This window comes from Calypte anna, chromosome 2 (assembly GCF_003957555.1).
Source record: "Calypte anna isolate BGI_N300 chromosome 2, bCalAnn1_v1.p, whole genome shotgun sequence".
Classification (NCBI taxonomy): Eukaryota; Metazoa; Chordata; class Aves; order Apodiformes; family Trochilidae; genus Calypte; species Calypte anna.
Window position 1 is genome coordinate 7,038,291 of NC_044245.1, and position 56,467 is coordinate 7,094,757.

Consider the following 56,467-nt stretch of genomic DNA (forward strand, 5'->3'; position numbering starts at 1 on the left):
GACATTTATGTATATGGCATTTATGTCATATATATTAAAAGACATTTATGTCTTTTACATGCACCAGAAAGATCCCAGGAACAAGCCCCAAGCCTTTGAGGACCTCATTCTCCAACACAACACTGAGCAGCCTACACTGTGCAGCCACAAACTCCTGCTCTAGGACATTACAGTGGCTGAAAGTGACACTCCAGCTCTATCTCAGCTTGAGGTGTTTAGTACCAGATTTTACACACACACACACACACACCCCGTGTATTCTTCCAGCCCAGACTCTGAACCCAGGTTTTTAACAGCCCCACAACCAGGAAAAACCTTGCTGGCCATCACTGATGGGGAAATAGCAACTAACAGACAGAAGCTCACCCTGATCGCTGCCCTCAAAGAGCACTAGCAATAAAGAAAAAAAAAGAAAGAACGCTCTAATCCTGACACCTTTCCCAGCACCTCAGTCTTTTGGGAAATGATCCTCTCAGCGCTGACAGGAATTCCACCTCCTTTTACCTCACAAACGGAGAGGCAGCAGCTAAGGGATGGCTGCAGCGCACCCAGCTTCCTCCAGGCCCAGGCCCAGGCCCCGACCCCCCTGTGAGCAGGGGACAGTTGGCTCAGGTAGCCAAGCGCCATGTGAACCCCCCACCACCACCACATCCCAGGGGACAAACCCCCTAGGCTGGGCTATGAGACAGCACAGGGGACAGCAACACCTGCCCCTTAGCGACACCAAACCAACCAACGCTGCCTCCCCAAGTGAGGGCAAGAGGCCAAGATGGCGGCGTTGAGGGGGTGGCTTCAACCACGTCACCAAGCTCCCGCCTCTTTCTCCCTCCCGCGTCTTTAGGGCCTTCCGGGCTTCCGTAGGAAACGGGCGTTGCCCGGGGACCCAACAGCCACCGCCACCGCCCCCGGGGGCGCAGGTAAGCACGAGACAGCGCCTCGGTAGGGGGCGGAGGGGCGTGGCCACCCCAAGCTCCGCCCACCGCCCCTCAGCCGCCGCTCGGGGTCCCGGGGCCGCCCCGGCCGCTCCTCCGCCTCAGGGAGGGAAGGGGGAAGGGAAGGGGTCGGGGGGGGGTTTGTCCCGACAGCCTCGGCGCCGGGCCCCGGGCAGGGGTTTGAGGCGGAGGTGCCCCCGTACCCTGTGGCTGCGTGAAGGCCCGAGCTCCCCTCAGAGACTGCCTGGGCCCCCCGGCCCGGCCTCCGCCGCGGGGCACAGGTGGGTGCCTGAGGGCCGAGGCGGCGGTTGCCCCGTCCCGGCCCTGTGCCGGGGAGCGTTTCCCCCCCTCCCAGCCCTGCCTGCTCGGCCTGGGCCCTGCTCAGGGACAGGGCTTGGTTGCATCAGCTCCGCTGCCCTCGTAGGAGGCTCCGGGTGCGGTTCCTGAGCGCTCCCCGCGGCCGCCGGTGTTTTGGAGGTGGCTGGAAAGGACGGCGGCTTTGTGACCGTGCTTAAAAATCCCCTGGTGACACCGGTGACCGGTGGTCTCGGTGCTGTTTGTGGTTGGGGATGTGTTCACTCTGGGAGGCTTTGGGGTGCCCCAGGACCCCAGGCTGGTTCTGGTGGTGGTTGGGTTTTCATCCTTGCATTGCGCTTCTGCTGAGTCTCTTACCCCTCCCGTAGCCGGGGAGGGATGTGTCACAGTCCTGCCAGGTCGCTTTCCTCCTTGTTGGTAGGGAAAAAATGACGTGTACTGCTTTATTGCTGAACCACTCTCAGAATCCTCTGCTCTTTCCTTCAAAAATTCAGTTTTTGAACCTTAATTCTGTAATTGTTTCCTCTTTTTGTCTTTTATAAGATTTAACTGGCTTTGGAGCATGACATTTTAGTTAGAGAAACTCAGGCTTGCAGTCAGAATGGCCTTTGGGAAATACCCCTGACTTGTTGACTCAGAGTAGTTTTAAGAAAGTCCCTTTCAACTGGAAGTGAAATTGTATCAAGAGCACTGATAGTGTTGGCTGATGGAAAAGTCATAAATGCATTTGCTAAGGATTGTCTTGCATTGTATTTGTGGTGAAATAGGAATTTGTGATAAGTGTGAAAAGTGTGATATATGAAATAATAGATTTTGTATTTGTGAAACCATCATTTATTTATTCATTTATTTTATAGAGGGTTGGAAAGAATAAGTCTAAATGGGTAGTCCTGGGGTGTTCTATGTTTTAGTAGCTTAGTAAGAAATAGCAAACTTATAAAACTACAAAATAGTATTTAAACAAAAATAAATGACCAGTTTATAAATGCCTTGTACTTAGAATTCAAAGTCTTAAGTGCAGATCATAGTTTTAGACCTTAACTGGGTGCCCCAAAGCCATGGGTACATATTTTGTTAAGTTAATGTTGAGTAGAATTAGATTATGCTGAAAAATAGTTTTATAGCTATAAAAGTAGGAAAATGATGGTTACAGGTTGCTCTTGCGAACTGCCTGGCATGTTTTGGAAAAGGGAGAAAGCTGCATTAATAAATCAAATGCTGTCTTTTGAAAATTGAGGATGTTGTTTGCCTTCTGTTTGCCCCAGCCCTAAAATAATAGAATAATCCCAAAAAGAAAAAGCATGCATGTTTGTCTGTCCTAGTTTGGACAGACACTATGCAAATTATAGCAATCAAACCATCCCCTTGCTCAGCTAATCCTTCTGACTCCTCTTCAGAACAGACAGCTGGCTTTTGCAGCTCACTGAAGTTGGAGTTTAGGTATAGTTAAAAAGTAAACTTGCCACAAACTGGATGTTTGCCTGTGGGTTTTTTTTTTAAATCTTAAACAGTGTTTTCCTGAGCAAGGAACAATCTTTGAAGCTGAAAAACTGGATAGAAATGTTTGATTCCTCTTTTCCATGCCCTTTTCTCCTGCATGCTATATGCTAATAAACAAAAGTGAGAAAAAGGAACCACTTGGGGAAAACAAAGTGAAACTGATTAACCAGATGTCATTGCCAGCCTTAGTGCACATGTGTCAACACTTTAAATGCTTTTCTGTATAAAGGATGTCTTTTATGTGACTTTATGTCCAAGAGCCAGAAGTCCCTCATGCTTTAACAAGCACATAGATTTTCTCTGGATTTTTTTTTTCTATTGAGGTCATTGCACCCACCTTTAGTTGCCCTCTCAGCCTTCCATGTTTCTTGATTGTGATTTTGGTTTGGGTTTGGGTTATTTTGGGGAAGCTTGAGCAGGGCAGGTCAAGCTTCAATTCAGTTAATCATGAATTTTGATGAATTGGCACCTTCTGCAATTCCAGATTACATAAAGGGTCAGGATTTGTCTTGAACTGGCAAGGTCCAACACAGGGGGCTTCTGAATTATTCCTCCTCCAATCCAGGTTTCCCTTTCCAGTTTTCTTGTAGTAGTTTGGACTTAGGTTCTCCTCTCCACTGAAAAGCATGGAATCCATTTTTGTACTCAAGTTTTTTTGTAGGATTCCAAAATGTGGTTTAGACTTGAAAAAGTACAATATCTTACCACAGGGAAACTATATTAAAAGATTGATTACTTTTCTTTCTTATCCCTTCCAATTGTGCTTTTGTTTTAAAAGGATGGCCCAAAAGAAGTATTTAATAGCAAAACTGACAAGTTACTTAAGAGAGGACAAAATTCAGCTGTGGAAACCACCTTATACAAATGAAAAAAAAGAAGCTGGTGAAGAGATGAAGGTAAATACTCTCTCTGCCTTGATGCCATGCATCTCCCATGTTAGACTGCTGGTGCATTTTCCCAGTTTTTCTTGGTGTTTTTCTAGGAGCTTGTACTAAAATATTCATCCAAGCTGCATATCAGTGAAACTGATACAGAGAATATGCTTGAAGAAATCCGGTGTAAAGCCATTGAGCGTGGAACAGGAAATGAAAACTTTAAAGTGACTGGGATTGCAAGGCTTGATATATATCTGCCTCGTAGAAAAGTAAGTGGCATTGAAGAAAATCAGGAATAAGTTACTTTACTTTGATCACCTTTTGCATTCCAGAGATGTGTTTAACACAAATGTTTTCACTTCTTCAACCTCTTCAGGTGTTTTGTATGGGAGCTGTGTTAGGAATATGAAATATGGAGAGTAGAGGGGTTCCATGGGTATGTTTCTGTTTCCGAGGTACATGGGAAGATAATACTGGGAGATCAGTAATTGTCTTTCTCCTGGGATTTAACGAGAAATTATCTTTCAGTTAAGAGTAAATTAGATTTAAGTGTCTGTCTGCTTCAGTTTGATTCCTTCCAACATAACTGTTCACATTACCAGTAAAGAGCAGTTGTATTTTTTCAGCTGTAGAATACTAAAAGTTGAATTAGCATATGAATGTCACTGCATTACCACAGCTTTTGTTTAAATGACAGCTATAATTTCCAAAAAACATCTTCAAGTGCAATAAGCAACTCAAATTTGGTATCATCTTAGGCCATGTATGGCTAATAACACAGAAAAGAAGTCCTTGAGCTTTTAGCAGTGGCATGTGACAATGTTCTTAGTGATGGCATTATCCTTGTGAAACTGTTCCAGCACAGGCAGCTATACCAAACTTACTTTAAAATAGTTATGTCCAGTGAACTTGGAAGTGAGAAGCAGGATTTACTGCTGTGGTGGTACACATGCTCTTCTGTAAATAAGGGTCCTAAAAGCTTCTCAGAGATAGAAGTGAGTGAAGCTTTGCCCTTTTAAAGCCAGGCTTCGATCTCTAGGTTTAAAAATAAAATATGCCTGAATAATGATGTGAGTCTAATTAAATCAGTGTCAGGCTGGTCACTCTATCAGGTTCTGTGGCTACATCTGCCTTACTCAGCTAAACAAGGGTTGGGGAGTGCTGGCTGCTGTTTGTTGGCTGTCCATGCTGTCAGGCTGTCAGTGTGGGCTCTCAGGCAGTGTAGCCCAGGCCCTGGTGTCCTGTTTGAGAGCTGCCACAGGCCAGGGGCCCATCTCAAATGGCACTTTGGACACTTTGAAGTTTAAAAGGATTCAGTCCTATGGATGAGAAGTGTGCTGTGTTACAGGACAGAGAGCAGACCCTTGGTTTGGCCTCTTAACTTGGAATATGTCCCCCTTAGAACTGTCTCAGATCACTTCCTAGTTTTGTTCTTGTACAGAAGCAGCATCTTCCCCAGTGCTGGATTTCTGCATTCACCCTGGTACCCATGAAAGATAAGTTCTTCATTTAGGTGTGGTTAAAGGTTGTGGTCTTATTATCAGCAACAGAAGAGAATGTTCAGTCTGGAAAAGGGCAGTGTTTTGAGTTTTATTTCTGAAGATCTTAGATGGTAAATGATGCTTCTGAAGGACTTTTTTTTTCCCCCTTTTTTGTTTTTTGTTTGGTTGGGTTTTTTTGGTTTTTGGTGTTTCTTTTTGTTTTGTTTTTTGGGTTTTTGTTTGTTTGTTTGTTTTTAAACTAAATTTGTGAAAACACAGCACAGTCATAATTATTCTCTCTCCTGTAGTGAAAAATAATCTCCAGGGCATGTGATGGGACAAAGGGTAGAGACTGTTAAGTGATTGCCATGCAGTTAAATAAATAGTTTCATAATTCCTCTTTATAATGCTGCTGGGCATAGGGGAATTAATTAATTGAAAATTCCAGTTTATTTAATCTGAGACCAGAGACATTAACAGGAATTAATCATAGTTTAGCCAGTCACAGGTGAGTGGCATAATTACAAAGCAGAGTTAAGATTAAAAGTGCATAATTAAATTACTCAGTTAAAATTGTTTAGTTCTAAATTCAGATTTATCTAAATCTGAATCTTCTGCTGTTACAATGCTTATTTTTACCACTAAATAGCAAATACAAGATTCCCTGCTCAGAAATTACTAATATGTATACCCAACCAAACCTGTTAACATAATTATTTGAAAAAGAAGTTGTAGTTGTAAAACAATTCATTAAGAAAATGTGCAAAGTATCTTGATACCATGCCTTTTTCATTTCTTCCTTCTTTCCCCCTCCAAATATAATTACTGCAGAGCAGGAAAATCCCACTGGAAACCAACCTGTTCATCACAGGCAAGGAGCTCAGATCACAGTAAGTGTAATCACCCTTGGTTCTTATCTAATGAGATAGCATTCTGCCATACAGTACTAAACAGAAAAGACAAACAGAGAGCTGCTAGTTTGATATAAGCTTTTTCAGAGCATGTGTTTGTTCAGGATGTCTGAGTAGGATGTCCAGTGTCCCTGTAGGGCAATTCTTCATGATAGGAGCTGTAGTTTGACAGATAAAAAACAGGGAAGTTGCAGCTGTGGAAGAAGCAAGCTCTAAATCCCCTGAGAAAGGACCTGTGATCAGTATTCCAAATCTGTTACTAGGTAGGACATCTGATCAGTGGACACAGTTTCTCTTCATGTTTTTAAGCTTAATAAAATTATGTTCTTTTCTATCTGTTTTGCTTTCTCTTTCTGTGTCCCACATTTTCCACAGAGCTTTCTGATGATGTTATTGTACTTCTAGCAACCTTTTCTAGTAAAAGTTTTAAGCCAGTTATGAGTAAACTTGCATTCAAGTTTTAGTGCTATTGTAACAGAAATATTGCCTAACCTTCCACATTTATATTCATGGATTAAATTATCTATTTCACAGGATAGCACAGGAACATGCATTAAAAGAAAATTCTATCAAAATAATAATAAATAAGAAGCAGCTTGACCTGGGTATGTATCTCTAGTTGCATATACTTCTATGATATTCCTCTAGTTTACTGATTCTCTAAAAAAAATGTCTTGCAGCTCTGTTAATTTCAGAAATTCCAAAGGAATAACAAGGAATGTGGTAAGCTATTATGATAATTTTTAGACAGAGCAGTTACAAGTGTTACAAATCTATTTTCAGGGATTGAAACACTGAAAATGCATGTTGAAGAGAAACTCTAAATTCCCTCCAACTGTATTTTACACCAGCACATTAAAAAACTTTTTGTAATACTTTGCACATGTTCAACTTGTCAGACCTTGCAGGAAGTGGTGACAACAACTTTGTCTTTATTCATGACAAACATGATAACATCTGACAGTCATGATAACAATCATGATAAACATCTGACATATTTATTTTCCTTAAAATCTGTAAGAATTAGGGCCAAGGAATTGACAACAGGAACTTGGACTTGGTTCTCAATTGTACAATCTATATGGGCTGACTTCAAACCCAGAGTATTTGGATTGTATTCATCATACTCTATTTTGCAGGCAAAACCCTGGAAGACCAGGGTGTAACACACAATGCAAAAGTGATGGTGCTTCAATTGGAACAGAGTGATGAGGAAACTAAAAGAAAAGTTCAGGAAGAAGAACTGCAGTGCAAGAAAGAAAAAGAAATAAATGACAAGATGCAAAGGACTAGGAAGGGTTTGGAAATTCTAGCAGAGAGAGGTAAGGGGGATTGAGGATTTTTTGTGGGGTGGAGTTGGGTGTTAATTAATTCTTGACATCAAACATTGTCTTCTCAAGTGGACTCTGAACACAGAAGAGAATCTGTACCATGGCTGGATTTCAGTTTATGCCTTTCTAGGTTTCTACCTACTTGAAAACCAGATTTTAAGTTGACTAAAACTTTATTCCAACTTCTCTGTGATTTTAGACAATTAGAATGCTAGATTTAGTACTTTGAAAGATACAATATGAATCAATTATTATTTAATTAGTACTTGACAGTTAAGGGACTGATGACTCTTGAGAACAGGCTTTAAATTATGGTAGAGATAAGCACAGTGGAATAATGTTTTGGAAGTCATTACACACTTTTTTGTAGTTTACCTCAGATATGGGTGTGTGTAACCATGGTTTCATTGTGCAGAACAGCTCACTTGTCATTCTCATCTGTAACGTGGCTGTTCTGTTCTCATTGCATTTGATGTTGATTGCTGGAAACTCTGGCTCAAGTTAAAGGAATGCAGTCAATTTAACAATAAAAATTTTTCAAAACGAGGTGATGTTTGTGAATTGCATTGCTTCATTGTGAGGTTAAATCACTTCTCTATTTTATTGTTTCAAAAATCACAAACAAGAAACTCTGAAACTGAGTATGTAATTAATTCCTGCCACATGCAAAAGGACCTGAACAAAGCTTCTTTTCACAATCAGTGACAGCCTGTTTCTTACTGGAATGTCAGATTTTGAACAATTGAAAGAAATTCTTCCTTTTATGGATTGAAGGAGCAATTTAGACCTCAGCCCTTGAATCCTGTGTAGGGCCTCTTTAAGGTATTTACCTGAGCTGTCAGTTAGGACAATGCCAGTGTTGAGTGGGGTACATATTGAGCTCAAAGGCTGAAGGTTCTGTGTGAAGTGTAGAAAGGATTTAACAACCCTTTTGTTTCATTTGAGAAAAATTGTAGGGCAGAAGCTTTTAATCTCGGCAAACTCCTGTCTTTTGTTTACAAGAAAAGCCTCTTTTCATTTTAAATCAGATGGAAGTGAAAACAAAATTGATAGTTTGGATATAAGCATCAAAGATGTTGGGAAAGAAAAATACTGAGCTGTATTTTATTATTGAATTTTTCAGTTTTATCAACTCTACTCAGTTGTGAGATTTTTTTTTATTCTCTGTTTTATTTGATATAACACTTGACATGCTTTATTGTGAAAAATGTAGGTATTTTGTCTTCTGCAAAATATTTTTTACAATTCATGTGCCTTTCAATGTGTTGAAATTCCTGGATGAACAAGGCCTTTATCTTAGTGACCTTACTAAAATTCCTTAAGTTTGTCTCTTCAGGACCATTGTTGGTAGGTATGTCCAAACAAACCATACATGCAGCTTTTATATGTAATTCTGATTTTTTTGGTTTGTTTGCTTTTTTGTTTAATGACTTACTGACAGAAAGTCATGATAGCAGAGTTACTCTGTTGAGCTGTGATACTTTAAACTTCTTTTTCTTATCTTTCAGAGGAGAACTTTGATCCAGATTCTGTTCCATATCTAGATATAGCTAATCAGAAGGGAAGGTCAATTGAGATTCCTCCTCAAGCTAAAAAAGTAGGTAAAAGTATCTTAAAATCTACTAAGATGGCTTTTCATGGCTTGACTCAATGTTTGCTGAAGCATTTCAGTTACTGGGTTGAAATTCAGGCAGATGTTTTGGTATAGAACTCTGGGTCCAGTAGATACTTGCTTAACAGAAATAATTTTGAAACAAAATTGAAGTAGAATTCTACAATTGGGAATACTTCAGTCTTCTGGAAAATGACCTCTGATTGCTGATCTAATTGCAAGTCTAATCTTGCACTGTGTGGTTCATGTATTTTGTGTGTGTGTTTTAAGATTAATTTTGTCATATCCTAACACCTGCTTTAAATTTTGGTCAACTTAGAATAGCATGAAAATAACTTGTTCATTAGGCCTCAGTTTCAGTTGGAAACTCAGTAAGTCTTTGACAGTCAGATACTTTTCAAATAATTTTGAGATACTTTTCACTGTAACCAATCTCAAATTTACATTTGTTCACCATTTAAGAAAGTTTCAAATTCTCAAATGAAAATATCATTGGTTGGGAGCTTGGGTTGAATTGCAGTAGGGGTGAGATACCTGATGCTTGCTGCTGAAACAGAAGAGTGGTGATAGGTGCAATCTTTTGAGATTGCTGGATTTTCTGAAGTTAAATAAAAATCTACAAATACTTGGGTTTAGACCTAGAAACAAAAAAAACCACCTCTGGAAGAAATGAGCAGTCCTCAGCTTATGCTAACTACTGCTTTAGCTGTTTTTGTGGTGTACTGTGTTTTCTGCATCATCTGGAGTTTCTGGATGATTGGAATAACAGCTGCCCTTTCCCTCCCCTGTGCTGAGGAAGTGCTGAAACCAGTCACTCACCCCAAGAGTTAAAGCATCAAGTGCTCAAGTGCACCAGATCTCACCAGTTATGATCATGGGTGAGGAGAAATATTGCAGGTTGTTTCTATCCAGAAATATTATTTACCTTCCATCTGTCATATTGCAGGAACGAGTCACATTCAAAATTTATTTTTGAGTTCTGTGGTTTTGCAGGAGAAGAATGTTTAGGTTTTACAAGATGTCTGTAATAACAAATCTAAACAACTTCGATGCTGTTAGGAAGTTGAACACCCAGGAAAAGACTTAGCTTTTTTTCAGTCATCATTGAAAAATCTGTCTAGGGTTTTATTCTTAAAATAAACTTGGTGCAATGCTTCATGTGTCAGTAACATTCATCGCTTTTAATCAGACAATATCAAACGTTAGCAGATGGGAGAGAAGTGTGAAGCTATGTGAAATAGCACTGCTCTGACAGAACAGATACAATGGTATTTTTCTAGGAAGAACAAAGTCTCTGATGGATTACCTAGATATTGGTGGTTGTTTTTTAAGTTATAAAAATGAGTTGGGGAGGTGCAAGGAAGAGTCTTAATCTGTTTTTCTAGGCACTTGTGCTGGCAATGGGTTATCACGAGAAGGGCAGAGCATTAATGAAGAAAAAAGAATATGAAATAGCACTGCCATATTTGTTGGATGCTGATAAACATTTCTGGTAAGTGAGACCTTTTTGAGTCCTCCTGTCCCTCTTTCCTTTACTGCTAACCAAATACAGCAATAACATTGGCTCTACCTGTGCATATAAATCAGGGCCTGTTTTGTCCAGGTTTACTTCACACCCTCTCTGCAGATGGGAAACAGCAGACAAAGGCCCTGACTTGCTTACTCAAAGACAGGTAGCTGCATGTAGAACACCGGAAACAGATACTGCCACTGAGCAACTTTCATATCAACCTAAACAGAGACTGTCAATATTCTTGTACTGGGCTATAAATAACATTAGTTTGAGAGACAGTTACAGATACTCTCTGAGGCTGAGGTTAGTAACCATACCAGGCTTTCTGCAGGTAAACTACTTTCTTGTCAGCAATCAGGAGCCCCATGCTGCCCTTTATACATCCCCAAAAGTGATACTGTCCCCATCTTTTTCTCATATATATATATATATATGCACATGCAAGGAGACTGGAACAGGACTCAGCATGTTCTGGTGCACTATGGAACACAGTTTCTCTGTCCTCTCAAAGATTACACAGGGTTTAATTGCATCCTGGTTTAGAAGAGATGCTATCTTAAATAGTGACAAGATGAGCTGTGACAACTATAATTCTTTGTGGTGCAGTGTTATGATTGTGTCCAGTGTCTCAGTGAATGTGATGGGAGATCAGTGCTTTGATAAAGTTCCACTGACCAGTTTGCTGCCTCAAACACCAAGCGTGTGGTTTCTCAAACATGCAAGTTTGCACATTGTTTCATTTGTGCTAAAAAGTATGTGGAAAACATAACCTCTCCCCCCCAAAAAACCCAAGTAATTGTTTTATTTTCTAGTGAGTGTAGCACAGAACTGCTGAACACTGTTGATAATTATGCAGTACTGCAGCTGGACATAGTGTGGTGCTACTTCCGCCTGGAGCAGCTGGACTGCCTGGATGATGCAGAGAAAAAGTTGTCCACAGCACATAGATGCTTCCAAAGGTGCTATGGGGAGAACCATGAAAGACTTATTGATATCAAAGTATGTCCATTTTGATTTAATTGGGGTGCTGGGTTTTTTTCCATTTATTCAGTTATTGTTCAAGTATTAGAAGTATTTTAGATGTTTTTGAAGTTTTCTCATGCCTCCTCAGCCTGTGGTCCAGTTGTGTAATTGCTGGCACACTTATGGCATTGGCCCTGACATAAGGGTCATGGCAAACATTAATTTTTAGACATAATCAGTGTTTTAGGTACAATACTTTATTTGCATACAAAGTGTAATGTATTAGTGACTATATTTTCTTTTTAAACGTGTAAATTGTTCTGTTGATACTGAATTGATATTCTACTCTTTGCTTTTCTTGTTGAAACAACTCTTTAGGGAAGCTATGGTCGTGAGAAGGTTTTATTTCTACGGCTTTACCTCCTCCAAGGAATAGGACACTATCACAGTGGCAGAGAGAAGGAGGCTGCTGAGTATATTCAGAGGGTAAGAAACCATTAGGTAAAACTTCCAAGTCATTCACAGCTCCTGTGTTTGGGCTCTGTTGGGTGTGTTTCCACCTTCTCCCTGTTATTTGCTTACTTAAAAAACTGGAGAGACTCTTTTTTTGTTGTTTTTATGTTAGCAACAGTGTAAGCAGTATTTTTTTGTTTCTCCTATATACAGGCATCTTGTTTATATGAAGAGCTGTCCATAGATCCTGATAAAGTTGATCAGCTGTCACTCCTGGGATTCTCTGAACAAGAAGCTCGCCTTGCCCTGCGAGCATGCCATGGGGATGTGGAACATGCTGCCAATCTTATCACCAACAGGAGAGAGGTATGGTGCAGTGAAAGTGTTAAATCAAGGATCATTTTAGTTGGGTTGTCTATTGGGCCATGTTTTGGGTCTGAAATTAAGCACTTCAGTTATCTTGTTTTGGCACAGTTAGTGTAACAAACAGTTTGACATCTGTTACCACAAGTTTGAAACCAAAATTTAATACAACAAGGGAAGGTCTGTCCCAAAACAGATGAGAGAGCCAAAGACCTGTGGTTGTACCGTAGAGGCACATAACTTTTGCACCAGTGTTTGTTAGTCAGCAGTGCTCCTTACAGGGACAAAAACAGTGATCAAGGTGCCACTCCTGGGCTTGGCTGATCTGAAAGACAAGAGACTGTGCAATAAAGTGCTATGAGGGCAACCATCAAGCTGCTCCTTATTATGGCTTTGGACTTGGAAGATTCAGGAGCAGAGAAGGATTGATTTTTTTTTTTTTCCTGTGCTGTACTGAAGGAGGCTAAAGTCTTGTCCAGATCTGAAGTGCCTGAAGTAACATTCGGTAAGCTGGGGGAGTTGGCACTTCCAGACTTCAGACAGTGAAATGTGGACAAAAAAGTCAAATGGCTGAGAGAGTGTGGCTGAACAGAACTCTTTGGCTACGTGCCCAGTTCTGACTGTGTGTCCTTGGCAAGTCTTGTCTGCAGGCCCATCTGCCAGGCAGGTTTATCACTTACCACCCGGGGCCCATAATAGCTGTGATAGCAGAGGATCTGATCTGCAGAGGCTGCAGAGCGGAAGCACGGCAGCAGTGCTGGCTGATGGAAGTGCAGCTTTATTTAGTAACGAGTGTCTGGCAGCACAGTCTGTATTAAAAAAAAAAATCCCTTTTCCTCAAGAGATTCCAACTCAAAGAAGTAAATCTAAGAAATGCTGTATTCAGAGGGGAAGCTGAAGCATTCCCATGCACAGTGAGCTTTGTAATGGCTCTGTTCTTGCAGGAAAAGGCACAGATAAGGAGGGAAGAGAGAGCTAAAAGAAGGCAGCGACTGGAAGACATAAACACTTTGAAAAGTATGGGGTATTCAGAGAGAGCTGCTCAAGTAGCTCTTCGTAATACTCATGGAAACTTGGACCAAGCCTTTAAGGTAAGTGATTTTCAGAACTAGTACTTTTGTACAAAAAAAAATCCTTGTTTGTTTGGGTTTTTTTATTTATTTTGTAGCACATACTAATATTCTGTAGTCTGTATTTGTTAGTTCATAGCTACCTTTTCTGAACTGTAAGGACTGAACTTCCACTTTCTGGCACAGTGAATCAGATATCATATAAGTCAGCTGAGGTTTGCTTAGGTCAGTTATTGGGCTAAATATATATTCATACAGAGGACTACTGTATTTCTATTGCTCTCTTCTGATCTCTCTTTGTTTTATTGTAGTTTATCCTTGATAATCCAGAGTTACTGTTGGAAGATGATGATGATGATCCTGTGGCCATGGACCAGTTTCAAGTTTCCCAGGAAAGTATTGATCAAGTAAGTTAGGCCTTTGGCTTTCTTAGGAGTTGGTTGTCTTGTTTCTGAATTATGCCTTCAAACACACCAGATCTTCCTCAAGCAAAGCTGTACAGATTTTCTCTTACCCATGTCACTCGAGCTGTCAAACTTCCTCGGTCTGGCATCTGTTCTTCATGGTGAAGTCACACTTGGGCTGAAATGTCATCTCTGTGTACCTCCTGCCCACTACACAAACCTGTCTCCCACACATGTGAAGCAAAGTCTGTGCACTCTTAATGCTCTGTCCTAAAAAAGACAGTAAAGGAGAAATTCATTCAAACCCAAAATGCTGCAGTGCACAAAGGGAAGAGTTGGTGAGTGTGTTTCTCATCATAGGCTGCCTGAAAAGCTCTTCAGCAGTTAGTGTGGCTATTTAAGCAGTATCAGGAAAGCAAACTGTGTTGGCCAGGAAAAGTAAATATCATGGGCACCCTTCTGATGTGCTGGAGTGCTTTGAAGTTTCCTTTTGAAAAACAGAGAAATAATTGGTCTGATATTAAACAAGAGGCTTTTGAATCTGGTCAACATCCCCATTCATTCAATACGTCACTGCCCTGCTGTTAACTGTTCCAATAAACCAGTCAGTGTCCTGGAATCCCTGGCATTCAGCACTTTCCCCTTTGCAAGAGGAATGACTATCAGATGGAATCGGATTCCTGTCAGACCCTGCTGCTGGATGAGTTTGCATTTCTCCAGAATTTTTTATTTGTTCTTTTTTCCCCCCTCCTGTAGCTGACGTATATGGGCTTCAGCCGTGAGTCGGCAGAGCAAGCTTTAAAGATCTTTAAAGGCAACATCCACTTAGCTTCCCAAACCCTTGCTCATTATGGGGGAGTTCTTCCTGCTTCACTGCAGCTGTCTCCAGAAGGGTCCAGTTCATCAGAAGAATCAACTTCATCAAAAGATTCACCTACTGAGTCTGCAGGTAAGAAGTAAGAAGGTAAGAAGAGAGGGCAGGGGGCAGACAGCTCTTCTGGTTCTTGTACAGAACCATTCAATGATGGCAGAGGGCCATGGCAGAGGGCCTTGAGTCATGCCTCAGAATACTGTTATCAGTAACACAGTTACAGACAAGGCCCCAGCAGCCAGTGACAGCCCTACATGGAACCGTAAAGTACATTATCAGCTGCAGTGCATAAAGTGGATGCAGCCCAGAAGAAAGGGGCAACCTTCAGAGGTATCCTGGCAAGGGCTGAGTGGAAATGGCTGCTGAATGGCTTGTGGCTTTGGCACAAAAGGCTGGAGGCTTTAAGTGTCTGCATCTTCATTTCCCCAGTGAGGAGCACATGGCCCTCTCCAGCTCACAAGCAATTCCAGCCTCTCCCTTCAAGTGGTTTTTGTGCCACACCAATTCTCTTGAAAAGCAAACCCACCTCTCCCTACCCATAATTGTTCCCAGACCAAGTACTGAGTTGCTGGAGCATGTTCCCTGGACCTGCCACTGATAATGATTTCTTTTTTCACTTGCTGAGTTCTGACCACTAGGAAGTTTATTCCAAATCTGTGCTGTGCAGTCAGCTGATTTGACCACATCCTTCTGCCCCTTATGTGGTAGAACTGTAATTAACACTCAGCATTTAGCAAAGAGGAAATGTGCACATACTGGCTCTTCCGTTATTTGTCAGAGCTGTACTGATCCCTGTTGTAGAACCAAGGGCTTTCCTGCAGCTTTAAGTAAGAGGAAAAAAAAAAGCCATCCTGCAATATCCTTTTCTGAGTTATTTTGACTGGGGTAGTTTTACAGTACCAGACTCACAGAGCAGTTGTGCTGATGAAAGAGGCAAAGTACCACAGGCATTGAATTCACCACTGTGTTTCTTTGCTGGAAGGTTCTTCCAGTTCACCAACTGATGAAGACATGGAGAATGATGCAGTCAATGAAATCCTAGAGGATATTCCTGAACATGAAGAGGATTATCTGGATTTAACACTGGAGGAAGAGGAACAGATCATTCATGAATACTTATCCTATATACAAGTACCACAGCATTAAATCTCATTACATCTTCTCCAGTTACATGTATTTACCTTGACAAACCGTGTCTGGATTATAAACGCACCTTCAGCTTATCTCCTAATAAATGCCTTGAATTCAGGTGAACCATGGGTGGAACACTTAATTCCTGCTTATTTATAGATCTGCTTAAAGCCTACATTTGTGATACATTGTAACTTATTGTCATAGCAGAAAAATAGAAACATTTATTTTCAAAAGCAAATTTAATAGAACTAAACTATATTTTTATTGTGGAGTAAGTTAATTCACTTAGTATTCAAGAAAAGAAGCCTTTCTATACCATTTTAAAGTAACAGCTTTAAAACAAGTGAGTTTGTAAATCAGAAACCTAGCTCCTGAGATGATAGAGGTATCAACTTACAAACTTCTGAAAAATTTCTAAGAGACCTGTGTGTATCTGTTGTGCATGGATTTATACAGTGTTCTGCTTGTCACTTCATGTGGGTGTTACGCAGGCAATAAAGGTAACCATGTGCTGCTTCTGCTGCTGGTCTGGAGTTTTCTATGCTTTGGTTTGAAGAACCAGTAGGAACTACCTGGCAGGGCCATGTCCTGTCAGACACCAGAGACCTGTGCAGCCCTATTGCATTTTATAACTAAATCACCAGTGTCTCCCAGCAGCAACTCTTAACCTCTTGCAGGTGTAGGCTTTAAGACTGCTGAATTTCATGAGGACTGCACATTCTTCCTTGATCAGTCCCTGAACCAAGTTTTGTTCAACAGCTCAGTCGCTCCCAGCTTCAGCATTTTGGAGAAGTATTTTGGGGGGTTTATGTGTGTTTTATAATATCCTATTTTTTTACTATGGAAGCATGTTATTTCACTGCAAACAAGCTCCCCTGCTTGTCAGCGCTTCTTAAAAAGTGGTTTATTTGCATTCTGTAACTTCGGTCTCACGGCAGAGGGAGCTCATGGTGCGTCTGCTCCGGCATGGGCTGGAGCTGGTGAGAAAAGGAGAACCGGCCCCGGTCTCTGCTCAGAGCCGGGGCTGACAGTAGCTGCTGGAAAATGCGATGTCTGGTGACAGTTTATTCTTACCCAGCAATTATCAGTGGCGAAATGAGGGCCCCTGAACTCTTGTTAGGGCGAGCATGATGATGAAAGATGCAGAACTTTGGCCTGCAAAACAACTGCTTGGTTGCAGTGGATGGACTGAAAGAGGCTTCAGTTGGGGATGTTCTTCCCCATGGCAGCCTTAGCCAAGCACAACAAAAAGCAGGGAGTAATTACACTGGAATTATTTGTATTTCATACTTGTGCATTCTATGAAAACTCAGTTAGTTCTGTATCTTCTTCCAGAAGGTTGAAGACAGCAAGATGAGTTTCTGAGGAAAAAATGGGCACCATGATCATGGTATCTTGTCACTCTATAGGACAGCACTGAGGAACCACTGGACAAAGTGCAGCACAAAGCTGCACATACACAGTAATTGAAAAGGAGAAAAACAGCCAGAGGGTTTCATGTAGTTTTAACAAGAAGTAAGTAGGAAAGCACAAATTTATTCCTTCCTTCAGCCAGAGGGGGTTCCCAAACCTACTGGCATTCCTGCATTGCCTTACGCTCGCCCAAAGGCAGTGCTGGGCTGTACGGGCAGTGTTCCTCCTCTTTGAAGTGGCTTGCACAGCAAACTGGCAGTGACAAGAAGTGAAGTTTGTCCTTGAGGGATTTAAAATTAGCATCATAACATGCAGTGCTTGCCAGAGAAACCATTCCTCAGTGATGTAATCCTGCCAGCACTGCCCCCTAGAAACTCTGAGTGAGGTTTTAAGTGACCAGCAGGGCAGGAGTCATTGTCCAAGTTCTAACTTAATTTTGACCATGTATTTGGAGACATTGTAATAAGTTTAGCAACAAGCAGAAAGTGGTAATGACTCATTAATTCCACTCTTTGAGATCCATGCCTATTAAATCCATTTGCTAATTCTATGTGCAGCTGCCCTACAGGCCAGATAAGCTCTCATGTCTAACATACTGTGTGCAAAGTTTTAAACAAAAGGTATAAGCACAGACCGTCTGTGCAACTCCATCCATCTCTGCTAGGGGCCTCCTACTTGGCACTGACCTCATATGCAAAATACAAATAAAATTAGCTGCATACCAAGCCATCACCCCAGCAACCACGGGCCACTGTCTCATAAACATTTCCCACAGGGCCAGTACTGAGCTGCAACAACACGACCAAGAGGCTTACAGTGGAATTAAGTCTCCACTATGCAGATGAACTCCCAAATTAGTCTCTCTTGGTAGGCATTTAAGATAATTAAAATTCTGGTTCCTCCTAGATGCCAGGTAGGAGCTAACAAAGCTGCTGAGCAGGAGAGGTGAGCAGGGTGCAGAGCAGAAGTGACAGACAGCACCCAATGATGCAGTGTTACAGCTTCAGAGCAGGGGGCTCTGGTGCCACCACAGCAATCACTGAGCCAGGTGTCTGGTTCTTCATCATCTGCTCTTTCCTTTTAGACTGATCCCTCCTTCCTCTGATGGAGGAAACTGAGCTGTGGCAGCCCAAGGCCTGGCAGGAAGCAGGGCAGCTCAGCAGCTCGCCTGACTCCAGCCCCTGCAGTGAGGGAGAGACTGGAAATGTTTCCAGAAGTGTATGTTTTTGTTTGGGTTTGTTGTTTTTTGGTTTGTTTTTTTTTTCTCCCCGCCCATATTCCATTCATTCTTAACTGCTGTGCTTCTGCAGCCAGCCAAATTCTTTCTAAATGAGAATAAAACAAAAACTAGACGGTTGTCTGTAGATGCCACATGTTTATTAGTCCATTTGGAAAAAAAAAAAAAAGATTACAGCATTTTTATCTTGCTGTAGTACAGAATAAATAAAGACACAAAAATAAAAACATGTGGTTAGGTATTTTTTGTATTGGTTCTACAAAGAGTTATATCTGCAAATAGAAAAATATAAGAACCCTTGTTTACTCATGGCTCAGTGGTTATCAGAGAGGGATAAACCTGGGAAAAGTCTGGGAGAACTTCTCTTGAAGTTGCTACTAACAACCTAGCAAACCAAGGATGGACATAACCTCAACAAGAGGAAAGACACCAAAATTAGAGCACCCAGTAAATCCTCCAGAAAAAACACAAACTCACCTCTCCCCTGAAAAAAACACAGTTTAAAATTCCCGGTGGACATAAGGAAAACCTTTTCCCCACGAGGACAGTCAAGCTTTGGGCCAGGCTGCCCAGAGGAGCTGAGAGGGGACCCTTCAGGAGCCCATCAGGAGTTTCCTATCTGGGGAATCACACCTGGGAGCAAGCAGATGGCTGGACACACACACACACTGCTGGCAGCACATGGGAGACACATGAGGCTTTTGATGTTTCATTTGCTGAAGTGTGAGATTGAAAAAGGTTAAAAAAAGAACCCACCAGGTTGTTGGGACCAGGACAGCTGCTTGTGCCCTGGCAAACAGCTGACCTTGATACAACAGGTCAGAAGTTTAAATTGTTCTCAAGCTTATGGTTTGTTTTTTAGGAAAAAAACCAAACAAACCCTAATTTCTGTCCTACCACTCCCAGCTTCCCAGAGAGGTGTCCAGTCTGCTGCAAACTCCTTCTGCTGAGCCACACCATCCTGAGTTAGGTGGTCTGATCAACAAAAAAATGACCCAAGGGTCAGCTGTGAAAGCAGAACTCAGTCATCCTACAAAGCACCTTTCATTTCTGTGTTGGACCAAAGAGAGGGCATGCAAGCAGGCAACAGAAAACGTTTCTCATTAGACACCAGGCAGGCAGCAGTGTGCAACCCTTCTATGCAGAGGGAACTGAAAACAAGCATTCCAGCTCTTAATTGCACACACAGAGGTACAACACCTGAACCACACTGCAGTCCCTCCTGACCCAGAACTGCTCATCTGAGAGTCCTCTGTGGTGACAACACCTGACTTGAGTCCATCTGACAGTCACAAAGAATCCTGGCTCCTGAAAAAAGGTTCAAGCCAAGCTGTTTCCCATCTCTTTCCAAGTTCTGGTTTACATGGACACAATGGTGCAGAAAACAAAAGGTTCAGCTTTGGTTCATTGATGGAAAGCCTGTCCTGGACAGTCACATTAGTTCCACAGCCTCATGTTCCCCATTTTCTTGCTGTACCATACAGCCAACTTTATTGTTGAAAAGCCGAGAGAGACTTCCCTTCTGAGAGCTCCTGCCCTGGACAGACCTCTCCTTCTTCAAACGCCGTTTATTTCTCTTGCATATTCCCCGGATGTCCCAGATCCTTAGTGTGCCATCGTGGGAAGCTGTGTAGAGCAACTCATTGTGGATCTGGAACAACAAAGCCACATTTAATACCAAACCCTACAGCTCAGATTCGACACAATCAAACTGTCAAAAATCAGAGCAAACACAGCTTGATCCTCACACTTAAGGCCTGATAGCTCATTGCAAGAGCCAGTATAAATTATCACAAAAGATGCTGAAGTGGGATGAGACATTACCAAGTCAGGACTCATTTTTCAGCCACTTCACAGAGCCATAAAATATAAACAGCAAGAGTTATTTATAACCTAAACCCGCTAGAAAAGCAACGGGGAACTAAACTCAACATCAGAGTAGGCTGGGAATTTCTGTGCTGGTTTTGAAGATGAAGCTTAAGGAGGCACCAGAATCAGTTGGCAGTGGGAGCTGGCTTCAGGAATGCTTTCCTTCTCACTTCCCTTCTCCTTTTGCAGTAAGTTAGAGGTACAATTCCTCCTTCTAAATTTGTTGTTCTTCCAAACCTGCAGTAATTTAACCTTGATTACTCCCTGTAGTTTTTTGTCCTTAATGAAACATTTGCTGCTGTTGCTCACATGTCCAGTTGTCCTTATCCTGCCCTAGAAGCCACCCCTCAGTCTTGATCATCTTCCCTCTCCTGCATCAGTCTGTCCAGCACCAGAGGAGGGCTGCCATAGCCAGCATCCCCCCAGCACTCTGGGTTACATCAGCAGGATTAATCAAAATCTTCATCCTGCACACAGCATTTACTGAGGTCCTGGTGCAGGGAGATGTGGATTCTTAAATGCACAAAGCACAGAGGAATTCAAACTTCCCCCCCAGGGTTCTTTGCATGATACTGGTCTTTGCATTGCCACCAAAGATTACCAATTCCCCCCCCCTTTTAACTTTTAAATGCCAGTATCACTTCTTAGACAATATGCAAGCAATTTTGCAGGCACTTAACTTTGAGAAAATTTTTGAGCCAGTGACACAGACTTCCAGTTGTCTGGTAGAATGTGGGTCAGATATCGTTACAGAACTTCTTTGTCATCTTTATGCCTTCATCAACATAGATCCTGATATTTATATATTTATATTTATTTATATATTTATATTTATTTATATAAACATTTCTCTACAGGGTAGCACATGGAGGTCACCACTAGCTCCTCACTAATACCAGAAAGGCTGCTGAGCAGTTGCTGGATTGTTGAGGGGTGCCATGCCCAGAGGGTTAGGGGGATAATGCTATAGATTATTCTGCTTGGATAAGGCAGAAATTGTTTTCTCCCTAAAGCACTGCATACATTTCTCATCAGAGTCTTCTAATGGAAGGGGTTCCGTGAGGCCAGAGCCCATTCCCTACCCATACAGAGGATCAGTTACATCCATCTGATTTCATATGGTTGCTTGTCTAACCCAACCTGAAAAACCTCCAATCACAGAGAAGAGGATTGTCTCTGGGGCCTCATTCTGTGGATTCACTTATCCTTATTACTACAGACTTTGTCTAAAATTACAAAACAACTACTAAAGTCTGTTACTTTTCATCTTTTCCAAGAACATCCAACTCAAGCCACAGAACAGCTAGCCACACCAATTCCCACAAAACAAATGAGGGAGCAATCAGAAGTGAGAAATCCCAACAAAGAAACAAAGCCCTTTCCTGACCTGGATGCAGTTGATGATGAACTTGTGTCCTCGGAAGATCTTCTGCAGGACACCACTCCTGGAATTGAAAGCTCTTGCACAGGCATCTCCACTTCCTGTGAACACTGCAACACAACCACACAACACAGCACGGGGCCAAATGTCAGCAGCCACAAAAGAGCAGTCCACATGAGTTAAAAAATTTACCTGGAACTAGTTCACAAAGGAACATGATGTATCATTCTCAGGCTTGATTCTCTTCTCAGTTATAGCAAGTTCAGAAAACTCCCTTTTTGCTGACCCCAGCATGCTTGTTTTACTTTCTGTTTTTCACAACACTGAACTGCCTTAAGCCTGAAGTTCTGACCTTTCACTCCACACACACTTCAAATATCTTTTTCTGCTCTACTCTTCACATTTCCCCACCTAAACATGCCTCTAATTCTAAGCAGCAATTTATCTTAAGTCTGGTTTTAAGGATTTCCTCGAAGACTTGCATTTGATTTATCATCCTGATTTCCAGGTTTCCACTCAGTACTTACAGCACCTTCATCACTTCTACTGCAGCATCAAGCAGCAGAAGCATCTGCACAGGGAAGCTTCAAACCACAGTAAGAGCATTAGCCTCTCTCATACTAATGATATTAATTTGGTTTTAGCTTCATTAAAACATACTGGATTTTCACCCATTTTCAGCCATAAGCTTACTAACAGTAGGCATAGCCCTCTCTGTTGAAATACTACAGTTAAATCTCCTGTCCTCAGAGGTGAGCAGCACATGTAGGCTTCTTTATAAAGCAGCTTTGTAAATTCTTTCAGTGTGGTGGATTTCTTCAGCTAAATCCTCTAGCTTAGGATCTTTGCAAGCAGCAAAGCCTTTAAGTGGTTCAAAGCCCAGACTATCATCCCTATTTCAGTACAGCACTGAGCTATTTCAGCATTTTGGCTATAAGTCTTGTATTCTGTGTGCTATCCTGTACAGGTGCTACAAAAGTAGGGTTGGGGAGGAGTGGAGTTGTTTGGTTTTTTAAGTAAATTGTGGTCAGAGAACTTGGCTGTTCATCAGGTTTCCTTAGGGTATCTTAAGATGCTCAAAGAACAAGTTCTCAGCATTGTAGGGTCTTCACACCAAATCCCCAGAACTGCTGCACCCAGAAACAGTAAGGCAATGTTGACTAGAACATATACTTAGCAATCCGCCTAAAAAGGAGCACATTTGGGTGAATTAAGGGTTACCAACTGTCTTTGTAAACCCTCACTTTTCCTTCACTTAACCCAAACTCCTGAAGTTAAATATTTCAGAATTTCCTAGAGTTAAATATTTCAGAGCTGCAAAAAGCAATACATTTACTGCTCCCTGTATTTCAGGTCTTTGCAAAAGCCACTACCATGAAAGTATTTTTTACAAAACTGAAGTGCCAGAAGAAAACAGATACCTTTTCTTTTGGGGGAAGTCAGGCACTGGATTCCTAAAGAGAGGTGAAGAAATTATCATGGCAGTAAATACAGGAATACAAGAAAGTAGAGCACAAACTACCTACTGCCATCAGCTTTTCAACTTCACATTAAACAGCAGGAGGTTGGGTACTTCTGGGGTACACCTTCAAGAAACATCTGGATGTGGAAAATAATTTTATATGGCCTGCTATAGATTCATTTGCCAACACAATCCTGAAAAGCATTTCAGCCCATTCTGAAAATAAGAATAATGATGTAAAGCAGGGAAGTAGGTATTTTTTTCCAGTGAATGGAAATCACTTAATACTACTGCACACATGCAGAGAGTAGGAACCAGTTAAGAGCCGTTTTCACTATGCAGCTGTCAGTTTTCTTTAGCTATTGTAACCAGGATTTTGCTTTCCACAGACATCTTTTATGTCTTTTAAACTGTCACTCTAGATCTAGGAAGTTTCTTTGCACCTCTGTGTTCCAAAGCTGTTGATCTAAGTCAGATTTAGCATTTAAATATATGCCTATATATACCACCTGTGAAAAAAACAAACAAACAAACAAAAAAATGCAAAATCAATAATTAATTTTTATTTTTTACTTAAATTTAATAGACTCTTGGGAGAATAGGTTTTAAAAGTTTCCCTGGAGTTTCTGCAACATGAAAAAATATAAACTGCATTAAATTTTAAATGACTGTGCACATACTACATGAGAGGAATAACCAACATAGTATCATTAAATAAATTAGACTGAGAACTAGCTTTAATATTCCCCATGCTATTAATTACATAAGCAGACTGATGAAACTCACTAGAAACTAATTCTGAGGATATACATCTTATTTCTCAGATCTGTCTGGACTCCCTGTACTCTATAAAGTATAGACACTTTGGGAAAACTTCTATTTTTCCTCTCATTCTTCTACTATATTTTATTTTGCCCATAAACCCTTTGGGGCAGTGATCACATAGCAAGCAACAGAATTAAGATCTTCTTAGCTGAGATTCTTTCCATGTTCTGGCACTGGTGAAAATGTGACATAAACCATACCAAACATAATTTATTTTGAAGTGTTTTGCCCACAGTTTTGAAAGACAGAGAATGGAAACACAGTGCTGTTCTGTCCCTGATGAACAGCTAGAATTTTAAGCTACAGCAGCTCTAGCAATTGGTACCCAGTGAACAAGCCTTTGATCACTCACCTAACAGGTTTTTCCAATTAGAATTACAATGTATAATACAAGCAATCATAGCATATAAATTCATTTTTAAGGTGAAATGTCCTCTTTCAAGAACTAAAACGTGTCTAAATTAAATTCAAACAAGTCCCTAATATTTTCCCATGACATTTTTCTACCCTTCAAGTGGAATAATTCAATTCTCTCTGACAGATTTAGAATTTTGCATTTGATTTAAAATGAGATCTTAAATAGCTCTGTGAGCACTTCTTTCACACTATCAGGATGTTCTTCACAGGTCTGACTAAATGCAGCAATATTGCCTGCATTTAAAAAAAAAAAAAAAAAAAAAAAAAAAGAGTGCTAAGGAAAGATAATATATGTGTATGTCAGTGACAGGGTGGTAGGATGAGGGGGAAGCACTGCAGAGCTGATGGAGGTGGCATCAGATAATGAAACTTGTGTTCAAAACTAAACTTTGTTTATGATGGGTTTAGAGAGCCTGGGCAAATCCCTACTGGGTGCATGGGAAGCAGGATCAGTGCTGAAAAAAATGCAGCTCTGGAGGTCTCATTATAGAAGGAGAGAGTCTCTCCATCTCCCACCCAGACATGGAAATTCCTCACTAGATCAGGCCAACATCAGCTTAGAGCAGTTAGTCTTGATGAATTCAGTGTCTGATTTGGTTTCTTTATAATTAAAAGATGGAAAATAACACACACAAAAAATAAATAAAATTTAAAAATCAGTATTTTGTTTGCTAGTGTTCATCCCAGATTAAAATTTTGGGTTCATTTCCCCCTACCCTACCTGCCTCTATCTTTGAGCAATAACAACTTCAGTGTGCAACATAAGCTCAGACCCTTTCCCCTTCCATTTCAGCCTTCTAGCTGCCTGCAAAAGCTGAAATCAGCATAAATGATAACCTGCAGGTAGGGGAGTTTGGGGTAGTTCTGCAATATAGTTGAGGAGAGCTGTTTATTGTACCTGTCAGTTACAATTAACTATTTTAATGAAGAAAAGTAATGCTGAGGGTCTAATATTGAAAAGAAGACCAAATAAAGGCTTCCTGATTAAAATAAAAATCTGCCTGGGGGGCTTGGTTGTATGTTAAGTTTGCAAACATAATTAATCAATTAATCAATTAATCAATTAATCATAATTAATCAATTCAGTTCCTGGGTTATAAATGTGGTCAGTCAGCCATGTCAAGCATGGTGCTAGAAAATTGCTATTAAACTGTAATTTGCCTGTGCAGGTACAGCTCTCTCCTGATGTGTACCATCTTGCATTTGGCACCCACTTATCACCATCACAGTGATGATCTGTCAAAAGTGATGTCAAGGCCCAAGCAGCAACCATTCACCTGGTGTTACACTTGAGTTTCATAGCTGAAGTACAGAAATGAAAATTAGAAAAGTACTGTGAGTTTCTAGATTAGTTCAAGACAGACATTACCATTCCTGTTACCCTGAAAGAGAGAAGTATTTTCTGGGGGGGGCAGATGAAGGCACATTGAGTCTAACACCAGTGACAGAGTAAGACCAATATGACAGGTGCAGGCTCATAAAACAGAATTGCAGCCTTGCAACCCAAACCCAGAAATGCATAGATGATGTGCAGAGGGAAAGCCAGCCAACAAAGGGATTTAAAGAGGGAGGTTTCAGGGTCAAAATATCCTGTTATGTCAACAACAGGCTCTTATGTAAAGACACCACTCTTAACAGGAGTCCTGAGAGCAGCAAAGCTGAGTCCCAAGCACCATTAAGCAAGTGATGCTTGGGTACTGCGGAAAGGTGGCTTGGGGAACAAATACATGAAAGAGGAAGGGAAAAGAACTTGTAGAAAATGAGTGTAGGGGGTAGTCAGAGTCTGAACAGGAAGCCTAAATGTTAGAAAGAAGCAGTGAGTGTTTGAGACATGATTCTGGTTTTGGACAGTCCATTACACAGCCTGTGCAAGGTAGCAGAGGCAAGCACAGGGATGCACATCCTCCAGCACCACCTCCTCTCCCCAAGTATGCAGCAGAAGCAGACTGACAGACATCAGACTAGCAAGGTTAAACCACAGCTATACAAACAACCCACAGACAGCTCAGGATTTGAGCCACTTCCCTTGGTAACAGAAATAAAGCAAGTGCCTCTTCATTTGCCAGAACAGGGAGGTGGAAAATGGAGAGAAGATCCCAGCTTCCCACAGGGAGCAGCGCAGCAAAGTTTGACACTGAACATAAACACGGAGGAGAGGAAGGAAAAAAAAAAGTGACAATTTCACAAGCCTTCAAAATTATAGTATTCTCTATTAATAGTCTTTGATCAAAGGCAAACATAGGAAAGGCAACTTACAGATCCCAGCGTGGTATTTCAAAGTGCTAACGCTGTGTTTGTGAGCCTTGTAGGTTTGGATTCTCTCCCCAGTGTCTACCAACCAGCACTTCACTGTCCTGTCTGCGCTGCCTGAATACAAGTGCCGATTCACCAGCTGAAGGGAAGAGAAAAAACCATCAGCAATCACCTCCCAGGCTCCCTCCTGAGTGAACTGCACGGCAGTGACTCACACGAAGTCATGCTTTCTGACTCAACAGTCTGTTACAAGGAGCAAAAAGAGAAAGAACTACAGCTTGAAAGAGAGGGATGGTGAGCAAAACCCATCTCGCATCCTTCACAACCACATCTCCCGTTGACTTCTGGGCCTTAAAAACAGCTCCCACATTCCAGAAGATTAAAAATTGAGCTCATCTGCTGGTGCAAGCAGGCAGGATTTTAGTGAGCTTAAGAACCCTGCTTCCATAATTAGTTATGGCCTCAAAAACAGACCCTGCAGTGTGGTTTCTGCAAAGCATATTTGGTAGGAACACTTATCAGACTGTAAATTTTAATTGGAACAAGAATTTCAGAACAATAATAAGTGGGGAAAAAAAAAAAAAAAAAAGTAAGTTGAAAAAAAATCCTACACAACATAAACTAGGGTTCAGCACAATCACCCTGCCCCAGGTCAGTATCTGGAAATACTAACTCTTGTTTTAAACTGTTTTGTATCTGCCTTTCCACAAGTTTTTTTAGACTGTGTTATCAGGTTATTAAATAATTAACCATCCTTGCACAGGTTTTTCAACATCTTCAAACAGATTGTCTTCTGCTGTGTTATTTTGAGCATCTCTGCCTATAAATCCTGAGAAGAATGCTGCTTCATTACAGCACCCGTCCTGCACACTGTGTGAACTCACCAGTGGCAGAGGTTGTTTTATTACAGACAGACACACGGAGAGTGACAGAAGGGAGGATTGCCCCTGGGAAACTGAGAAAGAGAGAAAGAATGAGAGAAAATAACACAGTATAATACTAGCCAGTATATGGCAACAAACTATCAAAAAACTGGCAGCTCAGGTGTGAAATTCTTCACAGTGCAGAGAAATATCTTGCATTCTATGTCCACCTAGTGAAAACAACACCCAGGGTTCTGTACAGCTCTGACTGCACATTACCATGGGCAGAGAACTCCTGACAGCTACAGGCAGGGTAAAGGATGTAGTCAGGGAAAAGGAGAGAGGCAGGGAAAAGGAGAGAGGCAGGGAAAAGGATGCAGGCAGACTCAGCCATCACACACCCTCGAGGCAATCCATAGGCTGTAGTTCCAGGTGAGTTTCATGGACTTACACCAATCTTTGTGTCAAAAGGATGGAGAGACAGGAGGGAGAACCCTGAGCCCTCAGTTTGCATAAGGAGTAATAACACCTTGTTTGCAATACACACACAGAGCAGAAGGTTCACATGACCAGCAGAACATCAACCCCTTACGCTTCTCGGGTATCTCCAGGAAACCAACTGCAGAACAAACAACAAATCAAACTCACATGGTTCTTGCTCTTAGGTCACTTTTAAGGGTCTGGTTCTTCTGCCACCTTAGATTATTATAAACCTTCAGTCCTCTCTCTTTGCACGCTCTGTATGTGTAAGGTTGGAATATTTTCCACTCTCCCCATCTCCGCTCCTAGTCCAAAGAGGAATTGCCCCATCCCAACATGCATCATAACTGAGCTTTGTGCAAAAAGAAAAAAAAATATTTAGCATATATTACAAGAACAAGAAACAAAAGGAACAAGATACAAAGCACTACACTGATGGGAATATGCTAACCCATGTAACAAAAGTATGCAGGCAGACCAAGATGATCCTTGGACACAGCTCCCACCAGCTCAGTTGCTGCAGCACGTCAGATTTCCTACCAGTAGAACTTGGCCCATGGGACAGTCTTCAGAGCTACACACCAGGAGCTTCTTAGCACTGTTAAAAAGTGTCACAACCTATTACTTTTAAGCTGGTTTTGCAATGGCATTGACATTAGCAGCACTAACAACTGAGAGCTATACAGTTAGCCTGGGGAAGGTAACCTTTTAACTTCCCGGCTCAACCTGAATGGGTCTAAAGAGCATTGCCACATTGCACCTGCTAATGGAAGTTGATGCTTTGACTGTAGATCCTGCTGAGTAGTTCTTGGCCAACTCACTGGCATTTCTTTTCCAGACATCTTGCTGGCAGCATCAACCCACCCACTGAACAAGGGAAAACACTATTATAACCTCCTGCAGGTAAACACCACTCTGCATTAATGGTACATTGGATTATGCTGCTTCATTTCTACATTTAAGTGGGTGTACAAATGCTTAAGGGAAACAGAAAACCTGCTACTTGCCTACATTTGCTAATTCTTAGATATACAAATGTGTGAAATTATGTGGGCATATGTAGGTAATTTATAGCATCAGCATCACAAGAGCCACAAAAGCTTCCGACACCCAGAGATCTCTCGGGATGGTCAGCACACCAACCATCTTCATTACATTCAAAGCCTCCATGCTTTGAATGGAGCTTTTTATACTTTCAGGCACTTTCCTGCCCCTCACCAGTGAGCACAGTAGCAAAGGATTCTCAGCCTTGCATGGAGACAGAAACACTAACAGGTTAAACAATCTTTTGCATGCTACAGACTCTGCCTGCAGCACAGCTGAGAGCAAAACCCAGTGCAGGCTCTGACTGCCACACAGCCTCTCATTTCCAGGGTATTTTTAAAATACACAGCACGTAATAGCTATTAGTGGAGAAGGCCATCAAGAGCTATCAGCTCAGGTTGAAGTTGTGAATCAGATGTGCCTTTAGTGGTATGATTCAGCCATCATCTCATCTAAATTGATGCAGGTATCTACAGCTAAGAGAGCCCTTAAAGTCACTGCAGTCTAGGGCACAATTCATCTCATCCTAAGGCAGATGCCTGGAAGAGATCACATCTTAAAACTCACAATTTCTCCCTCCTGACAAGGACAACCTTTTCAGCTGCAGCCAATTTAGGTGAAATGATTCCTCCTTCGCTTGACTAAGGACAGGTTTAGTTTACAACTCCAGCCTAAGCAACAACACTTCAGATATCTATATTTAATTAAAATCATCATCATCATCTTGTTCCCCTAGACAATGAACCTTAAAAGCAGGTACCATGCTGTGTAATATAAAATAAATACCTTCTCTACTATACATATGAGGAACCATGGTATAATGCAACTGAAGTCCATCCAAAAAAGGACTTGGAAGTTACAGCATCCTACCTTTTGGCTGCCCAAATCTCAAAGTGCAGCCCTGATCTGGGAGGCTGATCCACGCTGCAACTATCCCTTTCTACAATGCACAGAAAGCATTATGTGCTCCGGGGCAGTCGTGACAAGCAACCATGCCCAGTATTCCTGAAAATGGTCAAGAGAGCATTTGAAACCAGACAGGATTCTCTCTGAGAAGAGCACACCAGAGGCACCAACCCAATCTGACCCATGCCAAACCAGTATTTGTATTCCAGAGCCTTCTTTCAGAGATTGCATTCAAAGGGTGTGGTTATGCACCCACAAGGCAGACACAGCATCTTCCACTCTAATTCACCAAGTTGGACACTGTGCAAATGCCCTCATGCTGGCTGGGCACAAGCCACCCTTGTGGTGGAAGCAGTGGAGGTCCTAGGGTCAGCCAGCAGCACAGCTCCTTGGCTCTGGTCAACATTTTTCTGAAGTCATGATTGAATTGAAAACTATTTTAAAAGTCCAAGGAAGAGCTAGTGTTCCCCTCTCCACTTCCAGACAGGTCCCCAAAGCACTGATTTCTAGTTAGGTCACTTTCTGCTGGCTCTGCCTCTAGGACTCTTATAACCCTCCTTATGCAGACTTGTCTTCCCCCATCCTGCTCTTACAGGGCTCTCAAAATGGGTTCAAATCTCCTTGGCCTGCAGAGGCCATTTAATCCATCCAGATCTGCCAGCTGGATTACACCACTGGGCGAAAGAGATGCCTTGGGTTAGATAGTGCCACAGACACATCAGGCTCAGCAGATCTTCAGATCTTGTCCCTCTTGAGAGATGGACAAAGTACATAAAATTCTTCACCAAAATGTGAGATTATGCTGCAGCTTCAGTGGGAGCTGAGCCTCCTTGCAGCTAAGACTGGCACCTATGATTCTGCATGGGAATTCAGGTACAGTCATTTTCAACAAATACCTGTGGGACAGATCCCCAGATCTATAACCATTGGGCTTTTCCAAACCTTTAGCCAATTTCCTAGGTCCCAGTCCTATTCTTATTAGAAAATTTAATTTTCTTATGACTTAGAAGGAAAAACATAAAATTTCACTTAACAGATTTTTCAGATATCCCCAGGTCTGTCAATTCTTACTTTAAAAATTGTCAGTAGAAACACTTCCATATTCTAATCTGAAACTGCCTGGAGAAGCAGTGGTGTTTTCAAAGCTGTATCTTCCTTGGCTGGCTTTTGAGTGTTTAGTTCACTTTGGCTACCTGCCCAACAAAGCTCCTGACAAGGAAAAGCATGGCAAGGAAAAGACACGTAGTACAAAACACAACACAGACCAGATTTACAGCTCATATATTAATGAGCTGAGTGGACATTTCAAACTTGAGTAGCTTTTAATTAATTAAAAACCTGAGGACAGTCAGATGCTCTCTTCTAAAGCCTCAGCTACACAGCACAAAATCACTGCATTGATCCCTGTAATTTTGGACTGCTCATTTTTCTCATTACTCTGAGGGGCTTTGCTTTGAACAAGATGAAACACAGACACATGAATGGAGCAAATTTGTCTTAATCCTGGGGCCAAAATACTGGAGATTCCATGAAAAAGTCAGTCAGACCTGCCTGTGAGTAGTAAAATAAGCAATAGCAGCAAAGCACAGGTTGTTAATGCTGAAGTAGTTACAGATCACACTACTTATGCAATCCTAACTTTGACTGCAGCCTCCAGACATCAGAGTGAATAAAACTCCTAAAACTATCACATCTATGGATCCTCTCTCCAGACAGTCACAATCCCCTTTCTCCACAAGCTTGGCTGAACTGACTATATGCAGCAGATTAAGACAGTTCAAACCTGTATGAATGCCAAGAATATCTGCACAAGAGCTGCTTAGCAGGTATTTCAACCTTATAGGAACAGACTTTGCTCTCCCAATTAATCTTTGCTATTAGAAACAATTTAACTCTCATCCAAGGAGAGGCAATTGGCTCTCCAAACAGTTTTGAACACATCCTTTTTGAAGGTCATGGAAGCCAGACTGGCTCCCAGGAGCTTCCTACAACCACATGCCCCATTACATTGTTCTTCACACAGGGTTCAGGATTCCTACAGTCTGCCAGCTGGGTCTTCTGTCCACAGCCACTTCTAAGTTCAAAATCAGCAACTTGGACCAATCTCAAGTTAGAACTATGTAAGCCTTAGGCTGACTTAGACTTTTAGGATCCCATTCAAAACCACATTCATTTTTATGAGCCAACAAACTCCCAGTGGGCAAGAAATTGTTTGTTGTTTTGATTTTTTTTTCCTAAGAATTCATGTAGAGTGAGCTCTCTGCTCTAGCTGCTAGAGAACGTTCATCAAATTTTTTACTGCAGAGCAAAGCAATGGTCCCAGAAACATCAAGAAGGGTTGAGGTGGAAGAGACCTCTGGAGGTCATCTGGTCCACTCCTGTTGCTCAAGCAGTGCTGGCCATTCAGACACCTTGGATTATCTCCAAGAATGGAGATTTCACAACTTTTCTGGGCAACCTCTGCTAGTGCTCAGTCACCTCCATAGTAAAGAGGGTGTTGCTTGATGTTTGAAAGGGAGCATCCTGTGTATCAGTTTGTGCAGGTTCTTTTCTACAGGTGTTGTACAAATTCATATTCCCCTAATTCACATCTCCATCCTCTGGTGAATTATGCAAGAAATACAAACAGAAATTACAAAAAATGCATGCACTTAAATGATGTGACAAGAAAAAAAAATCTGTCCCAGTGTTCACAACAGTTAAGTGTATAAACAGAGTTCAGACAACAGCTTTGTTCAAAGCATTCTTCTAGTCAGCTTTAAAAGGCAACTAAAGGGAATGGTCCAAACAAAGGATCTTTTGCAGTAAAACCAGAAGTAAGTCCTTGCCCACCCATGTTCATTTAAAACTCCTTTTGTAAGAAAAGCTTTCTTGCAAGAATGTTTGCTATACAATGCAACCTAATTCCAAGCTGGATCATTTCTCTCTGCCAGCTTTTGGCAGCACACTTTTGATAAATATTGAGGCAGAACAATCAGCAAAAGACAAAGCAATTCTTGGGAACAGTTTGCAAAACTACTTTGGAGACACTCAGAAAAGCATGCACATTAAAATATCTAAGTCAGGGTTATGCAGCCTATTGCAGGCAGTCACATTAACAAAAATGCATGTTTGATTATTAGCTGCAAATACTGGTCTTGAGCTGGACCTGAAATTTTTAAGTGAAAGAACTTCTGTGAGCTGTGTGATTAGTCAGCCCACCCTTGCTTTTTCCCATCACTTTCTATAAAAAATCATCATTGGCTCTTATATGAAGAGAGCACTCACAGCTGCTGTCCCTTGCCTGCCAAGCTATCAATGCACTGCAGGAGAAATAAAGTGAAGAGTTCTGGCTGCTCCACTGCTGGTTACCTTGCCTGACCATGAGCGTGAAGGACTCAAAGCCAAAGCCACCTGGCATGCACATGATTCCCACTGCAGGCAGAAAATTTCCTGGCAAAACCTTGGAAGAGGAGCTGCATTAGGAAGAAGATGGCACCTTCAGAAGAACTGCTCAGAGAGTGGATCCTATGCAATCAGTTCAGCTGGTAAATCACCTGCAAGAGACTGTCCTGAGGAGAGCAGAAGAAGCCCTGGGGAATACCTGAGCATCTCTTCCTCTTCACTCCACTCTCTGGGGTGCTCTAAGGACAGGGGGAAAGGAAAACCTAAAAACTCACCAGTGCTTCCCATTCTGCCATGCAAGATTAAAGTAGCTTTCAGGCTCCTTTTTCTTATTCTGGCTGGCACCAACACCTAAAGGACCTTAGAGCAACTGAGGAACATTCAGGATCTGCACATGCCTGTGGCATCACATGCCAGCACTGAAGGAAGGAAAGTGGAAAACATGGGTGTGCTTTATGGATATCTACCCAGAAATGCTCCTTCAAGAAACTCCAGGAATTTCTATTCAGTGCTATAGCAAAACTATTGGTATTTACTGGAAAGTAAAGGGAAATGACTGAAATAGCCCAGATGTAATTTGCAGCACTTTAGAACATCCTGGGCCATACCCATTAATAACAATACTTTTTAATGTTGAGGAAAATATGGTCTCAATATTGAAGGTTTTTTTCCTGATCTTTGTCCAGCATGAGAGATCACACTGAGCATTTCTCAAACTTTTTGAAAGGTCACTCTCCCCTAGGGATCATCATTTGAATAAACAAAATGAAAATAAGTCTCTATTTTTTTCCCACTTTATTCTATCCACAAAAGCATTATACCACCCAGAGAACACCTTTAATTGATGGTAACAACTCAGCTCCTCCAGGATAGAGGAGTGAAAATCTAGTGTAATTAGGAGCTGACTTGGGCCCTGAAGAAAATTAACTATTGTCAACAATTAAAACAGTTTTTTGGCTACTATGAGCAATTCACAACTACCAAGTCCTTCCCAACCCACAGTTTGAAAGACACCAATTCAACTCACTGCCAGAGATTCCAACACTGTCACCAAGAAGCCCTAGGCAAAAAAAAGGCTCCAAGAGATTTTTGAGAAGAAAACAAAAATTTTAAAAAATTAAACACCTCTATTCAGGAAGTTTCCCTTCTGTTGTAACATCTTTGTATGGATTGTGGTGATTGAGCCCTCTCTAAAAGAATGAAAATACCATGTGGGCTGTGCTGAGAGGCAGCCAAGTGGAACAGAAGGGCTTGTGTTGAACCCAGTAAGAGAGAGGGAGGAATTAGGAAAGATCAACAGCCTAAAGCTATTCAACAGCAGTACAGTGACTGCTTAAGCTGGGATAAGTTTTAGAGGCCTAGAAACAAGATGCTCTCTGTGGGCCCAGTATGTACCTCAGCTGGACTTTCCCAGCTTCAAACATCAACTGGTGATGAGAGAAGTGAGGGGCTACCAGTTAATCACAGCTAGAAGAAGATTTGGCCAGGACTGTTGCCAACAACAGAGTCTTGGCAGAAGTAGTCTTGTGTACTTTGAATTGTTCAGGTTTTTCAAATGGATGTGTTGGGTTTGCTTTTCTTCTCCCCTACAAGAAGTTCTGTTTGTTTAAAGCCATTGTTTAACTCGGTGCTCACAAGGGGAGCAGCACTGCTCATTCTTGAGCATTCAAAGAGTGTAATTGAATTTCCCAGGCTTCTGGGAAAGGGTAGAGCCAGTTTTTTGTAACAGTTTTAGCAAGAACCCAATTAAATTAAAGCAAGCTCTGTTGTTGCCAATCTGTGTCTTGGAGAAGAGTTGCAATTAAACAGCAAAAACATAGCCTGACACGAAGAACAGCAACAGTTACCTGAACATCTTCAAAATACATTACCACAGTGTCAGAAAAAGAAGCTTTAACACTGAAAATCTACTCAAGCAAGACAAACATCACTCCAGGGCAACAGGATTCTGTGTGGGTTTTTTCTTTGCTAAACTGAAGGAAAATAGAATTCCTTCAGTGCTATCAGGTTTTTAGTCTATTAGTGCCAGCTGTGACTGCCTTCTTTAGAAACATGGGCAACATTTATTAAATAGCTATTAAAAATATATACTATAGCCTCTGTAAAGGAAAAGCACTTATGGATGACAAACAAAAAAAGTAGTGAGAAAAACTATTGTTATTAACTTCAGCCAGGCACAAACATTTATAAACATTTAAGGTTTCCTGACCTGAAACTAAGGTGCAGACCATCATACATCTTCCTTAAATATACCATTAAAATTTTCTGGTGGATAATGGAATGTACAGAAGAGTGTTTGTGCAATAGAACCTCTTTTTCTTCATCTGCCTAACCTCGTTCTCTCCACAGCAGTATTAACAAACCTGGCAGCATTCACCAGAAAAGTATTGCAAAAAGAAGGACAGGGTATAGCTTTTCAGGTCACATTAAAGTCTTTCCCCTTCCTCCTTCACCATCTCCCGATTTCTCTCTCTCATGCTCTACTTCTCTTTCCCATTTTCCATGCCTGTTTTCTTGCCTTGGCCATCTATTTCTCTCTGTCTTTTCTCAAATCATGCCTGCGTGGTTTTTAAACCAGGATTTCTTTCAGCTTTACACTTTCCTATTATCTTTTGCCCACAATTTTGGTTTAGGTTTTAGTGTTGTTACTTTTTAAGTTATCTGGTTTACACTCATTTTTTCCCCTGGCCTTTTCAAGTTATCAGACTTCAGGTTTGTTTTTCTTGCTCAGGTTATTTTTATTCCAAGTATGGTGATCTGCTGTTCATAATTCTACTCCCAGCAAACCTACACTTCAAGACCAAAGAGGATGTAAAGAGATACTGAGCTAGAAGCTTGATGAGGATAGCCACTAGAAGCCAAGAGGACATCAGAGAGTGTTTTAGGGAAAGAGGACTTGTCTCAAGACCACAGAGCACTGTTATTTTGTTATTAGAGGAATGTTTGCACTTACCACTTATAACCTCAGAAGAGCTTCTTTAGGAATGAAAAGACAACTGGGACCCACGTGAGTTAGGACGTGGATGCCTCTCTTTAAGAAGCCTCTGTTCTTACCTCTAGGCAAATTACTGATCCTTGATGCTCTTTGAACACTTTCAGCTGCTCACCGGTGACAATATTCCACGTTCGGATGGTATAATCCGTGCTGCCAGAAAACAGCTCCCTGTTTGGTGCATCAAGGATCAGGCATAAGACAGCCCCAGTGTGTCCCAGCAGAGTCTGGTAACAGCGCCCACTGGACACCCACCAGACCTTAACAGTGCAGTCTGTGCTACCTGTCACCAGGAGGTCCCTGCTCATTTTCTCTGCCTCCTCCTCTACCTCCTCCTCCTCTTCAAGAACATCTCTGGAGGAATAGTGAGCAAGAGTCAGGACACAGTTCCGATGGCCTCTGAATTCCTGGATTTGTTTCTCCTTGTCCACACTCCAACATCGGGCTGTTCTGTCATAGGAGCCACTGAAGAGATAGTCTTTGGCAACCAGGATCCTGAAAAAAAATAAAATTTGCATGTATGAAGAGTGTAATTATTTTTATATAACCATTTTTGTCACAATTTCAATGCCAAGAATCCTGGAGTTAGAAACAGTGGTGTGAACACAACATATACAGCCACAATTCAGCATCACTATATAATACACATTATTTATGATTTTTTTTTCCATTTTTTTTTCTTAAAAAAACCACTATCCTGCTTCTACTTTTAATATTGGAACCCCCTACTCAGGTACATCAATGTCAACATTTCTATTTAATAGCACAGTAACTTTGGGCATTCATGTTTTTCTGAAATCTTGTCCACCAGCACTCTTACATACTTTTTGTAAGTTACATAAATACTAGCTAGGAGTTTTTTGTGTTTGTTTTGTTTTTAAAGAGCTCATTCTTGATAATTATTAATTAGTATTCCTTTGCAAATAATAATTTACAAACTGACCTATGAAAACAGATTGGAATTAGAATAAAAACAACAAAATGCATTCCAGGAACCTGAACTGCACCTGACAGTGTACAGTGTATCATCTTCCCATCATCAGAGAGAGTGAACTTAATTTCACTTATCTCAGGATCTTAAAAAAGGTAGAGCAAGAGCACCCCACTTACTACATAACTGAAAAGCAAACCAGAGATTACAGCTCGAGAATTCTATTTACTGGGCCCTCAAAATAGCACATTGTAGCTGCACAAACATATAACAACAGAAAATTTTGTACAGTTCCTATTTCCAAACCAGAGGCAGGGAACATCATTACCTGTCTCCTTTGTCAGTTGAGTTTGGTAGTCTGGAACCTTTCAAACTGGCAACAAAGCCATATGAATAGGGAACACATTTCCCATTTGCTGATTCAAGCAAAAATCAGTCCAGTGCCAAAATACAGAGAGAGACAGCCTTTTTTAACTATTTACAGAATCTAGCTACACATCATTGTGTGTTTTGAGTTAAGTAAGGAACAAAAAACAAACCAAAAAACCCACCCACCAAAAAAGAAATGAAAAAAACTAAACCAAAAAAACCCAACAATCTGACTGCTCTATTTGCCATTAATTAAATACAGTACAACTAAAAAGAAGCACTTCAACACAACAGGCCAAGCAGTCATGGACAGTTTAAACTCCATTTGCACAAACTGGAATAATAATTCCAGAAAAAACACTGACTTTATCCCTCTTACTGACACAATGGCTTGACGTGATGTTTTTACATCTATTTATCAGAAGCATCTGTTATCAATTGAGTAATTTCTTCTGGAATTTCATTCCTAGCCCTGGATCCAATTCTCCTGCTGTGTGCCTTTCATTTCTCTCCTATCTGCTGTCTATGGATGTGTCAGCACTGTTGCTAAGAAAACTAATTATTACAGCACAGAACACGTGTAGAAGGAACTCAAGGCTTTACAAAACCCATTTTCTTAGTGTAGGAATGGGGAATTGCAGGAAAATGACATGAACAGAAGGGAAGAACTCCAGGAAACCAACCTGTTAACAATTGATGTGTGTCCTCTGTAAATGGCCAGGCACTGACCTGTCACCACATCCCACTTTCGAATGGTGTGATCTGCACTACAGGTGAAGGCAGCCTCATTTTCTAAGTGGCAAAAGGTGATGTAACTTTCATGTCCTAGGAATAGCAAAGGAAATAAATTCTATCACTCTGCATGCAAGCAGGGCAGAGCAATCAAGTTCCTCCCCTGAACAAAAAGAAAAATGCAATAAATAAATGGACTGAAACTCTAGTTTTATATGCACCACCAGTTCTGCACATTTAAGGATTTGTATAAGACACAGCATTATTAACTAACAGCAGAAAACTCTGCTTCATTTATGTAACAATAAAGTGGAAGACTAAACTAGTACAGTTCCCTCAATCAGGAAGATCAAACAGCATTATAAAAATATTAATGAGTTAAATTATTATCAGTAGAATAAAACTCAGGCTACTGAAGTTTAAAACCACTAAGAAATTGGCTTTTTTTTTTTTAATAAAGAAATGCTTTTGCTTCCTTCTTCCAAAGTCAGGAAAAGACTGAATTTCAACTCAGACCATTGATTGTAAGCTCTAACAAACAGCTCTAAATTAAAGCAGGGAACTATAAAAAATGGAAGCAACACGAGACTTACCAGCAAGTTTAGTTTCACTGTCCAAGCAGAATGAAAAGCAAACAAAACAACATACCTAGTAAAAAGTCTGCTAGTACTTTCCCCATTACGTCTAAGAACGTGAATAAAAATCAATTTTCAAAATTTTAATACACCTTTAAATAAGTTACATAGAAAGAAAGAATAATAGCACAATTATTTATAGAGTATCCAGAGTATGTTTGGATTCTATAGTTAAAATAAAAATAGACACAACGTTATTCTAAAAATTTCATGCTGAAAAAACAGGGTAATGCTAGCAAAGGGGAATCAATATTAAATCTTAAGCTTTTATTGTTGCTTATCAAGTTGTGACATTTTTCCATGGCATCATCCAACGTCCTGCATTTTAAAAGCATGCTGGTATTCAAGCCCCAGCTTTTTCCAAGATCTCTTGCATGAAATTGTTGTCATCTATCTAATCACAGGAATTATATTATCTTGCAATCTTCTCCTGTAATTATTTAGACTGTAAGCTTTCAAGAGCAGAACTCTTACCTTCTAAGTAACTATCACAACAGAGCCCCAGACTTTGTTTGAAACTGGTGGGCCCTGCTATGATTTAAATAACACTACTCTTGCAGGAGAAAAGAAAAAATATAAGGACAAATGTGATTAAAGAGAAACAGATGGACAGACAAAGTTATGAGAAATACAGAATCATGTTGTAGAATAAAGAAATGGTAAAAGAACTGAGAGAAAGCAGACTGCCCAGTAAAACACTTTGTTTCACTGACCTTAAAAAAACAGATTTTACTACAGCTCCTGTAGTTCAAAAGCCTTGTTGTAGTTGAAAAGCAAAGCAGAATCCACGTTACAAGCACACATCTTGTTTCCTCTTAAGCAAATTCACCAGCTGCCAAAAATCAAATAGCTCACCAGGGCTATTAGCACAACCATACACATCCTCACATTTAGGTGAAAACTTTTTGCAAAGCAGCTTAAATGGGACAGGGTTTTCCTCACAGAAATTCTCCCCGAGAAGATCAGAAAGTATCTTGGTTACTGCATTGAAGTCTGTCAGTGAGTTTGTAACCATCAATAATACTCGAGCCACATAAAAGGTGCCAAAAACACCCCGTGGCAGGTCTGGTGCTGGTCTGGTCAAAAGCAGCCACCAGAGAAGGCTGTTGGTTATGTTGTGGTAGAAGCTGTGTTACAGATACAGGTTTATCAGTAATTATAGTTTGTACAATACAAATTTACACAACAAGTGTGTGCACATATAAATACAGCACACATACAATTACCTGAAACAGCTGTCAGCTCACAAACCACCCAGACAACCTTTAGTTTACCCCAAACACTAGCAGTACACAGCCAGATTCTGAATATTGCCCTATGTATTCCTCTTTCTAGTTAAAAGTTAATTAGCACTTTAAAGAGATTTCTAAGCCTAAAGCAAATGCAGTGAGTTTTCCAGGAGGCAGAACCATGGCAGGAAGTGGGGGAAAAAGATAACACTCCATAGTTAAAAACAAACAAGCAAGAAAACCAACAACAAAAAGTCACAGCAATGTGATTTCTTCTCTGGAAGAGAAGAGGATCAGAAGTTCCAAATTTAAGAATTTTTTTTTCCATAAGAACAGACGTGATTGAGTGAGAATAAAATATCTTTAGTCCGTATCTGACTCCTGCATGACTGCACTTTTTACAGAGTTTCCCTCTTCTTTTTGAGATGCTGGTCTAAGCCTAATAAATTTTGTTTAAAATGCAAAAGCAATTTAAAATTTTAAAGCCCAGAAATTAACATTTCTCTTTGTCAAATGTGTGGGAAAATAGCCTATTTAGCAAGGTTTCTTTCTAGATTTCTTGGTCAAGAGGTTTTATTTAAAGATTGCCTGGAAAATGAGATGATTACAAAAAAAAGTAAAGAGAGACACAGAGGGCTTCTAGAAAGAGACATAAATGACTGAGATAACAGGATCCATGCTATCATTAGAGCTGGTAAACTGTTTTCAGATGAAACACCTTCTGATTAACATTCCTGTAACAAATACTCGAAAAAAACCCCCACAAACCTAGCATGAATTTGGCTGCCCAGCAGGCTGCGGGGTCTGAGAGACTGGAACATGCTGTGTGGCCTGTGCCATGCTTTGGGCTCAACCAAGCAGACGGAAAGAAGCTATTGTACCTTGGAAGTGGCCATGGCACTGGCTGTCGGCAGTGCTCCAGAGCCGGGCAGTGCCATCCTCACTACCCGTGAGCAGGCGCTGCCCGTCGGGGCTGAGGCTCAGCCAGTTGATGCCTCCTTGGTGATCTGTGCAGACCTTCACGGCTGAGCCACTGTTCCCCATCCCGGTGTTCCCGGCGAAGGCAGAGAGAGGCTGCGGGACAGATCACAGGCGCTGTGCAACCCCCAGACCGTGCTCTGGGCCTCCAGCCGTCTCCCACCGACCAACTTCATCCATTAACCCAACTCCGACAAACCATCAGCAGGGTGGTCCTGCAGAGGGACACAGAGGAGGATAAGGAGGGCACGTTAAATCATTTCATCTCCTCCGTGGATACATCATTTCTCAGTTTGGGGGGTGGTGGGTAAGGATGAAGCCACTGTGAGATTCTTTCTCCGCAAGAGCTGTGGAAGATGGCCTTTCAACCACACGCTCACTGCTGCGGCTTCTCCATGGGCACAGAGCCACTTCCAGACCCTTGGAGAGGACCCAGCATGGTCTGAGTGCTGCCGTACCGCTACCCGCTGCCCCGCTCCCAAGCTGCTGCCGCCGCTCTGCTGCTGCTCCGGCTGCTGCTTGAGCAATTCCAAGGGTAACTCAGAGCACGCCGAAGAGTCGACGCCTCCCAGAAAGGAAAGCCCAACCTCGGGCGGCCCTCATCGCCCCAAGGGGCCGCCTGCCCCCTCCCCCGGCCGCCGCGGGATCACCTCAGCGGCCTCCAGCCCTCCCCGCCCCGCGGCTGCCGCCATCCCTCCCACATCCCCCCCCTCCCCAAGTCCCTCCGGCATCTCCGCCCTCGGCATTTACTCACCGCCCCGGACACGGCCCCGGGTGAAGGTGTGGGGCTCGTCTCCGGTCGAACGATCCCGCACTCACCCTCTGGGGAGGGGGAACCTCATCCTGCCGGGGGAGGGGGCCGGGCCGAGCGCGGGTTCCCCCCTCCTGCCGCCGCCGCCCCTGCTGCCGGGCCGAAGCGGGCTCCCCGCAGCTGCCGTGCCCCTCTCAGGCGACCTCGGGGCGGTTCCAAACCCCCAGCGCCGGCCCTCCTTCCATTACCTCCCCCTCCACGTTAAAGCCGCTTCCAACCCCGGCAGCCCCCTCCCCTGCCCGCCCCGCTTCCTCGGTGCTACCGCTCCCCCCACCTTGTCCTCCCGGGAGGATTCCCGCAGCTCTGCCCCTCCGGGACGTTCTCCCCCCCCGCAGCAGCCCCCCCTGGGCAGGGTAAAGAGGCAGCACCCCCCACACACCCCTCTCGCCGCCCGCCTCTCCGCTGCTGAAGCCGCCCCTGAACTCACTTGAGTCAGGGGGGGGGAAGGATTGAGGGGCGGGAGGGTCCCTTTGCACCTCGCTACAACCAAAACAACTCGGGGACAACCCCACATCCCCACCGTGGTCCCCAGGATTGTCCCCGGGGGGCAGGCAGCGCTTCCTGCTGCCCGCTGGGCCCCCTCAGGCTGCCTGCCGGCCCGGAGCACCCCCCAGCAGCACCGGCGGCTCTCGGCGGGCTCCCCGCATTCCCTCCCCGGCTTCTCGGGACGGTGCCTCCCGGGGGCACCCAAGACGCTTCTGCTGTCGAGCTGGGGGCTGGCTTTGAGGGAAGCCATCGCCTTTTGTTCTTCTTCTCGCCCTTCTCCCCCCTTGGCCATTTCCTGACAAACTTCTCAGGACACCACACACACAGAGGAGCCCCAAAGTCCCTCTCTTGCTTTAAGTCTTCCCAAAGCTTTTTGGTCTGTTTCTTGTTAACGCAGCCCCTTGTCCTGTCCACTTCTAGTAGCCCAGAGGCTGGGCTGGCTTCATGCTGCCCCAAAGCACATGGCCAAGGGCTTGGACATAGTGGGGTCATGGGGTGGAGCTCCTCCTCCTCCCTGCTGCCTTGAGACCTGTGTGAAACATGGGCAAAAAGGGTCCTATCCTCACGAAGACAATTAAATGTAAAAAAGATAAATCCAACAGGCAGAGAAAGGTGAGATGGGGAGACTGAGAGCCTCCAGGAACAGACCAGCAGGGTTTGACATTTTTTCCCCAAATTGCTGCTAAAATCATGCCAACAGCATTGGAATAAATCACAAACTCCCCTTCTCCTGGCTCCCACCCCATTTGATCAGAAAAGCACCTTTTTATATCAAGTCATCATCCTTGAAACAGGCCCATCAGCTTCATTTCATACCATCACATTCAGTATGGGGGTTCACCAGGTGCTCACATACATCTAACAAAACATCAGCCCTGCTCCAGCACCGTGTATTTCAGTGGATGGGCTGTGCAGAAATGCAGGAATTAAATGGATACTGCACAGGGTATGTCATTCTGCACAGTACATTCTGGTAAAACAGGCCTAATATGTCACACCCAATACAAACACAAGGTGATCCCAATTTGGCTGCGTGTGGTAGCCAAACTGTAGAGAAGTTTGTGAGACAGAGCTGTTAGGGCTGGAAATTTGTGTTTTACCAGGGTTTTACCCTGTGGCATATCACCACCAGGCAGATCTTTTCTGCAGGCAGGAGTTTTCGTACGATCCCTTGCGTGTTGAAGAAATGAAAGAGAAGTTTTGGTGTGAGACATGAACACTAGATTTCTTCCCTCTGAAAATCACATTATGCATGGAAAGATATTTTTTTGGACATGGAGGCCTGGGAATCGGTTGCTCTTAGGGAGTGTCCTTCACCATCTGCTCGTACATCTGTCAAATCCACTCACAAACCCCTGTCCAGAGTCCTTGTTTGGGAAACTGTAGGATAGATTAGCACTCCTTTTTATTTTCCTTTAGTGCTGTGGTGTGAACACAAGGGAAAATTCAGGTGGAAGCAGTGTTTTGGTAGGTTTGAGGCAAGTATGAGCATTTTAAAACACATGCAGTTTAAATCTCCAAGGGAAGCTGAGCTAGAGGGGAAGCCCTTGGCCACAGCTCAGCCATGCATCAGCTGTGGAGCTCATGGAAGCAGAGGATGTGCTGTTCCTTCCCTCTTTTTTAAAGATTTTTCAAGGTTTTTTATTATTATTTCTAATTATTTTTTCCCTCCTACAGTGACTGATGAAAGCATCTGAGCTTTTGAATATTTTAATGAATATTTATTCCATTTCTTGGGGGGGGTTTTAATATTCTTTTCCTATTGGTTTTATATTTCTGAATTTTAGGCAATTTTTCTTTATTACATCCATGTTCACTTTTTTTTTTTTTTTTTTTTTTAATTGAAGTACAACAAGCTCTTCAGGACCCAAATCCTGCAATTAATCCCTCTTCACCCAGACACCCAAGAATTCTAAAGTAGGAAGCTCAGTATTGCTGGTATACAATTCACTTCTCATTCTCCAACCATTTTCTATCAGCTATGGGGATAAATACAGATACATACACACACAGCTTCGTGATCTGCTCCTATAAATCCAAATAGATATAAAACCTTGAGAAGGCATCTAGATGTTTATGGCTAGTTTCATAATATATGGTTTGTGGGATCTAGTGGCTTGGAGACAAGTTTAAACTCTTTTGGCAGTCACCAGAAGTAAGTGAAGGATGTGAAGTTTAGATCAGCTACATTATCTTTTGGAAGGGAGGTGAGGTCCCAAGGGGTCTTTGTCCTTCACCCTGGACTGTGCCAGGGGTCCAACATCAGCAGTTTCCTAATTCTGTTCCATTAAGTAGTGTGAATTGGGACCTTTGACTTTAAAATGTGCCTTTATTCCACCAGAGGTCTGACCTTTTCTCACATCTCTGATCCAGAAGCAACACAATGCAGAAAGATTTCATAAACCCCCCAAGACAGAAACAGTTGGGTGAAAGAGACTCTATAAGCAATTTCATCCCAAATGACTTGTGTTCAGACTCACCTGACAGAAATACAGCACAGGCTCCCAGCCCTGCTCTAAGTCTTATTTAAGCCACCATTTACATCAGTAGCTGCACTGAGGTAAATGCTGAAGAACGTTTTCCTTTATAAGATTTCAATAATGATTCAAATTATGCCAGAAATTTTATTGATGCTATTTGTGGGGGAAGGAACTCAGGCAGCTACTCCACATTCACCTCCCCCTTCTGGGGCTTTGGGTATCTGGATGGATTGCAATCATCTTTGATGGACAACAAAGGCTCTTTTGTTCTGTCAAAGAAGCAGAGCCAATAATCCCCAAAGAAGTCAGTATCACCACAGAGAAGTCCACTCATCCAGCCAAAAACAAAAGAATAAAATGTGCAAAAATGCAAATTACCTTTGTTAGAGAATTAACCCCTTCCATCATCCCAACCCCTCCACATTCCCACAGACAAATCCTTCTGGCTGTCAGCATCTTTTCACTTTCATCCTATTGCTCTGCTCCAGGCTGTCAGCTCCAATCACTGTCAAAACTGCTGATGGTTAAGTATTTCCTCCTTTTTTTCCACCTCAGAAAATTGTGAAAATCAACTAACTCTCTTAAAGCTACTGTCAGGGGCCCAAAAGATTGACAGTGGCATATCCTGCACTGACATTTGGCCTTGTTGTTTGTTTGTTCATTTTTTTCCATCAACCACATCGTTACAGACAATGAGAATTGCTGGCTTTTCACTCAGCAAACCAGTGAGAAAATTGCCTTAGTAGAGTTAAATTTGATTTTTAAATTGATCCAGTTACATGAGTACAGTGTAAATAAAATTTAACCTTAAAGAGATTTAACTGTGGCTTCTACTGGTTTGATTTAATTCAAAACATCATCAACATCTAAGTAGCATCACTTGCATTAAGAGTTGGCATTGGTGAAGGCAGCTTTATTTTACATGGATTTAATTATCAAAACTTGAGCAGCTGTAGCCTTACTGTGAAGTGAAGATGGAGGAGCAGAAGTCAGCACAATTTCTCAATTTCTTGAGCAGTGCATGACTGCTCTACAGACCCAAAAATGCTGATGCTCAAAGAGAGGGGAGATGCTGCCCTACCCTTCTCTTCCCTTCATCCTTTGGTAAGTCCACTAACAGCAACATTCAACTTTTCCTGGCTGTGCCACACTTCAGCTGAAAGACAAGCACAGAGCTTTGTGTTAAAATGTCACAGCATAGCTTTGTAGGATAAAATGCCTTGATTTCCCAGCACGATGCCACAAGTATGAGGGCAAGTCAATGGAAGCCAGATAATTTGCAATTCTGGAAGGAAATACCTTTTAGGCAACATGTAATCACCCTGTGGAACTCATTGCCACAGGATGCTGTTACAGCCAAACATTTAACAAAGAAATTCCTTAACAATTCATACCAATGGGACCTTGCCAGCCCTCAAAATTTATTGTAGACCACCATGTAGCTCTAAACCCCTATGGGGCTTTGCATCCTGGTCACAGTGAAGGGAAAGGTTGCAACCACACATTATGTCCAGGCTGTGTGAAATATTGCTTGGGGCCTCTTCAAAAACAAGGATTGATCCACAGACCATCTGCAGTCTTCTTGTCATAGTACTGTCTACATTTGGGACCACCTGCTTCTTTAGAGCACTCTTCTTGCCACCCAGATTAAAAGACCTGTGGGAGTACAACGTGGTTCCCTTCCAGCCTGCAAGCTGAGGCTCTCTTCCCATGGAGGCAGCACAGAAAGGATGGTTTGTGCCAGCATTGCTCACAGCATCACAGACTCTTAGGGGTTGGGAGGGACCTCTGGAGACCATCTAGTGCAACCCCACTGCCAGAACAGGTTCACCCAGTGCAGACATCACTGTGATGCCTAACACAGCATCAGCTCATAGCTGGGCTCCAGAATGAGGTTTTACAGAGCCCTCATTCACAGAGCACAAGTGTGTGAGGCACTGGAGGAGCATATGTAGAGGTACACAGACAACTGCAATACTGGCAATTTTATCAGGAAACACCAAAAACTGGTTTGGAAGGCATAGAGACCCTCTCTACCTGCCTACTCTGGCATTTAAAGCATCCCTCACAGGGTCACCCAAAAGACTTCAGAGGCTCTGGGCCGTGTCTGTATGCACAGTACTGCACACTATCTGAACTTATCCTTTCAGACTTCAGACCTTCATGACTTAAGTCAGCATTTCTGTTCCTTCTCACCCTCTGCAATTGGCCTCCTTTACAGGAAACACAGTTCTTCCTTTGCAGCTTCACATGTCCCAAGTGCCCAGAAGTCCAGCTTGGGTACAAACATTTAGAGAATTCCCCTACAGGACAAAAGATGGTTGGAAACTGTCACCCTATGATTTCATGTGAACATCTACAAAGTTTTTTTAGTTTTAAATCAGATTTGAAGCAGTGTTTCCAAAACTGTTCTTTTGAAAATATTTGGTTTTTTAAGTTTCCTATGCTGCTGTGGCAAAAATACCCATCTGCAAAACCCATGCTGCTTTACCCTGGTGGATGGACTACTCCTAATCAATGCCAGCAGCATGAAAGCCTGAGACCTGGGAAATCAAGTGGTATTCAATGACCTAGGGAGTGCTTAGGTGATGGTAATATTGCTGGTTGATACAAATGGGGTCTTAGTACCTAATCCCAGTGTCAGTCCTGGTGGCAGGGGAAGTTGGGCCATGAACTCGAAGAGGGCAGGGAAGGGATTGCTTATATTTTTGCTGTGCTGAGCCAACAGCTTAAAACCAATGCTGTGAAAGCATCTTATCTCTCTGGCTAAGAAAACAGATGCAATTTCCTAGAAATTTTTGAGATGATACATGCCAGGAAGTGTAAGATTCCAGTGCAGCTGTTTCAAAGATTACTATAAACAGCTTCCCCCTCCCTCAGGCTATAGATGGCAAGGCCCTTCCATGCTATCACTGCATAGTGGAAACTTAACTGCATAACTCAGAACTACAAATATTTACAAAATAACTGGCAAAAGCACATTTTACCCTGCCCCCTACTTCAATGGGAGCCCTGCTGTTTCTTCCAGACGGTAAGCTGGCCTCTTGCCCAGACCATATATTTCTTATGACAGGCTCCTTAAGGACCAAATCTAAATGGAAGCCAAAAGAAATATGTCTTGCTAAGTGACACAAGGGTAACTTTCTGAGTCTGATTCCAAGCCCATTTTAACTTTTTTTGCACAGATACAGCTCTGCTGGCTTTAACTGCATTAATCCAGATTTGTCCTGATGCAAGCAGAGAGCCCCAATGACTTTGACGTTGGTACAAAAAGAAATTTCTAAAAATGCTGACATTTCAGCTAGTGACCTAGGCAGCATTTTAACAATTGCATTCACATCTGGCCTCTGGAAGATTTCTCAGTTGTTTGTCTGCCTCATTGTTAGTAGGATCAAATTGCTGTTACCTTGGGTAAGGGGAGGAACATTCATGCTCTCTTACACCTCACTGCTGCTAAGAGAGATATATAAACAATTTATATCAAACCCATCAATCAAAAAAGAATAATCTTTGTCAGCCTTGACTGAGCCTTTTACCAGCTTTCAGGGCCAAACTGCCCCTGCTCCTGACACAAATACCACAAGACCTGCACACCTTTTCCAGGAGAGCTGAGAAGGCAAGGGAGGACTTAGGTGTTGTGGGTGGTGGAACCAAATAGTAACATCCCAAGGGGAGTCAAAGCTTCCATGCTCTTCTGTGCCTCTGAGTAAGCTTGTTTAGAGCCAATGCTGTTGCTGATCTTCATTATTTTCTTCACCAAATACCCCAGCAATCCTTGGTAAAGGATGTTTACCAGGGTAAACATTCAGCCTACCATGATCTCTGCAGCCTGATCTGTTCAGATGCAACATCCCAGGCTGTATTCATAGAGAAAATATTCCAGTGATGCACCTATTATTTTCTTTCTTTTGGTGCTTTATGTTATTTATGAGGTGTGTTCTCACAAGATACATGGCTTTGATTCTCAAATACTCTCACCCTTAGAACTGGATTTTATTTCTGTCTGTTTTAACACGGGTTTGCTCAGGGAAGCTGTGCACTGTAACAAGTCCACCTCTATTTGAGTGAGTTTGAGTTTGCTGTTCAGCTGAATAGAACTGGGACACGCTGCAGCAGCAGCAACATTGGATCCACAGCACCATTGCCTAGCAAAATCCTACCAAAATCAACAGCACAATGGAAGTGGAAAAGATTAGATGGGGAACCATGAAGTGGCAGCTGTGGAGGAGCAGGGAGGAAGCCTGATGCCATGCGTTGGTACCACCATGACAGACAAAGTAATGAGATGTCAGCCTGCTTTCACTTCCCAAGCATAACCCACAGTCTGCTTGGTGAATAAATCTTTCCCCATCTCTGTTCTTTTTGCCTCCCCCTGAGTTTACAGCAGTTTTTGTCCCATTCTTGTTTTAAGCAGGCACCCCGACTGGAATCCTTTTCTGTCGAGAGGAAAGAGTGCAGTTTAGCTGCTCTGCAACCGTCTGTTTCCATTCATTCCTGAGGTTTTCCAGCTGCCCATGAAAACAATGCACTGATACACTCTGTGTGGACTTGAACAGCATCCAAAGCAAAGGGTTAGGTGGGGCAGGGAGATTCGGGGAGTGTTCTTTGTGCTGGAAAATGAAGCGGATACGGGCGCGACACTGTCAGAAAGACAATGGTGGAGGAGCAGGCAGTCTGAGCCCTCCCCAGCCCACACATTGCTCACACACCAGACTTTGGGATCAAGCATCCAGTTTCCTCACCAGGCAAGTGGCAGAAGTACCAAGCATCTAAGCACTGGTAGGAAAAACAAACTGGATTTCAAGGGGGGCTGATACTGTACTTTTATTGGTGTAAAGTAGGCATATTTAATACAAAAAGGTGTAGTATTTACTTAATTTTGTAATTAGTACTCTCCCTTTCCTTTTATCTTCCTCTCTTTTTAAATAGAGGCATAAAGTAAGTAACAAAAAATGCTAAGAGCACAACTTCTTGATTTATACCACCAGCAGATCTCAGGCAGAACTCCCTGTTGATTTTGAGGGAACAGCCTGATTAAAAATTGATGCCACAATATGGTCTGTCTTAGCAACAACACTCACAAGTGAAATTCATCTAGGGTATAAACCATGACATTTGAAATGCCTGTCGGGTGAAACTTGACCAAAAAAAAAAAAAAAAGTAATTGCTGTGTGAAGCTCTGGGGAGTAAAGGCAATTGCCATGCCACTTTATGGACTATTGTGTGTGAATCACAGAAGCTATTAAGTCTTCTGCTCCCTTTTTCCTGGCCTCAAGAGGTTAATTTCTTTCCAGAGCCATTCACTGGGGTGGGGAATAAGAACCTCATGTGTGTGCCACAGAGTTGTGTTTGGTCTGGGTATGAGGGTGATCCAGATTTTGTGTTGTTTGCCTGAGAGACCCACTGGAGAGAAAAATGAGGGGGTTCAAAAGAAGAATATTCATTCTGCCAGAACAAGTCTTTTAAACCAGGCCTTTGCTTATTTGTTGGGGGAGATTACTCACAGGGTCACCTGGCAAAAATAACTGGAAGTTATGAAAGAAAGGGCCACCTGCCAACTATTTAAGAGAAAGAGGGCGAGAAATGGAGAAGAAATGGGAGAAAGAACAGTGGGTTGGCTGCAGGGAAAGGGACATTTTGTGATTCAAAGGCAAAGCCAGGAACCAAGGCTGCAAAGAGGCCGAGAGGACCTTGCGCTCCTTAGAAGTCTGGTGGCATTCAAACATTAATTGAAACATTAATTGAAACATTGATTGAAAGCTGAGACAAAGAAAAAAGGCACAAGCACTTACACATGCCTTGTGGAGCCCCTGGTGACAGAGATGGAGCCCTAGGAAGGAGTGAGCATAAAAGACCAGAGTGACTTGGAAGTGTAGAGCACTTGGTCTTCCCCATCCCACTGCCAAGGAGGGGCCAAGAGAGCCTGGGCTACAAAAAACAAGACCAGGAGGCTGAGCTGGGCCACTCACTGGTTGTCCCCTGTTTGCTGTGCCCAAAGAGGTGCTTTGAAACTGCTGAAAGTGCTTCTGAGATACCCCCATAAATCAGAGCTTAGGAGGCTGTCCTGCCAGCCAGGACTTTCTGGATTCAAGGCAGAGTGGGCTCCTGAAGAATTTGGCCACAAAGAAAAGCTATTGCAAGGCAGCAGGGATGCACCCACTGAGATGCAAGGACAAAGAAAATATACAGACCCAGTGCAGTTCCCTGCAGCTTACACCACTTTGACAAAACATCTGCTTGCCTAGAGTGAAATCCCTCCCCTGTTCTGAGCAGATACATCTCCCCCTGAAACAGCAATAGGAGCTGCTGCATCTGCTCACACCATGGCCAGGCTGCAGCCCCAGGGGGATGAGGCCTCAGCTACATCAGGCTGAGCTGCCTGCTTTATCTTACACTCTCCTGTGAATAACTTTTCCTATTACACCTCTTGACACAAGCACCAAACCCTAAACAGGCAGGAAAGCCTTCCAAAATGCAGAAGAATTACGACAGAGACTCAAACATCACGGGGTTCTGGAAAGGTTGTTCATTTACTGAGAAAGTAAATGTGCAAATCAAACTCTCTGGCAGTATTTGTGTGGTGATAATCATGCTGATTAAGTGTTGAAGCCTCAGGATATGCTGGGAAAGACACTAGGACCTAGAAAATAAGCACCCCATGCTTTTGGAAGACAGCTGCAGGCTCTTCCTGTTCTGCTCTGTAAGTGATCCATCTCCTCTCACGGATTTGTTCATTTTGGATGCAATTGCTCAAAATATGCATTACTTATGGTCATACAGATAAATACAAAGGGGAGTAGCAGTTGTGCTGTTAACCCTTCAGATAGGCCCAGCCATGCAATGAGGAAGGAGAAGGCTCAGAGCCCGGTTTTCCCTACAGCTGACTTCCATAAAGCCAAGTCACTTATATATGCTGAGGTTATTAGCCCTAGGGAATAAGCTCCTCTCTTTACATTAGGCTATGGTCTCCATTACCATTTGCTAATGAGAAAGGTGCTCGTTTTCCTGATTTCTGTGTTGGAAAAGGAAAGGAGAAGCTGATCACACTAATGGTTTTTATCCACTTCCAGCCTAAATTTGATATAACATTTTCATCTAATCCGTGCTTTACCAGGGTGTTAGTGAATATCTGCTGCTTAAGGTGTGGATCTGCAGGGAGCTACAATGGCACAGAAGGGACATGAGGAAAGAAGCAGGACAGAGGATATGCTATTTACCTTGGCTGGATGCTTTGGGACTATTCTCTCCCCTTATTTAAGCATGAATTTCATAATTAAACCACTGAAATGATACAAACAATAGCTACATTGCAGAGGCATTACAGAAATATCCATTCTTGGAGAACTTGAACAAGAAGAGAAATGTGAAGAATGTTTTTTAACCATATAGGAACATACACTGTGGGGCAGCTATCTGGCTGCAGTAAATTGGTGCAATCAGGCTAAACACACTTGATTGAACTACCTGGCTTGCTTGATGAGCCAGTTCTGCATCAGGCTCCTAAATCAGTGTCCCCCCAGGGCCAACACACAGCTCTGGACCTGTCCTAATTCACATGAGTTGGCACTGAGTGACTTCAACACTGGGTAATCTCACTTTGCAGTGGGGAAATCAGAGCTCCCCTGGCACTGCTGCACCCACCCAGCAGAAGTTCAGAACAGGAAAGGACTGAGCCTGACATCTCCTGACACAGTTTTGAGTCTTTTCCATATAAGCTGAAGTTTTCTCCTGCTTCCTTCAAGGGACAGTTGGGACCCAAATGGAAAAATCACTGATCTGAATGCTTTTAGCATTGTTGTTACTGTTATTCTTCCTGCCTTTATTCTGTCTTGCAAGGGAGTTGCTGAGGAAGGAATTCCTCATGCAAGAAATCAGAGCAAGCTTGGAGAACCTGGGGTAACCTATGCCCTCCCTTGCAGCTTCCATCATCTTGACAGCAAGTTTATGCTAAAGAATCAAATGCTAAATTAAAAGAAGAAGAAAAAAGGCAAAAAAATACCCCAGGAGCTGGAACAAGGGAAACTCTGTCTGGTGATTCTTTCCAGCCAAATAACTCTTTAATAGCAAGCTATTAGACAAATCCCAGGCCTGGGGGGTTGTTGCAGAGATTTTGGATTCCTACCAGAATTTCTTTTTGTGTGTCTCCAAACCTTTATTGACAGAACACAGCTGAAAAGAAGAATCATTCCATGTAATCAAAAGTTTTTCCAGTATAATGGAAATTCCTATTTCTGATGGGATGTGTGATCCTTAATTGTCAAAGGAGCTGACTGTTAAATACCCTTTATTAATAAATTAATGTAAGTCTGAAACCTTTGAAATGCAGATTGTCAGGTCTGTAGTTAGACCTGAACTAAAATGATAAATTCCAGAAGAAAAACTGTGTTTGCCTGCTTTTATTGCTCTCTTTCTTTCTAAAAGGTAGATGACCAATGAATCTGGCCCCAAACCCAAGAGAGAGGGAAAAAAAAAAAAAAAAAAAGCTCTATTATTTTCAGAAAAATAATTTCAAAGGGTAAGTCAATAATAGCAGGATACAAACAAAATAAAACCTTTGGAATCCTGTTATTATTATTATTATTGTAGGTTCAGATGACTCAAATGTTATTATTTTCTTCTTGCATTACCAGCCAAGAAAACCAGTGACAACCACATAAAGCTCTGCAAATCTCAGCAGTTTTGGTTCCCACTGACATTAACTGGAGCAGCTGTTGCACTTGCATAGTTTAACAGGTCAGCTCTGCATGGGGACTGGCCCATGTTGTGCTTTCTTCTTGAAAACTTGAGCTTGATTTAAGAGCAAAATTCATGCACAGCTTACCTGGCAGAACTAAGCTAAGCTTATAGTATTAGACATGTTCCTGTGTCAGAAGGGGTTCAGTTATGTGCTAGTACCTTATGCTGTTGCACCTCCTCTGCTGATTGCATGGTTACACTTGGAACAGGAGCACTCATTCATGTACAGGTAAGAGAGTTGTTTTGGTGGTGGGTACCCTCAGTCAGGTATGCAAAGCAAAGAAGAGGTCTGATCCAAAGTCTTTTGCTGGTTCTCTCTCTAACCTACTGGTTTCCAACAGGACAAAAAATGCAAGAGGAAAGTCAGCTGAAACCACAGAGTTTTGCCCATCTATGAGTCAGGGTCATTCACCCATCCACCCATCACCACGACCATGGGTCAGCAATGCCAGAGCTGAAAAGTACCTCTCCCAAAACATGAATAAACCTGTGCTGAGTGGGTTGTCTTACCTGGTGTGGTGTCTTGAGGGGAAGGGTTTGAACTGCTCTCTTAACCCATCACAGATGATGAGCAATGCTGGTGACCACCAAGAATGAATCACATGAAAAAACAGCTATTTGAGTTTATACCAGGCCAAACAAACTGTGTGGTGGCATCCCAAAAATGCTGCAAGGAGTTAAACAAAATTTTTTTAAATGCATTTTTTTTCCATGGAAGAGCAGGGATTGATCCCTCACCATCCCAGACCTATCCTAGCAGGAGCACTTGAAACCATTCTAAGAGGAAGCATTCAGTTCATTTTGGACTGTGTTAGTGCAGGTGTGAATGCCTACACAAAGTGTGGATTTACCACAATCCACGAGAGACTTTCATATTTAAAGAAGGAAATTTCATGAGCAGTTCAATCTGATTTCCTATTTTCTTCACGCACAATTTCACTGAATACACTGGTACATTCCTCCAGATGTCAACTTGCTTAAACCAGAACAGCTTGACTGCATTACAGACTAACTTATGCTGAACCACATAAAGGTGGTCAGCTGTCCGTGGAAAACGTAGTGCACTCATTTGCTTTTTCCTCAGAGGTTCTGTTGCTCCAAGGAAAGTTAAAATACAGTCTACTGCTGTCCTTTCCCACTTTCTTCCATGTGTGTTTGGTTTCCATCACAGCCATCAATAAATATGGTGAAACTGTACATGCTGTTGCACCTCCTCTGCTGATTGCATGGTTACACTTGGAACAGGAGCACACCAAGCTTCAGGAGTCCCAATGACTTGAGGTCTATTTAATTAAATCATAGAATACCAGGCTGGAAAGGATCTCAAGGATCATCTGGTGAAACTTTTTGTGGCAAAAGTGTGGTCTAGACAAGATGGCCCAACACCCTGTCCATCTGATTCTTAAACAAGTTGAGGAATTTGACCTCTTCAATGAACCAGATGATTGAAAATGAAAAGCCCAAACAAACCATGTTTGCCATGCTTAGGATGCTGACCACATCAGGCAGACACCATCTGGATTCAAGGACTTCTTAGCAAGACCAGATTTACTTCAGGAAATGATTTTGACCCCCATGGATAGTAAAAATTTCAAATCCAAACCTATTTTCTCTCAGGTTAATTTTCCCCTTCCTTCAGTACAACAGGGAAAAGAAAGATAAAAACAAACCAGATGAAGCAGAGGAACCAGGAGATCTGCTGATGCTCTCAGAGTTCTAACATGTTCCCTCTACATGTCCATCATGTCATTGCTAAGGTTTTAACAGGTTTGTTCTCATGCCAGAGGCTGGAGATGTCCTTTGAAGATATTTGTTTCCTTTCTGCAATTGGACAAAGAGGTCACTGTTGACCAAGACTTTCTACTAACAGAACTAATAAAACATCTCTGGCAGACACCCTGGTGTGAATTTATCTGTTCCAGGTTCAGGTAGGTATCTCTGGAGGAGCAGAGAAGAAAGCAGAGGAAGATGTGAGTGTTTGGTGGCCTCCATGTCATGATAATGCCTCTTAAATTCCCAGGGGAAGGGAGGTGGCTGTGCAGCCCTTTTGCCTGTGTAAGCAGTTAGTAGAGTTTCATCTGAACCATGACAGTGTCAAACTTCCCAACAGCTGGCAGTTTCCTCCTTATCTTCACTACATATACATATACTGGGTAACACAGAAATGCAAAAGTTCTGCAGTTGCTCGGAATTTTCCAATGATTCATTTGAAAGAGATATTCCATCAAATTCCCACATTATCCAGCTACAGAGAAAGGGTATTTGTATATGCAGGCATTCTGGCAGGAGCTATTTGCTTTGGGGCCAGATATATTTCAGAGTTATTCTGAATATTACATTGCAGCAGCGTGGCCAAGCCCAATAATGCTGATTATTAGGGCTTTCCTGGTTTTCCAGATGGAGCTGTTTTCATTTAGTCCTCTCTCTTGTAATTAATGACTTGTCCCTTTTGTTAATTTTTGAATCTTGGTTTTATCTCTAGCATTTTGTAGAATAGCTTCTAATTTACTTAATCCATTTCTTGCCTCCTGAGTGCACATAGCAGGACCCATTCAGCCATACAGTTTAATGATGCACAGCTCAAATCTCTGCTGCACAGTCTCACATCCTCTTCACATCAAGCTGGCATTTCTGCTGCTTTCATTTTATGTGCTATAAACTCACAAATCATACCATTTCATACTACAGCCATTGTCAATAAAATTGAAAACAAAAAAAACCCAACCCACAACCCCTAACCACTAGCAAACATATGGGATCTGTACATTCTGTCCTTTAAACAAGTGCAGATTTAGCAAGGAGGGGGAGGGAAAAGGAAGAGCCATA

General features: G+C 42.3%; 2 protein-coding genes across 3 annotated transcripts; one reads left to right on the top strand and one right to left on the bottom strand.

Annotated features, from left to right (window-relative positions):
• Positions 1-839: 839 nt before the first annotated feature.
• On the top strand, positions 840-16,252 carry NUB1 (negative regulator of ubiquitin like proteins 1). Of its 2 annotated transcripts, none has more exons than XM_030445959.1 (15): positions 840-917; positions 3,526-3,643; positions 3,730-3,891; positions 5,935-5,993; positions 6,549-6,619; positions 7,154-7,336; positions 8,854-8,942; positions 10,343-10,449; positions 11,283-11,469; positions 11,812-11,919; positions 12,100-12,252; positions 13,194-13,340; positions 13,631-13,726; positions 14,480-14,672; positions 15,577-16,252. In XM_030445959.1, the coding sequence occupies exons 2-15, from the start codon at positions 3,527-3,529 to the stop codon at positions 15,738-15,740; spliced, it is 1,836 nt and encodes a 611-aa protein (XP_030301819.1). In that variant the 5' UTR covers positions 840-917; position 3,526; the 3' UTR covers positions 15,741-16,252. The 2 variants fall into 2 exon arrangements, with proteins under 2 accessions (XP_030301819.1, XP_030301818.1); XM_030445958.1 differs by lacking the exon at positions 840-917 and adding an exon at positions 970-1,213.
• Positions 16,253-18,504: 2,252 nt separating this feature from the next.
• Positions 18,505-42,078, bottom strand: WDR86 (WD repeat domain 86). Its single transcript, XM_030445355.1, has 7 exons — positions 41,883-42,078; positions 41,032-41,343; positions 38,238-38,379; positions 36,317-36,749; positions 26,589-26,724; positions 21,635-21,738; positions 18,505-20,029 (listed from the first exon to the last, which is right to left on the bottom strand). Exons 2-7 carry the CDS (start codon positions 41,192-41,194, stop codon positions 19,811-19,813), a joined length of 1,197 nt encoding a protein of 398 aa, XP_030301215.1. The 5' UTR covers positions 41,195-41,343; positions 41,883-42,078; the 3' UTR covers positions 18,505-19,810.
• Between the last annotated feature and the right edge of the window lie 14,389 nt (positions 42,079-56,467).

What these genes read in the sequence shown, in the direction of transcription:
- WDR86 (XM_030445355.1), bottom strand. Translation starts at nt 41,194, where the DNA reads ATGGGGAACAGTGGCTCAGCCGTGAAGGTCTGCACAGATCACCAAGGA. An exon ending in GATCAGTAATTTGCCTAGAG is followed by an intron (nt 26,725 to 36,316) that starts GTAAGAACAGAG and finishes TCTTCCCTTCAG; the next exon opens with CTGGTGAATCGGCACTTGTA. An exon ending in TCATCATCAACTGCATCCAG is followed by an intron (nt 20,030 to 21,634) that starts GTCAGGAAAGGG and finishes TTGTTGTTCCAG; the next exon opens with ATCCACAATGAGTTGCTCTA.
- NUB1 (XM_030445959.1), top strand. Translation starts at nt 3,527, where the DNA reads ATGGCCCAAAAGAAGTATTTAATAGCAAAACTGACAAGTTACTTAAGA. An exon ending in AAGCTGGTGAAGAGATGAAG is followed by an intron (nt 3,644 to 3,729) that starts GTAAATACTCTC and finishes GTGTTTTTCTAG; the next exon opens with GAGCTTGTACTAAAATATTC. An exon ending in CTGCTGAGTATATTCAGAGG is followed by an intron (nt 11,920 to 12,099) that starts GTAAGAAACCAT and finishes TCCTATATACAG; the next exon opens with GCATCTTGTTTATATGAAGA.